The 72089-nt window shown below is 38.3% G+C and overlaps 1 protein-coding gene across 5 annotated transcripts; it reads right to left on the bottom strand.

Moving 5' to 3' along the window:
• Nucleotides 1-41441: 41441 nt before the first annotated feature.
• Nucleotides 41442-57273, bottom strand: LOC120515900 (iroquois-class homeodomain protein irx-4-like). 5 transcript variants are annotated; one of them, XM_039737264.1, is made up of 7 exons: nucleotides 57127-57273; nucleotides 55192-55327; nucleotides 49797-49953; nucleotides 48939-49190; nucleotides 48084-48190; nucleotides 46019-46335; nucleotides 41442-42684 (listed from the first exon to the last, which is right to left on the bottom strand). In XM_039737264.1, the coding sequence occupies exons 3-7, from the start codon at nucleotides 49839-49841 to the stop codon at nucleotides 41972-41974; spliced, it is 1434 nt and encodes a 477-aa protein (XP_039593198.1). In that variant the 5' UTR covers nucleotides 49842-49953; nucleotides 55192-55327; nucleotides 57127-57273; the 3' UTR covers nucleotides 41442-41971. The 5 variants fall into 5 exon arrangements, with proteins under 5 accessions (XP_039593198.1, XP_039593196.1, XP_039593195.1 ...); XM_039737262.1 differs by lacking the exon at nucleotides 55192-55327 and having other exon boundaries at nucleotides 48939-49285; XM_039737261.1 differs by lacking the exon at nucleotides 57127-57273 and having other exon boundaries at nucleotides 48939-49285.
• Nucleotides 57274-72089: the final 14816 nt, after the last annotated feature.

Below are 72089 nucleotides of genomic sequence, written 5' to 3'. Positions count from 1 at the left end.
TTTGCCGATAAAAGCACCCCAAACCTTTCAAGTCCAATTCATGATCCGATTATATTAGAAATTCATGACTAAAAATCTGCAATAAATCAGAAAATTAGGTCAGAAATCACAATGATGATCTTCACTCCACAATTTTCAATGACATTTTGCTGGAACCATCTCCTCAACCTAAATATAAAAATCTGAAGGCGTCCCAGATAGATCATGGTGGCCCCGACAACAAGAAATATATTCAAACAACAATACATCTGTCCATTATAATAAAATAATCCTGGGACGAGACGAGACTTTTTAGCCTGAGATGAGATGTGGCTTTTTCAGAGAGCTAATTTCATATCATATTATTTCATAATAATGAGACTTTGTGCCAAGAGATTAAACCACGCCCGGGGCTGGAAAAAAAAGACAAAGAGTAGATGAGAAAGTAGAACGTCGTAAAGAAAGGAGCCTAAAGTGTGCCAAGAAAACATCCCCCACACCATTATACCACCACCACCAGCCTGCACAGTGGTAACAAGGCATGATGGATCCATGTTCTCATTCTGTTTACGCCAAATTCTGACTCTACCATTTGAATGTCTCAACAGAAATCGAGACTCATCAGACCAGGCAACATTTTTCCAGTCTTCAACTGTCCAATTTTGGTGACTCGTGCAAATTGTAGCCTCTTTTTCCTATTTGTAGTGGAGATGAGTGGTACCCGGTGGGGTCTTCTGCTGTTGTAGCCCATCCGCCTCAAGGTTGTGCGTGTTGTGGCTTCACAAATGCTTTGCTGCATACCTCGGTTGTAACGAGTGGTTATTTCAGTCAAAGTTGCTCTTCTATCAGCTTGAATCAGTCGGCCCATTCATTCTCCTCTGACCTCTAGCATCAACAAGGCATTTTCGCCCACAGGACTGCCGCATACTGGATGTATGACATTTTTGCTGGAACCATCTCCTCAACCTAAATATAAAAATCTGAGGGCGTCCCAGATAGATCATGGTGGCCCCGCCTTGTGGGGATTCCACCCACAAAAACGACAAGAAATATATTCAAACAACAATACATCTGTCCATTATAATAAAAAAATCCTAGGATGAGACGAGACGAGACTTTTTAGCCTGAGATGAGATGTGACTTTTTCAGAGAGCTAATTTCATATCATATTATTTCATAATAATGAGACTTTGTGCCAAGAGATTACACCACGCCCGGGGCTGGAAAAAAAAAAACAAAGAGTAGATGAGAAAGTAGAACGTCGTAAAGAATTCAAAAATGTTGGCGTGATACACAAGCAGAGCAAGTTAGAGATAATGAAAGTAATAAAATTCAAAAGTCTCAAAAAAATGATTGTAAAGATCACATTAGTGCAAACAAACGGAAATTATTACTCAGTGAAATAATGGAACAGCGAAAGGAGATCAAATATATTGTTCGGCTTTAAACTTTAAGTCGAAGACTTGTAGATCGTCTAATTCATCAGTTGCCATCAGGGAAAAGTAGTGTTTTTTTCCCAATGAAGACGCATATCCGCGAGAATTAAAAGATTAGCTGTTTGGTGAAACTGGAATCCACATAAGCGAGCGGCAAAGACGCAAAATGACTGGCGCATAGCGTAGGCCGAGGGGAGTTCGCGAGCAAAGCAAGCAGGGGGCAAAGCCCCTAGTCAATGATAAATAAATCTAACAAAAGAAAAGGAAATATTTAAAATGATAATTCAAAACAACAAAAATAACATTATAGAAATGGAAAATAAGCGTAAGCCAGGGAAAAGACCCATCATAACATAATATCAGCGACTTGTTTCACCTCTATTTGATCTCATTGTTTAATTTGCTGGTCTTTTTCCCTTTTCTTATTAAGTATTTAGAAAGCTGCAGTTGTGTACATTTAGATGAAATGTAGAAATATTTGTAATTTGCCATAGCTTTAATGGTCCAATTGCCTGTTGACAGTTTCCTATGAATTATTTTTTTTCTGTAGAGTTTCTTCTCTTAACTGTATCCTGAAAATGACAATTAATGAAACATAGGAGTATACAACATTAAATACTGAAAGGCTGCCACTATTTCACTGTCACACTTACTGCACATGCTCAATAGTAAATAATATTTTACATTTCCAAAACAGCTGGAAAAACAGAATACAAATAACAATTATTATTTGATTAATAAGTAGTTTTGTGAATGGGAATCACAAACATAGCGAATGGGTGAGTTTAATGACTCAGAGAGAGAGCGACAGTGTATTCTTATGTAAAGGACCAGGAGGTAAACATAAAAGCATTTTAAAAAGCAAATAAAAAGCTAGATTATATTATAAAAACATAATGTTGAGGAATGTTATGCTTCTGCTATTTAATGTGGTTGTGAGATCACATCTGGAGTGTTGTGTGCAGTTTTGGTCACCACACTACAAGAAAGACATAGCAGCACTTGAAGCTCAGCAGAGGAGAGCAACCAGGTGCATCCCAGGACTTAAGGACATGTCCGACTGTGACAGACAAAGAGAATTAAACCTGTTTAATCTCAAGCAGAGGAGACAGCGTGGGGACCTAATCCAGGTCTTCAAAATCCTCAAAGGCACCGATAAAGTAGATCCAGTAACATTCTTTCAGCGTAAAGGTGAATAACGTTCTAGAGGACGTCAGTGGTAATTAAGGGGAAGTGCATTTAGGTCTGAAGCCAGGAAGCTGTTCTTTACACAAAGGGTTGTGGGAATCTGAAATAAACCACTGACTCATAGAGTTGAAACAGAAACAGACACAGACCTTAAAGAAGTATGTGAGTAAGATACAGGGACAGTATGCTAGTCACTAAACAAGTGAGGTCGATGGACTGAATGGCTTCCTTTAGTTTGTCAAATTTCTTATACTCTTATGTAAAATCAAAATACTATCTGAGGCCAAAACCAAGAATCAAACTGAGCCAATATGAGATCAAAATCAAATCAGGGACAAGAGCAAAGATTCAAGGAAAACCAGAAAACCAGGAAATCAAAAATAAAGGTTTGAAAAGTCACAAAGAACAGGTTTGTTATCCTCAAACTTGGATGTAAAATGGCCATGGAGGTGATCTATTCATACCTCAAGAATTTATCTCTAGATGTTATGTCCCTAAAAGTCTAAACAGGACTCTTATAAATTGAGAGTGTATTTTGTATTTGATCAAAAATAACACAAAAAGACAGAAATGGCAAATCAAAGGTAACACTGTACAGTAATCCCTCGCTACTTTGCGGTTCACTTTTCGCGGATTCACGACTTTGCGGGTTTTTAAATATAGTAGTAGTATTTCCTAGTCTAAGAACAACAAAACAAGTTCGGTGACTAAGTGCGTTGTAACACGGGCTGTGATTGGTACATGGGAGGGAGACGACAAATCACAGCTTCCCGCTTTCTAATCGGGCCCGTGATTGGTACTTTGACTGATGCCTAGATCCCACAGCACCTCCCCTTGTCTCTCTGTCAGCCATTTCACTTCAAGCTTTCTCGCCGAGCGGTTTACTTTACACTGTACTGTGTGTGATTTTTTTGTCGTTTCTTTGTGTTGAACTTCAGTTCAATTTTCACCCCCTGCAATGGCTCCTAAACGTGCTCCTTCTTCCAAGGCTGGTGCTGAGCCTAAACGCCAAAGAAGAATGATGACGATCGCTGAGAAGTTGAAACTTCTGGATATGTTGAAGGAAGGGAGAACGTTTGCGGCTGTGGCTGCAGACTGGCTAAGGATCTGCAAGAGTGGTCACAGGAATGGGACGACGATATGGTTCAATCAGTCCAATTTTGCAACAAGGTCGACGATGTCATGACCGCCTACAAGCTGCTCTTCGACCGGAAAAAGAAGCAGCTGAAGCAACTGCCGATCACAATGTTTTTGCAGCCTCATTAAAAAGAGCCAGTTCCTACTACTACTACGGATGCACCTTCGGAAACCGTGGAAGAGGTGCCCCAGGAAATGGCACCACCGTTTGAAGAGACGTAAAATACAGTCATCGGCTGCGCAGTAAAAGTCATTATCACCTTCATCGTCATCATTTTTACTGCACAGCATATTCATCACCATCATCACGTCATATATAGGTACGTGTACTTCGCTATACAGTAACTGTAAACTTATCTACCGATTTCATATTGCTTAACAGTTGTCCCTGTTATTAACAGAGTAAAGGGTGGGTTGTAAACAGTACAGGGAGGGTTTAAAAACGTCCAAATACACCTTAAATTATTAAATAAATATGGCGTCCCTACTTCGTGGAAATTCAGTTATTGCGGCCGGCCTTGGAACCTATCTCCCGCGATAAACGAGGGATTACTGTAATTCAATACAAAAATTCAAGAACAGAAGCAAAACCTGAAAATCCAAACAAAGCTGTATTTACACTAGAACTCTGATAACACATACTGATCTACTGAAAGGTCAGCTGATCCAGCCTACCATATGTATTCTACAATGACATCACAGTGGCCCCGCCTCTTGGGGTTCCACTCACAAAACACAAGGAGTGAATGAATACTTATAGACCCAGTACATAAATACTAAATAATAGACCAAACCTAATAGAAATTACATAAAGACATGAAAAAATAATCATTAAAAAATAACAAAAACAACAATAAACAGAAAAATGCACATACAGTAAATCCTTGCTGTAGCACACAAAAGGGCACCAAATTACCTTCATATGACATACAGATGTACTTGCTACATTCCAATTAAATTTTAGCAAATCCCATAAAAAGAAAAAGAAGAAAAAGTTGGCTTGAGATTGAAAACCTGCAACCACAATAGGTTCCCATCATTGAATTGGAGATCAACTGATGAAGAGTATGCCATTCAGTCATGTTCATGTGAGTGTCACACAATGACATCATTTTACCCAGACATGTTCATGTCATTGCAGTCAGATGCTTCCTAATGGTTAAAACTGCTGAAATCTTTTTACAACAAGAGGAAAGGACAGACTGTCACAGCAGATTTACAAGATTATGACTGCTGCCGCATATTGTCTATGCTACTGTGAAACAAAAGGGTTCATTAATTAAAAAGTCAAATTAAGGAGGGGGAGGATAAAACCTACCTTTCCACTGGTCTATCAAGAAATAAATAAAATGAAATGTATCACACTTGTCAAAAATTGTAGGTATTCTTTATGGATCTGAGGATGCTGAATCTATACAGTATCTGGAAACAGAATTGCTCTATTACATTCAGTTTCTGAAAAACTATTAAAATAAAAAAAAACACTTTTTTTAAAAGTGATTATTAAGACTAAAAACTATATATATTACACATATATTTATCTCTATATATAAAATCTTCATTTGGATCTTGATCTTTGTTTGTCTGTGAATGAATTAGAAGAAGCACTAGATGGCAGTAGAGAGACAGCTAAAACATAGACATTGCATTAAGAATCTCCTCCAGGCTTATACTACTGAAGACTGTAGTACGCCAGTCACACCTCAAAACACAGACATTCAAACTAAACAAATTGTTGTGCTTTAAATTAACTAAAGAGATATTCATTTAGATCTTGATCTTTGTTTTTCTGCGAATTCCACGCATGCGTAGACCACCTTCCAGTTTAGTACGTTGTTGTTACTCACGGATGTCAACAATGTGCCGGAATAACGAAAGGGGTGGTGGACAGTGTTACGCTGGTTAGCTCCTGAGGCCTGGTTAGAGAATGAGATTGCCGAAGATAAAAGGTACGCGCCTACGTTACATATGAATGAAAGAAAGACAGTGGGTAAAATGAATGACAACGTAACAGCACGTTCCAGAAATTATTATTGTTACGTTGTAGCTGGCGAGTGCTGTGTGTCTCACAGTTGTACCATGCTTTGCTCACATGTCAGTGAAGTGATCCCTATTTATGCTTTAAAGAGCCTGGATACCTATGTGTCCCCCTTTTATAACCACTGCTCCGTGTATATTGCCTTACTCTTTGGATTGCCACAAAGCAACCTGCGAGATTGGAGAAAGGTTGAGAAGACATCGTGAGAGGAAACGACAGCGTCGTGAAAACGAGATGGACTGGATGGACAGAAGCAGAAATGCTCCTACACCACCACATAATTACGATTCGGACAGTGATTCTGAGTAGGCCGTTCCTATCGAATCAATATCCAAGGGTTTTCTTTTGTAATTTTGTTTCCCTTATAAAAAATCATAATGCTGTGCGACGAAGGGCCCAGTTCACGACTGGCAGCCGTGTTTAAACAGGGAACCCTTCACAGACAACTTTAACACGCGCAACATAGTTGGGCGCACATGGCTAGTTTTATATATTAGTCATATATCTTCTGATTGTGTTTCATAGTGAAATGAGCAACAGGTATCTGCTAACATAGACTCACTCCATTTTCCACTATAATGCCCCTCTATTTGACTGAAGTCCTGCTAGAACCTCACCCTTCGCTCATCTAAGACCACTCTCATGTACTCAGGGAAAAAAATCCAAAGGAGAGTGTAGGAAATGGATTTTTAAAGACACTAGCTGTGCTACCTGTCTAAGAAGGATTGAAATCTAAGTAATCAACACAGACCTCGGCATTAATATTTACAGTACACCATGCAATACGTACGTCTCTGTTTTACGTCATTTGGTAGGGAATTTGTAAAAACAGTGTTAATGTTTGTGATGTGTCATCTGTGGAAATGACAAATGCAATGCATTTTTTACTGCAAATGGTTGTAATGCACTATCTGTTGAAATGATGAGACATGGCTACCGGATGGACGCACAGACACTTGGGCTTTTATTAAGGTGGACAAGCTGTGCTGCCTGTCTAAGATGGGTTGAATCTATGTATTCACCACAGACTTCGGCATTAATGTTTGCAGTACACCATGCATTGCATACGTTGGTGTTTTATGCCATTTGGTATGGGATTCGTAAAAGTAGTGTTAATGTTTGTGATGTGTCATCTGTTGAAATAACAAATGCAGTGCATTTTATTTCAAAAATGCTTGTGATATGTCATCTTTTGGAATGATAGGGAAACAGTAACTGGATGGACACACAGACAAACACACAAACTCTTATCTTTTTATTACCCAATGTTACGTAGAAAGAGAGAAGCCTTCAACTAGTCCTTCATACTTTTCCAATTTTGAATTTCCATACTTCTGCAAAAGCCAATTAAGCAATTGTCTCTCTTCCAATAAAAAGGCATCTTTCTAACCTTCTAAACATAAATTTCTGGCTAATCTGAAGGTATAATAGAAAGAAAACAAACTTTGACTTATGTAGCAAATGCTTGATTTCAGGTTGTTTCCACCTCAATGAACCTGAACATGAAACATACTGTACTTACGCGTTAAAATAAAAACAACTTATTTTTAAAAAATCTATTTTTTTCAAAGCAGTATATTTTAATAAATCTGATATCTCATGGAACAGTTGTTGGTGGACAAATTCCCATTTCAGGAATGGATTCATTACACCTAAATCTATGAAGTATACTGATTTTTTTTGTGCAGACCAGTCTAATTTCACAACTATTAACGTCATTCTTAGAATTACAGTACGTACTGAAGCTTTGACTGTAAAATTAGCTACTGATTCAGGAGCAACAGGGAGATGTGCTGATATATAAAAAATCAAATCAATTAGTTGGTACCATTAATCAAGTAATTAAAATTCAAACCGTTGATTTGTGTCATATTTTAGCCAGGATGTGTTCTCTGACTTCTATCAATTTCCTTTTTCTGTGTCTTGTTTATTTTGAAGTATTATGTTTATGGTGATTATGTATTTTTGTTAATGTCTTGTTTATTTATTATTCACTCTCTGTGTGTAATGAGTTGTTTTCTTATGTGTCTTGTTTGTGGGTGGAACCCAAGAGGTGGGGCAATCCTGATGTCACTGTTCAAGAACCGCCCCCAGCCTTTCTAACCTGAAGCTGAGTGCAGATCCTTTAGTGTTACCTTGACATTTATTGAGGGCATAAAATTGTGATTTTCTGGTTCTTAAATATTTATGCTACTGTTCTTTGGATTCTGTATTGGGACATGATTTTCTAGTATTGCATTTTTTAGGAAACTCCTTATTGTCTTTTTGTTCTCTTTATGTTGTCTCAAAATAACTTTTTGCATTTATAAAAATAACTTTGTGCCTTTGTGCCACCAGTTCTGACAATTCTTTTCCCTAAAATAACATTTTTATACATTTTATTGATTTTTTGGGACATTAAAGGGATTCTATAGAACTTTGACAGTCATTTCAGAATTTGGGGCCTGAGTAGGCCGAAGCCTCCCTGTGCTGTTGGAAAGTCAAACTTCTTAGAGTGAGGCTTATTCTAGGCAGCCTTGGAAGGAGTGGCCTGGCTTGTGGAGCCTTTAGGAGGCCTCATACCCTTTGTGCTAATGAAGACTACTGGATTCATAACAACTGGAGTCCTTCAGGTAATCGATTAATAGAGTGTGTGACAAGTTCAGTTATAGTAGTTCTTGAGTTTAAATCTTTTATTTATTTATTATTGTTTGAAAATGATGTGATTAGATAGACAGATAGATAGAGAGAAATTTATTTGTCTCCTGGGAAAATTTGAGTTTTTACAGATGTTCTTTAAACAATATATATATATTGTCACACGTGTGTGCTTAGGTGGCAGTCAACAAGCCCTGAGGTGAGTGAAACATCACGAGATGAAGCGTTGTTTTGTGGTACTAACGCCTCTTTCTCTTTTTCATCAGACCAAAAGAAGAAAAATAATTACTTGTACTCACCGCTCCAACTTCCAGATTCACAAAATGGCTACCCAACATCACTTCCACATTTGACTCCAGATGATGACGTCACTTCCGGTCTCCCATTAATGACATAATTTCCGGTCTCCCATTGATGATGTCACTTCCGTCCATCCGTTCTGATGTCCTCTCCTGCCACATCACTTCCGTCAACCATATTTTCTATATAAACACCATGTCACTGTTTCTGTTTATCAATTGCCTTGCTTTTTGATCACCTTTTGCAAATGTTTTTGTTGCTAGTCCGCGGAACATTATATGGGGATATTCCCCAACTCTTTTTTTGTATTGTGAAAAGTCTTTATTCATGAAAAAAATTATGCAGATCCAGATCATCTGGATGACTTTGATTTATGCGGGGACGATTCCAGTTCGGTGTGAAGATGATTCTTCATGTCGTCAGTTCGCACACTTCTCGATGGTCCGGGATTTTTCGGGTGATTTCGGGTGATTTTCTATATAATAAACTTAATAAATTATAATAGGTTATAATAAGTTATAGCATAATTAGATCTGGTGTGGTCTATGGCCAGCTTGTCATCACGGCCAATACCCCCAGGCCACCAGATGGAGCTCTCCCTGCAGCATGGAGATGCCCCGGATACCAGCAGGGAATCATGGACTATGAAGTTTTCCCCTACAAACCTGTTGGATACCCCAGGGGCCAACAGAGGTCGCTGCAGGGAGGCCCAGAGAGTCATATGTGCCCTATAACCCAAAAGTGTGTCATAGGCAAAGTGACATACTTCTGAGATGAAGAAAAGGACTTTTTATCTGACCCGGAAGTGATAAGGAATCATGGACTGAAGGATTGGAAACACTTCCGGGTCTGGGACTATAAAGTGAAGTGCCTCCTGTTGGATACATTGATATATACTGGAGCGGAAGCAGAGAGCGGATCAGCGATCAGGGTGATTTTCTATGTAATAAACTTAATAAGTTATAGCATAATGAAAATTGCATAATTAGATCTGGACCACCCTATATATATATATATATATATATATATATATATATATATATATATATAATATATATATATATATAGAGAGAGAGAGAGCAATTAATCCTCTGTAATGCTGCAGAATTCAAGTTAGCCTGAGCCTCCAGACCTGTGACTATGTCTAACTTGGTCTTTGACTTTGTGCTCTAAGCAACCAGGGATGCTTCTGACTGGAGTTTTTGCTTTCGTCTCCACTGATGTCAACTAGTTATATTATAGTGATAATGCTGAAGGACATATTTTGTTAGGATCCTTTTATATTAATCTGTTTATTGTTAGATTGAATTTTAACTAATCTGTAGTTTTATGTGCAATAAGTCATTTCTAAAGTTTGTAATTTGTTTTTTTACTTGTTATAGCACTCTCAGCCTGGACTCAATGAAGAATGTTAAACAAAAATAAATTGATCTGAATTTAGCCTACAAGCTGTTAATTGATTTTAAAATGCCCTCTCCTTTGTCTTTACCTGTAAGTTTTGTGTTTTATCATTTTTTAAACTCATTCTCCTTGGACTGAGATTCTTTGTGCTTCTACAAACTGCTGAACCTGTGCACACTCTGCCGTCTGTCATTCTCTCTCATTTGAGATAACTTCTCTAAGTGTTCTGTACTTCATTAAACTGCAGTCACCATAAATTGTTGGGGGGGCTCTTCATTTCAGAGTTTACACTGAGCATCCATTACCATTATAATCCTTTTGGATATTGTCTCCTGCTACCTTTAAGTTAGGCATTTCTTAAAATCAGAGAGATATATAGATCTTTATTTGTCCCAAAGGGGAAATTTGACTTTTTAAAGACGCTCTTTAAATAAATAAACAGATAGAAAAATAAATATACATACAAACACACACACAGCAGGGGGGTATTTTTCGTACGTGGATTACTCGTTTAGCCAGATGTAATTGTTGACGATTGGCCATGATCCTGGATCTGTGGGTTTTTCAAAACTCTTGCTGGATGTGTTGTCATAGCAGCACATCCAAATCCTCAAACCTGCTCGGAGCAGGTTTGTTCTACATAAACAAGGATTAGCTCACACACTTACTGTAAATCAGTGTACGTGCGTGGAATTCATTCAGTCATAAGCAACCAATTGATATCGGTCCGCAAATTATAAGAAGAGAATTTCATATAGAGAGGGTTTTGCGCAATCGGCAAGATCCTTTATTGCTCCCGGTGGAAATTCTTTTCGAAAGATACCACTTTAGTCGAGGGAGTATATTGTACCTCAAAGATTTATTAGCACCATATATTCGAAATCAAACTAGGCGAGTCGGGCTCTCACAACCACACAGACAGTATGCATTGCTTTGAGGTTTTTTGCAAGCGACACTTTTTTATATACTGTAGGCGATGCAGAAAATCTATCTAAAAGTGCAGTTTGCCAGGCAATTCGTGAAGTCTGTTTGACTCTGAAATATTTCCTTTGGGTTTTCATAGTATTTCCTGGACACCTGCATGTGCAGAGTATATGGCGTTTCATGCCATTGCAGGTACACAGTCATAAACACGCACAGTTCCATAAAGAATCTCACGATCAGCCTAACATTCTCATTACCCAGGATTTCCAAATGTGATTGGGGCACATGGGACTGATCAGAGTGGAGTTTGATCAAACATTATTTAGAAAATGTACCTCTCCTCCTGATGAATAATCAGACACAGTGTCTTCATCAAATATTTGACCTTCGTCAATATCTCGTTGGTCAGACACAAGTTCTAGGAATATGACATTCCCTACAACTGACCCAACAAAAAAAATGCACTCAGAAACAGGACGATGGGCATTTTGCTGGAGAGCCAAGTCTTCTGCAGGGGTTAGGTCTGGACCGCGTGGATCTCCACCTGTTTTTTTGCTTGTCTGCTTTCTTATTAGCTTTAAAATTAATGTTTTTTTATATTATATATGATTCTTTATGTCAGCAATTCTTTAAATAGTTATATACCAATATTTACCAGTTTGAAGTATATTCTTGTACTTCACTTTAACCTGTTCCTATGTTCTCCTTGTGCTCACGTTTGATCTGGAATTATGACATATTAAATAATAATTAATCTGACACATTGGAAATGAAACGCCGCATTCAATAAGTACAATGCACACTACTTAGCATTTAATTTATCGGCCACTTTTTGCCAGCCGTCTTTTCTGGTTTGGGCAGCTGTTGCAGTATTACCCCTTGTGCATATTAAATCTTGAAATTCTTCATATCCTCCGAATAAAAGGTCCTGCTTCGCTTGTGTGGGAAAAAAAATGCGCCCGTTCTTTCGTCATTTTGTTACAGCCTATCAAAGACCTGCTGATCACGTTTTCTAGACTCAATCAGCGCGGGCACGCGAATTCATCTTGGATGATTAGATCCAGCTAAACTAATCTACTACACGGCTGCGTTTGAAAACCCGACTTATCCTGGATGAGCTTCACCGGCATTAACTCATCCAAGATGAGGCATCTGATCTCGGATGATTTAAGCGACGTACGAAAAATACACCCCCAGAATGACTTAAAACTAAAACAATTAAAGAGAAAGAAAGCTTCTGACTCGGCAGTCCCAGTCCTTGTGAGGCACTATACAGGTGTATTGAGATAAAAAAGCCCCCGTCTCGTTTCTTGACACACTTCTACTGAATAATTTGTGTGTCAGACAGAGGATTGCAGTGTTGTTCATAATGCCCTCAATTTTGCCTTCATTTTCTTCTTTGCTAAAACCTCCAGGGGGTCCAGAGTAGGCCTAAGTACCATACCTGAGCCTGCCCATTTAATTATCTTGTAGATTCGGTGGGCCTCTATTGATTTTAACTAAAAAATTGAGTACTTGATAAGATAAAGCACACCATAACTAAGTAAAAGTGGAACTATAAAATGCTTTAATTTATTGTAATACATCCTTACTTTTTTGCTGCACATTTGTGTTTTTCTTTTTAAACAACAGAAATCTTAGTTGTTACCACCTGGCAGGGCGTATGATTTTACATTAGAACTGTAGTGTTGTATTCCTTTACTTGTGGAAAGATGGTAGACTTGAGCTACGTTCCCACTGCTACATTTCTTTTTTTAATGGTGCTTTTTAAATGAAAACTATCTCCGTCCACACTAGCGTTTTAACATCATTTACGAAATGGACTTTATTTCCATACTAAACTGACCAATTCTGTCCAATATGGACAGACATATATTAAGGAATTACCTGCTTTTTCAGTCAGAATGACACCAAACCACAAAGAAGACTCCTTTTAACCACAGTTTTCCAAAAATGCTTTTAAAAATAGTCACAATTTGAAATGTATCTACAAGTGTGTTTGGATACCTCTTTTATTCAAAACAACTTGCAGATCCCATGTACGTGGCACATCTATTTTCATATCCAGACGTTGCTGCTAAGGTGGGTTATGTCACTTGCTCAGGGTCACATCCTCGGTCAGTTCTGCAGGCTGAGCTGACACACTTGCGACTCACAGTTCAATATCTTTAGTGCCCAGGTCACAGTGCCTGCTAAGATATGCACCAAGTGTCCACTTAATTAGGGTCACCTGCCTATGACCTTGCCTGAAAAACCATTGACAGTGTGTTGGTGTGCGTGTGTATCATTCATGTTTGCAACTCAACAGAGAACTAGGAAGACGAAAGATCAAAATGACTTGGGACATGTCATAGTTGTGGATACGAGACGCATTGGTGTGACAGTTCCGCTGGGGTTTTCAGAAATGATAGTGTCATGAGTGTTTCAAGAAAAGACAGCACATGGTTAATATGTTAACTTATTTATTTGGTGTTGACAGATAAAATACATAAAGAGGCATTTTTATAAGCGCATACACTGCATTCAAGAAGATTTCAGACCCCTTCACTTTCTGCATACTTCATTGTGTTGCATATTTAATTTAAAATGGCTAAAGCTGCTGTCTTTTTCCCACTCAATAACCCATAATGACAAATTGAAAACATGTTTGCAGAAAGGTTTGCAAATTTATAAAATACCCGCGCTTCGCAGCGGAGAAGTAGTGTGTTAAAGAAGTTATGAAAAAGAAAAGGACACATTTCAGAAATAACGTAACATGATTGTCAATGTAATTGTCGCAGGCTTATTTTAGTATTGAGAGTGAATTTGATGTTTGTAAAGAGTTTAATTTATGATTGTAAATGTTGTGTATAAGAAATGCACATTTTTAGGATGTAAGGATCTCTTTGTAAAACGACGTTTGCAGTTCTGCCCTCGGGCTGTAAAATGACCAAGCTGTCTGCTGAGCTTAGTCTTGAGCATGCAATGTACAGCTGGCCATGTGAGAAGCCATCTTGTGTCAAGTCAATGCCAACCTTTTTTAGAGTCTGGCTCTGTGCCTTATTTATTTTCATAGCGAAGCAGACCGTTACTGGAAATTGGAGGCGTTTGAATTGGAATCAGTATGGGTGAGGGTTAGAGGTAGCCTGAAAGAAGAATGAGCAGTCCTTCCACCCTTGAAGTGGTGGAGTAAAGAAGAAGGGAGCAGTGAGCACGACGAGCAGCTGAGGAAAATAAGGAAGCGAGTGAGGAGGCACATGAGCGCGGGATGTCGTTAATGTATATAGGCAGGGAGCCAACCACGTGGTAGGTGCGCAGACAGCAGCCATGAGGAAAAAGGAAGGTGGACCGGGGGCAGCCCTTGTGCGTCTCTGCCATGAAATAAATCGTCTGTTAATGGAAATAAGGAAAGAAACCACCAAAAGGAGAGGTCAGTTTCGAGTTTTGAAAGTACCTTACTGCATAATGGTGAGAACCGCCAAAAAGAAGACGTTATTTTCCAAAGTTCGTTATGAAATTAAACATACTTAACGTTTGTAAGTACAGTGTAAAGGATGAGCATGGGAAATTTGGGCTTCCTACGTATATTGGGAGTCGCAGAAATAGTGAGGACGGGTTTCCCCTATCTATATATACAGTTTAGGGGGTACACCTGTTTCCCCCCTTTGGGTGTTGCAATAGGACATGAAACATACCTAACTTTTCTAAGTACACTGCAAGGAATGAGCATGCGAAATTTCAGCTTCCCACCTATATGGAAAGTGGGAGAATTAGTGCTGAGTCAGTGAGGGCTTTGCCTTTTTGTATGTATAGATTCAAAACTGAAATCTCCCATTCATATGAGTGTTCAGATCTTTTGCTGTGGCATTCCAAGTCGTGCTCAGGTGCATCCTGTTTGCTTTAATTCTCCTGGAGATGTTTCTAGAATTTGATTGGATTCCACCTCTTTCACTTTAAATTGAATGGACATTATGTAGAAAGGCCCACTAGTACCTGTGTAAAGCAGGTCCCACAATTCAAAGCATATTTCAGGACAAAAACCAAGCCATGAAGATGAAGTAGCTCTCTGTAGACCTCTGCGATCAAATTGTGATGAAGCGTAAAACCAGTTCTAAAGCTTTGAGTGTTTCTAGTAGCACAGTGGCCGCACTACTAGGATTCTTCCTAGAGTTGTCCATCCTGCCAGACTGATAAATGGGGCAAGAAGGGCCTTGGTCATGGAGGTGACCAAGAACCCAAGGATTACTCTAACAAAGCTTTGTAAGGCCTCTATTTATATGAGTGAATCTGCTGTAAGGACATCGATCTCAATTGTATTCCATCAATCAGGCATTTTATGTTAGGGTGGCTAGACGGAAGCCACTGTTGAGTACAAGGCATGTAACGGCCAGCCTGGACTCTGAGAGCATCAGCAAAAAGATTCTCATATCTCATTAGGCAAAAATTGCATTCTTTGGACAGAACTCCAAGGACTATGTCTAGCGGACACTAGGAACTGCTCATCATCTGCCTACATCCCCTGTGGTGGCAGCAGCATCATGCTTTGGAAATGCTTCTCATCAGCAGGGCAGGGAGATTTGCCATAATTGAGGAAAAATGCAGCTAAATACAGAGAGGTCCTTGAAGAAAACCTGCATCAGACTGCACACAACCTCAGACTGGGATGATGGTTCAGTTTAAGATCAACAATTTGGAAGCATGGAGGTGTTTAGGAGAGATGGCAGTGGAGTTTTTAACCAGATTGTTTAATGGAATCTTGGAAAGTGAGAGGATGCCTGAGGAGTGAAGAAGAAGTGTACTGGTGCCGATATTTAAGAATAAGAGGGATGTGGAGAACTGTAGTAACTACAGGGGGATAAAATTGATGAGCCACATCATGGAGTTATGGGAAAGAGTAGTGGAAGCTCGGTTAAGAAGTGAAGTGATGATTAGTGAGCAGCAGTATGGTTTCATGCCAAGAAAGAACACTACAGATGTGATATTTGCTCTGAGGGTGTTGATGGAGAAGTATAGAGAAGGCCAGAAGGAGTTGCATTGTGTCTTTGCGGACCTGGAGAAAGCATATGACAGGGTGCCTCGAGAGGAGCTGTGGTATTGTATGAGGAGGTTGGGAGTGGCAGAGAAGTACGTAAGAGTTGTACAGGATATGTACGAGAGAAGTGTGACTGTCTGCGGTAGGAGTGACGGATGCATTCAAGGTGGAGGTGGGATTACATCAGGGATCGGCTCCGAGCCCTTTCTTATTTGCAATGGTGATGGACAGGTTGACAGATGTTTGCTGATGACATTGTGATCTGTAGTGATAATAGGGAGCAGGTTGAGGAGACCCTGGAGAGGTGGAGATATGCTCTAGAGAGGAGAGGAATGAACGTCAGTAGGAACAAGACAGAATACATGTGTGTGAATGAGAGGGAGGTCAGTGGAATAGTGAGGATGCAAGGAGTAGAGTTGGTGAAGGTGGATGAGTTTAAATACTTGGGATCAACAGTACAGAGTAATGGGGATTGTGGAAGAGAGGAGAAGAAGAGTGCAGGCAGAGTGGAGTGGGTGGAGAAGAGTGCCAGGAGTGATTTGTGACAGACGGATATCAGCAAGAGTGAAAGGGAAGGTCTACAGGAAGGTGATGAGACCAGCTATGTTATATGGGTTGGAGATGATGGCACTGATCAAAAAGCAGGAGACAGAGCTGGAGGTGGCAGAGTTAAAGATGTTAAGATTTGTACAGGGTGTGATGAGAATGGATAGGATTAGGAATGAGGACATTAGAGAGTCAGCTCAAGTTGGACGGTTGGGAGACAAAGTCAGAGAGGCAAGATTGCATTGGTTTGGACATGTGCAGAGGAGAGATGCTGAGTATATTGGGAGAAGGATGCTAAGGATAGAGCTGCCAGGCTAGAGAAAAAGAGGAAGGCCTAAGAGAAGGTTTATATATGGTGTGAGAGAGGACATGCAGGTGATGGGTTTAATAGAACAAGATGCAGAGGACAGAAAGATATGGAAGAAGATGATCCGATGTGGCGACCCCTAACGGGAGCAGCCGAAAGAAGAAGAAGAATGACCTGATGAACACAGGCAATGCTCGAGTGACTTCTGGACAAGTCCTCGAGGGTCATAGACATTTGACATAGGTCAAAGCCCAGACTTAAACCCCATAGAACATGTATGGAGAGACCTGTAAATATCAGTTTACAGATGCTTCCTAATCCAATCTAGTCAGGAAGAAATGGAGAAAAATCCCAAATCCAGGTGTGCAAATTGTGTAGAGACTTAAATAAAAAGAATCAAAGCTGTAATTGCTGACAAGGAGGCTTCTACAAAGTACTGAAATAAGGATCTGAATATTTAAATGAATGAAAGATTTCAGTTTTTGATTACATTACACAACCTTTCTGAAAACCTTTCAGTTTGTCATAATGGGTAATTGAGTGTAGATTGATGGGCAAAAATGGGAAATTTAATCATTTAAAATGAAATCTACAACACAATAAAATGTGCAGAAAGTGAAGGGGTCTGAATATTTTCTTAATCCATTGTATAACAATTAAGAACTATTACTGTATAATTAAGAATTTTCTTCCAAATTAAGTATTTCTCCAAGAAGACTAATCTCAATCAGAAGGCCGAGACGGTTACCTCTCACATCTGCTTAATGAGGTTGGTGTTACTTAGTTTTTCTTCACAGTCAGCAAGTAAGAGAAATGTCATGTCCCTGTAACAGGAACTGTAACTGGAAATTCTATAATATTTTTATGGTTTTAAAAAATTTTTCCTTAAAGCCTCGTTGGAAATATACACATAAAATCTAACACAATCCTTGTCTTGTGCATTGGTTTACTGACACTGCACTCAGGTTTCCCAGCCAATGTTTTTATTCTGGCTAGTTTATTTACAGCATTTAATGCCACATTTTCTCATTAAATATTTACTATTTTCTATCAGCGGGTGGTCAGATTCACTTTCAGATAGTTATATTTGCTGGTTTTTGTGTTAATTCTTTTGTGAGGTGTTAGTTTTATTTCTGAAAGGTTTTAAGCAGCCCCCACTTTTACACAAAATTCACAACTTGAAAACCAGCTTCAATTATCTGTTCAGAATTTGAAAATTTTAGATAGTTGATGCGATCTAACTATTAAATACTAGCTATGTTACCTGTAATAAATGTAAAAGTATTTGATTTTTCGTATCTCTTGCTTTACATGTACCCTCAACGTTTGTCGTACGCCTTTCTTCGGTATCCTTTTGTGTCTCAGCCCATCTTGGCCAGCTCTTCTTCTCTCAGTCGTGTTCCCAGACTCTGTCGTTTTGAGGCGCATTGCTCGTGTCCTGTCTTGTTTTTGACTACCACCCATGGCAGATGTGCCAATATTACTTGGTGTGAAAACGTCATTCATATTCTTGGTAATACTTCCATGTTTGAAGGCAACTGTCAACGTTTTTCCTAAGCCTTTCCTCACTTTCTTCATGTGTGTGTCGACCTCTCTTGCCTGGTGCCTACCGTCTTAATCACATTTGACTGAGCAACCACAGCACAACAGAGCAATCAGACAAAAGACAAAATAACCAGTTAGATTGCTCAGAGACACCACACACACACACACACACATAGATATTAGCGTTTTATTACATACAGTAGTAGAAAGATTTTTCAACATTGAATACCATAGATGGTAAACACTGTTTGATTTCTATTTTCCTTGCCTCTTTGTTTTGTACAACCCCAAATCAGAAAAAGTTGGGACAGTGTGGAAAATGTGAATAAAAAAAGAAAAAAGCAAGTTATAAATTCTCCTCAAATTTTATTTCATTGCAGACAGTATGAACACAAAATAATTCATGGGTTTTTTTTGTCAACATCATTTGATTTGTAAATAAATATTCATTCTTGCCATTCAGGCTTGCAACACATTTCCAAAAAAGTTGGGACAGTACAGCATTTACCACTTTGTACAGTTCCCCTATCTTTTAACAACACTTAAAAGACGTTTAGGCATTGAAGAAATCAAGTGACTAAGTGTTGCAGGTGTTAGTTTGTCCCATTCTTCCTGCAAACAACGTTTTAGGTGTGCAACAGTACGGGGTCTTCGTTGACGCATTTTTCGTTTCAAAATGCGCCAAACATTCTCTATAGGAGACAAATCAGGGCTGCAGGAAGGCCAGTCAAGCATCCGCACCCTCTTCTTACGCAGCCATGCCTTTGTTATGCGCGCAGTGTGTGGTTTGGCATTGTCTTGCTGAAATAAGCATGGGCATCCCAGGGAAAGACGTCGTCTTGAAGGCAGCATTTGTTCCTCCAAAACTGAGATATACTTCTCAGCATTGATGGTGCCATCGCAGAAGTGCAAGTTACCTTTGCCGAAGGCACTGACACAACCCCATACCATGACAGACCCTGGCTTTTGGACTTGTATCTGGTAACAGTCTGGATGGTCCTTTTCCTCTTTGGTCCGCAGCACACGGCGTCCATTTCTTCCAAAAAAGATGTGAAAAACCGATTCGTCTGACCACAATACACGTTTCCACTGCACAATGGACCATCCCAGATGCCTCCGAGCCCAGAGAAGTCGACGGCGCTTCTGGACACTATTTATGTAGGGCTTCCTTTTGGCACAGTACAGTTTTAGCTGGCATTTCCTAATGTAACTACATACTGTAGTGCTTGAGAGTGACTTCCTGAAGTAGTCCTGAGCCCACGCAGTTATATCATTTATTGATGAATGACGGTTTTTAATGTAGTGCCGTCTGAGGGCTCGGAGATCACGGCCATTCAGTTTAGGCTTGCGTCCTTGGCCTTTGCGCATGGTAATTTCTCCAGATTCCCTAATTCTTTTCACTATGTTATGCACTGTAGAGGGAGAATTGCCCAAATCTCTTCCTATCTGTCTTTGAGAGACGTTTTTCTTCATCATTTCAAAGATTTTTGCCCACACTTGATGTCAAACTGGCGATCCTCTGCCCATCTTTGCTCCTAAAGGAGTAGGCCTTTCCTCGATGCTGCTTTTGTACCGAATCATGATTGCAATCGCCTGTTAGCATCACCAGTTTCAAATCACGTCATTATTTAGTTATTATACCTCATTACTACCCCTGAATTAACCCCATCCCAACTTTTTTGGGAATGTGTTGCAAGCCTGAATGGCAAGAATGGATGTTTATTTACAAATCAAATGATGTTGACCAAAAAAAACATGAATTATCTTGTGTTCATACTGTCTGCAATGAAATAAAAGTTAAGGGAAATTTGTAAATTACTGCTTTATTTTTTTATTCACATTTTCCACACTGTCCCAACTTTTTCTGATTTGAGGTTGTATTTATAAACAACTTAACAGCTATGGAACACCTGCTATTTAGGTTTATTTTATTCCATCATGTTTGAGTAAAACTATTGAAATCTTACAAAATTAGGAAATAGAGGCCTTCTGAAATTTATAATGAGAAGTATAAAGTTAATGCTATAATTACATGAGTAATGCTTGAATGCATACATTTTTACTTAAGCACTTGTGCTAAATGCCTAAGTATTCGTCCTTTAAACCTTGATCAAAATATCCAAAATAAGGAGGATACATAAACCCTTGTTCATATTTGTTGAAATTCACTACACACTGGAGAAATTCCTAAACACTGGAAAATAACAAATATTATCCTGTTATACTGTATATAAAAGGTGATCAGACAAATCCAGGTAACCATAGTTCGCAAGCTTAACATGTATCATGGGCAAATTAGGGGATGGAATATTTAAAGAGAAGACCTATATACAATATATATGACTTATATATAGTCATGCATCCATGTCCAAATATCTACTGATAGGCTCAAACAAAGTATGTGATCACCAGCTGGGGTGAGAGGGGACAATGGCACTAAAATTCTCTTCCGCTTCTCTCTCTGCAGCACCAAGAAACCACCCTGTGAGGGCACTGAGCACCACCCTTTCCAGTCTGTGTAATATAAGAAGCCTAGCTGACCCAAAGAAGGAATCATTTGCAGGCTGAGCAGATTGCCAGATGGAGCTCCATTGACTGACCCTGAATTCTATGGAAGATTTAACTTTGGTGCTTATTTTGCCCAAGTGGGCTGTTTATTGAACCCAAAAGATGTATTTTTTGTTTGGACTCACCTTATTAAATTTTTTTTAATGACCCGTCATTTCTGCACCTGGCCACAATATCTATATATGTTACACATGTGCAAATTGGAGACAACTTCAGTGCTTATTATCTTTCACTCCAAGTCAAGGATTGGCACCGTCTCCTAATGCCTCTTGTTTCTCTTCAACCTCAGATCCTTTTCATGAAGAACTGTGACATCACTTCTGGTTTTGCATCCCTCAACCCCCCACCCACTTCCTTCAGGGTTGAATTAAATAGGACATCATCACTAGCAGCTCAGTGTCTAAAAAGGCCTTGTATGAAGAAGACGATATATTGCAGCATTAGCTGTTATTCTTGTCTTTGTGACTTTTTTTTGTCTATATTTTTTCCAGCAATGTGGGTGACCCTCTGACACACGTGTGACATGATTTACAGTATATAAATATAAATAAATACAAATAAATTGTGTCACACATGTGCAACATAGGGTAACCCTCCGAGTTCCTCCCAGGTATGTAGATCCACCACAGGCCGAGATGGGGTGCTGCTGTTATGTTGTCATCTTTTTCCCCCATAGCACCAAGAAACCGCCCAGTGAGGGCAACTGGCCCTGCCCCTGGGCCATAAAAGCTCCACCACCCGGAAAGAGGCGTCTCTTCAAGATGGACCTCCACTACTACCTAATAGAACTACATTGCCCAGATCCCAAGCAGGCAACAACAACAACAATATTTATTTATATAGCACATTTTCATACAAAAAAATGTAGCTCAAAGTGCTTTACATAATGAAGAATAGAAAAATAGAAGACACAGTAAGAAAATAAAATAAGTCAAGATTAATTAACATAAGAGTAAGGTCCAATGGCCAGGGGGGACAGAAAAAAACAAAAAAAAAACTCCAGACGGCCGGAGAAAAAAAAAAATCTGCAGGGATTCCAGGCCATGAGACCGCCCAGTCCCCTCTGGGCAATCTACCTAGCATAAATGAAACAGTCCCCTTTGGATTTATGGTTTTCACTGAAGGGTTTGATGATGATGATGATGATGATCACGTGGACTTCTGGCTTTTAGTCCATCAATGCTGGGGCATCATGGTGCTTTGAGTAGGTTGGTGGTGGCGCAGGCCGCCACTACAGAGAAACCGGAAAAAGAAACAGAAGAGAGAGTAGGGGTCAGTACGGACAATCTTTTGTTATAGTTTTGACGCCATTGTGCGCTTGTTTATTTTTTCTCATTATTTGGAAATAAATGAAGATGGTCAGATTGGCACAACAACCTTTCTCTTTCTCATGACCTGTCATTCTCGTTGAAAACCTCAATATATACAGTATATTGCAGACACTCTTAATGAACATGATTGAATTTTTTAAAACTATGTAGGGAATTAGTTAATTATAATCAGACTGTGATTTCTTCATCAAGAACATGGGGACACAGTTATGGATAAATTTCACACCAACATTAGGAAGTTTTTCTTCACACAGAGGGCCATAGACACATTGAATAATTGACCAACAAGTGTGGAAGAGAGTAGAACTCTCTTAAGTGGATAGGACTGGTGAGATTTGTTGGTCTGAATGGTGCATTCTCATCTAGTCTGTGCTAACGTCGTAGTGTTATGTGTCCTCATTGCCCAGCTCATCCTTGTACATGACTATTGATGACTCTTGGTTTGAGTGGGACATGGCAGTTGCAGCTAATGTGTAGATAGATAGATAGATAGATAGATAGATAGATAGATAGATAGATAGATAGATAGATAGATAGATAAGACTTTATTGTCTGTGCCCCAAAAGGGTCAGGAAAGAGGCATTCAATAAAGGTTTGCACAGTAATGGTTATTTCTGGCTTGATTTTTCGCGTCACTAAAGACCCAAGGTATGTAATAGTGTTTCCTGAAAGTCCCATGTACATAAGTGTTAATATGAGTAGTGACATCCTTTACATTTTCTACAACTCCATGATGGCCACTGTTATTTTATACACTATGGTGTGCTGGCCCAGTAACATCACTTTAAGAAAGGCCCAACGAATCAACAAGCTGTTTATGAAGGTAGGCTTGGTTATGGGACTAACAACCTCTAGAGGTAGTAGAGATGAAGAGAATGAAGACAAAGCTGAGTGCCATTATGGTCAATGCTGCTCATCCTCTCTCTGACACACCAACAATAAAGACTTTCAATCAATGAATCATTCAGCAGAAGTGTGTCAGGAAACATGGCAGGGGCTCCTTTATAACAAGATCAATATGTTTGTATAGTGCCTCACTGTGACTGGAACTACTCTGCTATTGTTAGTCAAGTCCGACATTTTCTTTCTTTTTAGCAATTCTTGTTTGTTCTAATATTTACAGTATATACAGTATATACGTTTTTTCTAATTATGCAGATCCAATTCGTCTGGATGACTTTGATTTATGCGGGGACGATTCCAGTTCAGCGCGAAGATGATTCTTCATGTCGTCAGTTCGCACACTTCTCGATGGTCCGGGATTTTTCGGGTGATTTCGGGTGATTTTCTATGTAATAAACTTAATAAATTATAATAAGTTATAATAAGTTATAGCATAATTAGATCTGGTGTGGTCTATGGCCAGCTTGTCATCACGGCCAATACCCCCAGGCCACCAGATGGAGCTCTCCCTGCAGCATGGAGATGCCCTGGATACCAGCAGGGAATCATGGACTATGGAGTTTTCCCCTACAAACCTGTTGGATACCCCAGGGGCCAACAGAGGTCGCTGCATGGAGGCCCAGAGAGTCATATGTGCCCTATATCCCGGAAGTGCGTCATAGACAAAGTGACATACTTCTGGGATGAAGAAAAGGACTTTTTATCTGACCCGGAAGTGATAAGGAATCATGGACTGAAGGATTGGAAACACTTCCGAGTCAGGGACTATAAAGGACTATGGGAAATCCCCAGACGTTGAGCTGAGCTGGGTGGAAGGGTGGAAACGCATCTGGGAGTGGTGGAGTGATTATTATTGTGTATTTGTGTGAATTTAATGAGTATTGTGGAGAGGAGGGTGCTTATGCACTGTATTTGTCCAAATAAAGAAGATTATTGGACGTTTACCTGGTGTCTGATGTCTTCGACAAGGGTTCAAGGGAGTGATAGTGCCCCCTATCTGTCACACTGGACCACCCTATGTATATATTTATATTTAAGCTTCTCTAAAAAATCCAAATTTCCTCCTCGAAACAAATAAAGTTCTATCGAATATAATATAATATAATATAATATAATATAATATAATATAATATAATATAATATAATATAATATATCCATCCATTCATCCATTATCCAACCCGCTATATATCCTAACTACAGGGTCACGGGGGTCTGCTTGAGCCAATCCCAGCCACCACAGGGTGCAAGGCAGGAAACAAACCGTGGGCATGGTGCCAGCCTCCCACAGGATAATATAATATAATATAATATAATATAATATAATATAATATAATATAATATAATATAATATAATATGTAGATTTATCTAAACTTAATTATACCAGTAGTGATCAAGGCTGCCTATGTATGACAGTATTAATGATAATCAGCATGACTGATGGAAAACCTAAAAGGTCATTTAAAATATGTCAAACCACTTCAACATCTTTTCTTTAAAGGTGCACATCATCAGGAGACAGAGTTTCCTTACAGATAATATGTAATAAATTGTAATAATTCTGTTCAGTCATCCCTGTAGTAAAACACAAAGCCGTCGAGCTCCACAACAAAACACATAGTTGCACACAACTTGGCGTTCCTAAGTAACAAAGCAATCAAACAATGAAATCTGACACGCTGACCCTGCAATCCCAGAGTCTTGAATGCTTCCCGCCCTTGTGGGTTACCACAGTTGTGCATTGTCTCATCAGACGTTGCTATTTATTTCCATTTTATATATGTGAACTGCAGAAATCTTCTGCTAATGCAGTGCCTGGGATTATCTGAAGAACACTTTGATTTCCATTCACCTTTGTGAGCTACCGTAGGTGAACAGTTACAGCTAATTAAAGCCCCTTTGTGCTGGATGAGCACCAACATTTATAACAAGTGACATGGAAGTCTGGAGATGGCAGCAAATGAAGAGAAGCACAGAGGACCTGACAGGAGTGCTACTCTGACTACAGGCTGGCAGCTGGTGACTAACCAACAGCTCTTATAGCGGCCCCGCGAAGTTGTCGATGACAGAACTCCAGTGAAATTGGTGTATAAATACTTTTCAAAGGAGTGTGTTGTGTGGCTTTTGCTTTTTGCCGTATACAACAAGCTGGCGTATATCGCTGGGCATCTCAGGATGCTGAAGTAGACATGTACCGAGTTAGGTGTAATTCTGCTAGATACAATCTAGACCGACTGACAAAGAAAGCTGACATACAGGTCTGTTGTGTGTTCTCAACATCTCCTGGAGGATGATGTGTCTGTTTATAAGACACAAAGGCAAGGAAAACAGAAGGAAGGAAGGAATATGGACTGTAAAGGTGGTATAATAACATGGTTTGATGTATTTCTTATTTGTCGATATCTGCTTATTGTTCTTGGCTGCTTACTTCATTTTCTTCTCGCTTTATTTCAGTTGCTCACACATGTAATTATTCTATTTTTAATTATGTACTCTTTTTTTTTCTTTATGTAATAAAATCTTTTTGTATACCTTGTCACTCGCATGAACATAGAGAGCAGCTTATGAACTCTGGTAATTGTAATTCTCCGCCGGTCCAGGGGTTGTTGCTGTGTTCTAATGCCTATTCTCGATGGTTGACAGCTCTAACACCTCTGACGTCACTTTCAATGTCCATCCACCTGGACCCGCCTCTTCCTGCTAGAAGGAATTAAAAAACCTGGAAAATCTTGAAACAATTCACTTTGGAACTCGTGTCTGAAAAGTCGTTTTTGAAATTATTGTTTATTTTTGTTTGCATTGCTGCATTCCAATTATATGGGGACATCAGGGTGCTGCCCCAACTCTTTATCGTGGTCTGTCTATTCTCTTACAACTTGCACTTAAATGGTAGCAGGTGTAATAAATGTTACATTAACATTGCATTTTTATCAAGAATTGTGACATCCTTTTGGCTGGAACAATACATTATGTGATTGAGGAAACAAGGACCTCCTCAGACAGCATTACAAAATATTCATTACGAGATTTGGGGAACATCAATGAGGTGCTGAGAAAGAATTATGAAATCTGAAAACTAAATTATAGTAAGAATGTGGTGCTTCTCGGAATTTGCAGGACTTGAAAAAAGACAAGAGTGATATTAATACCTTATAATATTTACAAGTTAAAGTAATACTCATCTGAAAAAAGAAACATGAGTTGAGCAGTAAGGTGCAAACAAGAAAAATGTGATATCAAAAATAATGTATTTGTCTATTTATTCTGAAGGATCTGAGAAAGCTGAATAGACAATCTTGACATATACTGTTAGATCTGTAGCCAAATTAAAAAAGAAGAAAAAAACAAAAAAACAAAAAGGTCAGTCAGTCCGAAATCTGCAATCATTATTTTCTACCATACAGTTGTATCCCCCCTGTAAATCCTAACTACCACGTATTGCTTACCAGATCAATAAATAATTGTAATGCAGCCCACCTACATTTCCACTGTCCGTCTTATACAGAAAAAAGTAAGAATGTCCATATTGTGTGGCGTGAAATACCTCAGCATACCCTCCTTGACACACAATGTGAGTAAAATGCTGGACTGCTTCTAGTGTGTATATATATATAAATATATATATATATATATATATAGATAGAGAGAGAGAGAGAGAGATAGTATAGTATAGATAGATTGGTGTATATGTTACCGGCAATGTATGAAAAGCCAGCATTGTATAGAATGCCTAGGCAATATACAGCTTGCCAAAAATTGGCTGTCAAACTATGAAATGATTAATATTTCACACATTTCCTAGGCATTCTATGCAATGCCAAAAGACAACCCGGCAAAGTATAAAATACTCTCACTAATGACGTTTCTCAATAAGAAAGTCCTATACTTTATTTTGTATCTCCTTCTTTTTCATATACGTCTTTTCAATAAAAGCCTTTTCATGACTCTCTTTTAATACTTTGCCTAAATAGCATTTGTCATTCTCAGTGCAGGATTTATGTATAAGCTACACAAGCTTAGGGCCCCTGCCTTCTTGGGGGCCCCCAAAACAAATCATATTTGGCACTTACATAGAATAGACTTATAAAGGGCCCCATGTATCAAATAGCTTAGGGCCTTATCAAGTCTAAATCCGGCCCTGGTCATTCTATATAATGCTTAGGTATTACATACAATGCCTAGGAAAATAATTCGGATATTTCATACTTTGCCCAAAAATGCCAGGAATTCTATATATTGCCTAGGCATTCTAATACAATGCCTGTTGTTCATACATTGCCAGTAACATATATACTCATTATCTTAATCACAAATTAAATGTTTCATACCCATGAAGACAAGTCTCACACTGGTTTGAGGGAACAGATAAAAATACGAGCTGTTCAGGATTCACAGACAGTGAGAAGATGATACTTACACTGTGACTTTATGTTCTAAAAAGGTTTACGCAGTTGTCTACCTTCTGCAAACTTTTACAGTAACACAATATATAGTAAATATTGTTATGCTAATGTCTGTAAAAATTGTCAGCAAATTTTGTGTGAAGTGTGAAGGGATACTAATATGATAAAAATAACTTTTTCAGCAGACACTTCACTCCAGTCCTAATCATTCCATCGAAAAGCAAAAACACTTCAGCACTCCTCTTGTCACCCTGCACATGTAAAATAAAGCACACTTTGTTCTGTAAAATATTTCTGTAGGAGTATTTCAAGCAAATAATTTTGTGGTTTACCTAAAATATGTCTGCAAATAATGTAGCTACTAAAGTTTGGAATTCACTGTAACTTAAGACTTAATATGTTTAAGAGTTTATTGTGATGCCCATGCATGTAGTGGTTGCCGGGACAGACCACAGCTGCCCACCATGGATGAGCAGGAAGAAAAGAACAAATGGATGGATTAACACAATAAATTTTACTTAGAAGAGGTCATCAAAAGAGACAGATTTGTATTCAAGTTCAAAGAATTAAATACTGTATCTGTATGGTTTACAGTGTCGATTTCTCCTCTGCTGTCTGTATCACGTTAGTCAGATACTACAACTTGAAATATTTCCAAAGAATGTCTGCTGTAAACAATCTGAAGAAGACAAACACAAATGCATTGTTTTCAAAACACTTATAATATGGTTCAGCGTGTTTTATTTGGCTAATTTACCCACAGATAGTATTTTTGTATCTAAAGTTAATGTATAAGTAAAAATAATTATCATTTTTTTTATGTCCTGTGAAATATCAGAGCAGGGAATCTAAACTTGTTTTTCTTTTTTCATAGCCTTGTTTATGGAAAATGGAAGCATAACATAAATGACATATGTCTGTCTGTCTGTCTGGTATGTTTTATGGAAGCATAACATAAATGGATAAAAAAAAAAAACCAAAAACATGGGCCAGTATTTGTGGAATGAAATTATCTGCTGAGGTGCCTTCAATTACTTATTTCAACTACACTTAATTACATACCAACACTGTTCAAACAGTAATACTGTGGTTATCTATCTATCTATCTATCTATCTATCTATCTATCTATCTATCTATCTATCTATCTATCTATCTATCTATCTATCTATCTATCTATCTATCTATCTATTATATAGTGCCCTTCACATCTATCTATCTATCTATCTATCTATAATATAGTGTCTTTCATATCTATCTATCTATCTATCTATCTATCATATAGTGCATTTCACATCTATCTATCTATCTATCTATCTATCATATAGTGCCTTTCACATCTATCTATCTATCTATCTATCTATCTATCTATAATATAGTGTCTTTCATATCTATCTATCTATCTATCTGCCTGTCTGGTATGTTTTAAAGACAATGGATATGCTTTTTAACTTCTCTTATACTTTTTCATGTAAGTATTAAAGCAGGCCAATCCTTGAAAGTCTCATAATATACTCTATGTATGTTAAATAATGAAGCTAGAGCCCAAAACACATTTCCTAAGTTAAGCAAAATGGGACAAAACATAAACACAATAGTTATTGCAAAATATTTCATTTTTGTAATTTGATTGATTGTAGAAAGACACTGAAACTATTTTATTTTATTTTATTTTCTGTGATCCCACAATTATAATTTGAATCAATGGGTCACGTGTGAGATTGGCTCTGAAACCTATTTAAATTGGTGACTTTTATAAATGTCAAATCAGGGTATATGTATGCAGTTCTATCACAAATCCATATTCTGACATAAAAGTAGAGGATATGTAATGATAGTTTGATGTTGTGCTGCTGAATTTAGTGTTTTTAATGGTATGAGTAAATCATATCAATTTAATGAACTGATGGACCCGGTCAATCAATAAAAGTAAGCAGTAAAGGTTAAAGAATCTCCAGGGCAAGGGGCATAATAAGTTTACACAATCTAAGAAACAGAGGTTTTAAACTGTATCATCCAGTATGATGGGAATGAATTAAACATATGAAATAGACAGACATAGCAATGGCACAATTTGTCAGATATTTAAAATGTATTATTAATATGTAAAATACAATATAATGGTTATAAAACCTGATGTACATTTTTTCTTCAAATTTTCAGCTACATTTCTAAATAACGGCAAATACTCTTCAATTTTGATAAATTGTAACTGATAAAATCGGCAAACCTTATACATAAAATTATTATATGAATAAATAATTTTGCAGTTGTTAAATTTATTATAACTTTAGCAAACCATCTGTTAAATATGTATAGATATATGGATATATAGATATAGATATATACTATATGCTGGTTATATAGTGTATTCTATATTTTTAAACAAGCTTACAGTATACTGTATACTCACACATACACACACACACACACACACACACACATATATATATACTGCAAATAACACAGAACTCTAAAACTTGTTTAATCTAAATTGACTCTAAACATGCCAGTTCTGTAATAGCACTTGTGTGGTTCTTCGTAGAACCATTGATGAACAAAGAACCGTTTCATTTCATGAAGGGCTCTACATATATGAAGCTGGTTCTTTGGGTTTTGAAAAGATTCCTAATATTTAAACAAAACAGAAATCTTTAATGTATAGCAGGCTGCCTAGCAGGATACAAATAGAGCAAGAAAAACTCAGTTTGATTTGTGGGATTGTATACTGTTGAGACTCTTTTAAAAATCAAAAGCTACTGTTATTACAGTGTGTGTTTATGGGATCTAGCCAGACCAAAGGTTCATAAGGAGCCAAAAATGGTTTCCCTGTGGCACTGATCAGAAAAACCACTGTGGCACCTTTATTTGTAAGAGTGGTAACACTCGATTCCTCTGTAGGAGGTTCCACAAATTGCTGGAAAGATGTCTAGCTGTATATACGTGTGCTTCACATACTGTGTGAGTAGCAATGACTTTTAAAACTGCCTAATATATATATATATATATATATATATATATATAAAATGTGCAGTATATACAACAGTATAGCAGTATAGAGAAGCATAACATAAAGAGATGAATAGATAGATATACCCAATATATGTACATATATATTTATGGAAGCGAAAGTCTGTGATCAAATTTGCATATTTGTAGCTACAGATATATATATATATATATATATATATATATATATATATATATATATATATATATATATATATATATATATATATATATATATATATATATATATATCGCCAATATTATAGCTGCATACAGAAGTAGAGACACAGAGAGAGAATATATTTTAAAACGTGTTCAATATATGAATGTGCAGTATGCTATGCAGTATACTGTATATAAGTATATATCTATTAAAGTAGATATTTTAATACTTTAGCAGCATACAGAAGAACAGACACAGAGAGAGCCTGACATCATAAAACTATATGTATAATGCATATTAAACTACTAAACTAACCACATATATATATATATATATGTTTAAATATATATTTGTATGTATGTACGGTATGTATATACAGTACATATATATGTATGTATGTATGTGATGGGCAGTTTAATATACATTAATTTTAATTTTAATCCCAAAATAATTACAATTTGCACTTGTACAAGAGTTTGTTAATGCCGTCTCTTGTCTCTATCATTGTACATAAACGAGGCTATTAATAAATGGAGCTTGATTTACATTGTGCATGTACAGGATAAAAGTAATTATTCATTTCCCCGTTGTACAGTAATAGAACTGTAACATCTCCATTTTAAGATTTTTGTTTTCCGACCTGAAGATGATGGTGTTTTAACTGACGTATTAATAAATATTTTGGGATTCTGACCTGCTACTTTTTAATTCACAAGTAGGTGAAAAGGATTTCATTGCATTATTTATTTAGGAGAGTTTTCTCTCTCTCTCTCTTTATTGCCCACTGACAATAGACACGAGTAGTCACTTTCCGTTTGTCGTTATGACCCGCTAACGGAGGTTAATCCAGTCCTCAGTATTGTATTTTATGGTGTAAAATATTAATGACCCATTTAACGATCTTAATATGTAAGTACGATAAGATGGTAGGGTAACTAATAATACTTAAGAGCGCATAAGTATTTTTCAAAAACCTCTTATTGTAATTAATAGAAAGACAGTAATGTAAATGATAAAATTTTGAAGAGTATCATTTGAAATCTTAATTGGCCGCCTTTAACTTCAGTTTCTTCCTGTCCCTCTGCCTCTGCCTGTCGGTCCCCCTCGCTCGCTGCCCCTCATACTCGAACGTTAAGAAGGTGTTGTGTCAAAGTCTATTACCTCTGCTGGACGTATCTTTCCCTTAAGTTAAAAAAATAGAACCATCAGCAGAGGTTTGCCAGGTCGATAAAGCTTTTAGATTTGGAGATGTTTTCAGGGAGCCCATTTCCTGCGGCTAAGAGTTGTTAATGGAGCTTAAGGAATTATCTTATGACTCTCGGTTTGAGAGCAGTTTATTTCCCCGGTCCTGTTCCCTTGTCGAGACTGAATATGCTGCTGTCAAACTCGCTTAATGAAAAGTAACGCGTCGCTGATTACAGTTTTATTTGGGCCCTATGTAAAAAGCGCTGTTAATTTAGCATCCCCTCCTCTGTGTGTTTGAATTTGCCATGGCTGAATGATTTAGACTCTTCCAGCTTGAAGCCGATCTCTCACTCTATCTCTTTCTGTCTTTGCTCCATCCTCCCACCCTCTGTTTTTGCTTTCTTTCTAATTTCTCCATTGAACCACTTTACATTTTCCACTTTTTGTTTGTGTCCCTAACGCCCTGTTCGCCTCCATTCAAATTTCTCTCTGTTCTTGTAACAGCTTCTAACTTACTTAATTCGTTGGTGTGCTCTTCGATGACTCTGATGAGGAACACTTATAATATTTAAATGTTCCATCAGATCACAGAGTAGCTTCGATACGCCAAGTAGCCTTTCGGGATGTGACCGCAAGAATTTCACCAACCATTTATGGGACGATTTGAGTTTGAGACTTGGCACCTTTCACACAAAATAACGGAATAAAACATTCTTAATTTAATTACTATAATAAACAATTTCAACCTTTAATTCATTTAATTCTATCGAACTAAAAATAAAGATGAAACACAGCAAACGTACTTCTGTCACTTCCCTTATTTATTAAAAAAGATTATGTGAAATGAAAGATGCCACGCCATTATTTTCTCTTTCACTGTGCAAATAATTACAAATAAAAGAGTATTGTGTGTCAAGATAAGGGATCCCAGTTTGCAGAGTTGTCTTATTTAACGAGGTGCCGTTTTGCCAAAGGGCTTGATTGTTCCGCAAGGGTTCAAATTAAGCCTTCGCATGCACTGAGTGGAATTCTCTGACACTTAAATAATGTATCACTTTTGTTTTTGGTCCAGTTAGTAGTTTATGACTCGATACTTAAAAAAATAATAATTAATATGGTTGCTTACTTTAATGGGATCAGAAAAAAAAAACGGCAATGCCAGCATGTTAACGTTGCCGGTGTTCTTCTCATTGTTCCGAAATAATTTGCTTTGTCTAAGAGGTTTCACTTAAAAGATCTCTATTGCCTGGCGTCTGCATTAAAATTCATCATTGCCCAGCCTGGAGCTGTAACACCTCTCCCAGGGGAATAGACTTTTCGCTATTGCTGTCAAGTACCCTTGACTCCTTATTTTTGCCCTTTTTATCTATTACAACTAATTCGAGTTCCTTTGCCCTTTTCAGTTTAAGACATGGCTCCCTGTAAAGCCTTTCCCTGACGTGGATATCACATGGTGCAGAGCCTTTGGAAATTGAGGGGTTAGTGTCAGAATGAAAATTTCACTTCAAATTATCTTGGCTGTTGCACATTTTAGCGACCGGGGCTCTCGTCTTAGCCTTTTGACAGCTGGATCACTACAGAGGTTCAGAGATTTCGATAATATCATCTTGAAGAGAGAAAGTCAATACAATGACAAGACTTATAACTGTATACATCCCAATTACAGCTGATTGCAGATAGAGTTTTTTTTTTTTTTGTCTGTTTGTTTTTAAATTTTAATAATGAACATTTTTTTCTTCGCCGGTTAATGCTCATTGTACCGTCTGCTGCCTACGCTTCTTTAAACGCGCGTACATTATTGCTCACATTGTTTAGCAAATTAATGAGGAATACATTCATGAAAAACTTGAGATATATATATATATATTTTATCAATATATATATATATATATATATATATATATATATATATATATATATATATATATATATATATATATATATATATAAATCACTACATGTCTTGCCTTTATTATTTCTGAGTCTGTGTGCTGCCCTTAATTATTAACGCCGACTTCACCAAAATCACACACGTATAACGGATCCGATGACTACAATGCACAAAGAACTTGTCACTTTCCCTGTTTGTGTTTTTATGTATGTGTGTAATTTCGGATAACTTTTTTTTCCGATTATCGTTGTGTATAACGCTTATTAATAAATTTGCCCAATCAGATCTTCAGAGCAATTCAAAGGGGGACCGTTTTTGGTTCCCAAAAGACCCATCCAGATGAAGGTTCCAAAGAACCATTTATTTATTTAGAGTTATTTATTTCGATCTGTAAAAGTGTAGTAAATAGCAATGAATAGATAGTAACGGATCTGTGAAATACCGATGGATCTTGATTTTAAAAGGATTCTTGCTGCATACAGGGCAGGTTTTCTTAATCTGTTAGGGTCCTGCTAGGTAGCCTATCATACATTAAAGATTTCATTTTTTTCTACATAATAGAACGTTTATCAAAGCAACTCTATTTACACTCCTAGAAATGCTGGTTCTTTAATAGCATTTTATCGTTCATTACCTGGTTGTGTGGTTCCATGCAGAATTATTGCTGGACCAAGCACCATTTCATTTTGGTAAGAGTTCTTTCCATATGAAGTCTGTTCTTTGGGGTTTGAAAAAACTTCCTAATATACAGAAAGAAACTGAAATCTTTTATGTTTTATAAAGACACTAACAGATTAAGAAAACCTGAACTTAGCCCGTAAGAATTAAAATCAGGAGGCACTGGTATTTCGCAAGTTTGTTACCATCTATTCATAGTTATGAGATCTATGGAGCTTGTTTTGGATCTAAATCAATAAAATGTTCGTTCATGGAATCTTCAAGTGCATGGATGGGTCTTTTATGGAACCTAAAATGGTTCCCCTGTGGCATCACTCTAAAGAACCACACTAAGAGTGTGCAAAGAGCCCACCTCACAAAGAAATGGCACCATATATCGTTCCTAATTATGCTGTATGATTCCTTATAGCTCCATTGCTTGACCGATCACCATTTCATTCTGGAACGGGGTCTTTGCATATGAAGTTGGTTCATTGTGCTTTGAAAAACTCTCTAAACTGGAGAATAAAAAGAGAGAAATCTTTAATGGGCTGCAGGACCCTAAACCTGGACTTATCCTGTGTTACTGGACGTATATACCAAGAGTCCTTCTATAATCTTTACCCATTAGTATTTCACAAATCTCTTACCATCTACTCGTGTACTGTATGGACCCTGTTACAGATATAAATTAATAAAAGTCCTTTCCATAACCTTCATGTGAATGCGTCTTTTGTTGAACCAAACAAGGTTTCCCTGATAGCATCGCTCTGAAGAACCACTTTGGCACCTTTACTTTTAGGAGTGGGTGCTTTCTCAAGCAATAATTCTATAAGGAGCCACACAACCGAGTAGGGAACCATCGAGTGCTATTAATGAACCCCTATTTTGAAGAGTGTAACAGACTTGTGGAATACCAATAAGTTGTGGTTTTGAAAGGACTCTCGTAATATACAAGAGCACAAGTAGTCCAAGTCCTAGTTTTTCTTAGTTTGTTGTTGTCCAGGTAGCTTGCCCATACATTAAGGATGTCAATTTTTTTTCTGCATATTTGGAAGTTTTTCTAACCACAAAGAGCCAGCTTCACATCCAAAGAACCCTCCTCACTACGAAATGGTGCATTGTCAAACATCAGTTCAATGAAGAATCAGAAATTAAAGTCCTTTATCTGCAAAACAATGCATGACAACATCATCATCACGGACAATAAAATATTCTTATTTTGTTTATACTCACAAGAAACTATGCAGATTAATAAAAAAAAGTGTTAGTTACTCTTGTTGAACAATGTGGAACAAACTCAGAGAAACAATAAAGCAACTCCTAGTGTGACGATTATTTAGAAACTAGCCATCACCTGCGGCTCCACCCGTGCAGTAGTGAAACAGGAGAAACTTTAAAAACCAATGAATAAAAAAGTATCGCTAGCTAAGCGGAGAGCAAGGTACACTCCAAAACGCAGAGGTAGACCGACTCCCCACTACCAACGTCACGCTTCCCCCTCCCCTTGGCCCACAGCCTCTTTCTCGGATTAGCGAGAATATATCGATTCTTCAAGTGAACTATGATACTTAGCGCGATGAGAGAGGTCGCAAAATCAAATGGAATGTTCAAGCAAATTCTAGAAAAAAACACAATCTAAATCCGTTACGTAGCTCTCTCGTTCGCTAGCTAAGCAGATGTAAGGTTACACCCTGAGGCTGGCACGTGAGTGAGGAGGCCCCGCCCCCTCCCCCAGCCCACTGCATCTTCCTTGGATTTGCATAAATAAATTAGTACAGCAAGTGAAGTATGATACTTAGCACGATGAGAGAGGTCACAAAATCAAACGGACTGTTCAAGCATATTCTAGAAAAAAACACAATCTAAATCCGTTATGTAGCTCTCTCGTTCGCTAGCTAAGCAGATGTAAGGTTACGCCCTGAGGCTGGCGCATGAGTGAGGAGGCCCTGCCCCCCTCAGCCCGCTGCATCTCCATTGGATTCGCGTAAATAAATTAGTACAGCAAGTGAAGTATGATACTTAGCGCGATGAGAGAGGTCACAAAATCAAACGGAATGTTCAAGCAAATTCTAGAAAAAAACACAATCTAAATCCGTTACGTAGCTCTCTCGTTCGCTAGCTAAGCAGATGTAAGGTTACGCCCTGAAGCTGGCGCGTGAGTGAGGAAGGCCGCGTCCCCTCCCCTGAGCCCGCTGCGTCTTTCTCGGATTTGTTCAAATAAATCAGTACCGCTAGTGAACTATGATACTTAGCACAATAAGAGAAGTTGCAAAATCAACCAGAATGATCAAGCAAATTCTAGAAAAAAACACAATCTAAATTCGTTACGTAGCTCTCTCGTTCGCTAGCTAAGCAGATGTAAGGTTACGCCCTGAGGCTGGCGCATGAGTGAGGAGGCCCCGCCCCCCTCAGCCCGCTGCATCTCCATTGGATCCGCGTAAATAAATTAGTACCGCAAGTGAAGTATGATACTTAGCGTGATAAGAGGGGTCGCAAAATCAACCGGAATGTTCAAGCAAATTCTAGAAAAAAACCCAAGCTAATTCTGTTAAGTAGTTCTCAGACAGACATTGGATGTTATATATATAGGGATGTGTACAGCGTATGAAGAACATCCTCAAATATATAACATTAAAAATCAACAAACTTTTTTTATATACAATGTCCTAGATGTACCTTTTTCAACACTCTCCCTCTCCAATAGATTGAAATTTGTAGAACCTCCTGCCAATGACATTAGTCTTACACTCGTAACAGTGAAGGTGGTAAAAGCACCACCATCTTAAAGTGTTCTTCAAGAAAGAACCTTTATTAAGACCTGTGACAGGTTCCGTAAATAACCGATCTGTGAAATATCGGTACGTTCCTAATTATAAAAGGACTCTTGACGTTACAAGTAAGGCTTCTTTCCAATATTTTGTAAAACCTCCTGCAGAGGAAGTTAGCCTTACACTCTCCAAAATAAATGCTGCTAAAGTGGCTCTTCAGAGCAAGGCCACAGAGGAACCATTTTTGTTTCACAAAATGGCCATCCATATGAAGGTTCCGGAAAGAACATTCAAGATAGATAACAACGTTCCATGTAATAGGAAGGATTCGTGAAATACCAGTGGGTTCATAATTTTTAAAGGACTCTTGATGTTGCAAGCTATAATTTTTCCAACACCATGTAGAACCTCCTGCAATGGAAGATGGTCTTATACCACTCGTAAAAAATAAAGGTGCCAAAGAGGTTCTGTGTAACAATGTCATAAGGGAACCATTTTTGTTTCACAAAACAACAATCCACATGAAGGTTCCAGAGAGAACCTTAAAGATCTGTAATAGGTTCCATATAATGGGATGATGACAGAGTTATGAAATACCAATGGGTTCACGTTTACCAAAAGAACTCAATGTTGCAAGCCTGGATCCTTTCCGAAAATTTGTAAAAGGTTCTACAAAGGAAGTTAGTCTTATACTTTTAATAACAAATGTGCTGAAGTGTTTCTTCGCAGCAATGCCATAGAGAGACTATTTTTGTTTTCCATAACCTTCCATATGATGGTTCCACTCAGAACCTTTATTCAGATCCATAACTGTTTCTATAAACAGATAACAGATTTGTGAAGTAACAGTCGGTTCGTAATTATAAAAGGACAATTTGGAAAAACCCCTACGCTCTTAAAAATTAAAAGAAGCCAAAGAGGTTTCTGCGGAGCAATGTCACAGGTGAACCACTTTTGGATGACAAACAAAGAAATTCACATGAAGATTCCAGAAAGAATCTTTAAGATATACAGAACAGGTTCTAGAAATAGATAACATCTTGTGAAATACCAGTGGGTTTAGGATGATAAAATAACTCTTGATAGTGCAAGCTAGGCATCTTTCCAACAACCTTTTTTATATAAAAATCACAGACATAGAGCGGCACGCTGGCGCAGTGGGTAGTGCTGCTGCCTCATAGTTAGGAGACCCGGGTTCACTTCATGCGTCCTCCCCGCGTGGAGTTTGCATGTTCTCCCCGTGTCTGTGTGGGTTTCCTCCCACAGTCCAAAGACATGCAGGTTAGGTGCATTGGCGATCCTAAATTAGCCCTGGTGTTTGTGCCCTGCGGTGGGCTGGCACCCTGCCTGGGGTTTGTTTCCTTCCTTGTGCCCTGTTTTGGCTGGGATTGGCTGCAGCAGACCCCCGTGACCCTGTAGTTAGGATATAGCAGGTTGGATAATGGATGGATCACAGACATAACTTTTTAAACACTCTCCCTCTCTCTAATAGAAGCGAATCTGCAGAACATCCTGCAAAGTTAGTCTTTCGCTCTGAAAAATAAATGGCCAATGTGGATTTTCTGAAAAATGCCATAGGGGAACCATTTTTGGATCTCTAAAGAAGCATCCGCATGAAGGTCCCTTGAAGAACCTAAATTGAAATCCATAATAAGGTTCCATAACTGGCATTGAATGGAAGATAACAGATGGGTTTGTGATTAGAAAACGGCTTTTTCTGCCTACAGTAACACAGGTGGAGATGAAGGCTTTCTTGTTAGCAGCTCCAGCTCCAGACTAAAACGGTAAGAGGGGCCTCTTAAATACGAGGGGCATGGTATGATAACATCCTAAAAATCCAACAAGTAACAGTATACTCAACAGCATGGTGGGGGGCAGCTTGACATGATATTTGGTGGGAGTGGGTCTTAGCCTGGCTAATTGACCCCTGGAACTGGGCCTGTCTGTTAGTATCCTGCTAGTTACAATTTTAAAAACATGGATGGTTCTTTAATACTATTTCTCAAGGCTGTGTGGTTGCTCCTACAACCCTTGCTTGACAAAAAAAATTTCATACTGGGAAAGGTTCTTTGCTTTTGAGATTAGTTCTTTGGACTTTGAAAGGGTCCCTAATATGCTGACAAAATGTAAACCATTAATGTGTCACAGGCAGGGATACTAACAGATTAAGGAAACCTGACCTTAGATGATAATAAAGATCGGGAGCCCATTGGTATTTCCAAAATTTGCCATCATCTAATCACGTTTCTTTATGGAACCTGTTAGCGATCTAAATACGTAGGTGATCGTTTTGAAACCTTCATGTGGATGGTTCTTTTAGGAACCAAAGATGGATCCCCTAGGGCATCACTCAGAAGAACCAAATTGGCACCTTTAGGTTTTAAGAGTGTAGGCCACTATACATTAAAGACCGTCTGTTTTTTCCACATATTAGGAATCTTTTCAAAGCCTCCCCAAAAAACAATTTTGCATTCAAGAACCCTTTCCAGAAGGAAATGGCTCTTTGTCAAGCAAGGTATGACTCGACCCAGTAAAGTGCTACAAATGAACCAGTACTCGTAAAAATAAAGGTGCCAAAGTGGTCCTGTGGGGCAGCCCCATAGGGGAACCGTTTTTGGTAAGAACTATCAATATGAACATTCCAGGAAGAACCATTATTTAGATCTGTAACAGGCTTCATTGATAGCATGAATAGGTAACAACGGACTTAAGAAATCCCAATTGGTTGATGATTTTTTAAAGGACTTTTGTTGCATACAATAACACAGATCTTGATCTGTTATTATCCTGCTAGTACCCATTAAGGATTTTCATTTTGCCCACATGTTAGGAACCTTTTCAAAGCCACGAAAAAACAATTTCACATTGAAGAACCCTTTCCAGAATGAAACAGTTCTTTGTCAAGCAAGGTTACTACTCAACCCAGTAAAGTGCCATTAATAATTCATTATTATTTTTTAAGAGTGGCACCTTAATAATGAAGGTGCCAAAGTGGTTCTGTGGAACAATGCCAGGGGGCCCTCTTCAATGGCGCTATATGGCTCTTTACTGGGTTGTGTGGTTCCTCATAGAGCCATTGCATGACAAAGAACCATTTCACTCTGAGGAAGGGTTCTCGGTCTAAGAAGTTGATTCTTTGTGCTTTGAAAAACTTCCTAATATGTAGAAAATTAAAAAAAAAATCTTTAATGTATGGTAGGCTTCAGGACACTAACTGATTAAGAAAGCCTGCGTCATTGCATGCAGCATGTAAAATTGTGACTCATTAGTATTTCACAAATCTCATCATCTATTCACGGTTATTTATTGTGTGGACCCTGTTATGGAACTAAATGAATAAAAAGGTTCTTTCTGGACCCTTCATGTGGATGGGCCTTTTGGGAACCAAATAAGCTTCCCTTTGTGGCATTGCTCTGAAGAACCACTCTGGCACGCATATTTTTATGAGTGAGGAATGATTTTTACTTCCCATAAAGAACCATTCACATCACGGATCCAGAAAGAACCTTTAATTTCTTTAGATCCATAAGCGGCTCACATGAATGTTCTCAAAGGAACCTTTATTTATTTAGTTCTGTATCTGATATCCATGAATAGGTAAGAACAGACTTGTGAAATCCCAATAGGCTTCCGATTTTGAAAGCACTTTTGTTCCATACAGTAACACACAGCCACATTTTAGGTTTTCTTGATGTGTTATTATCTTGCTGGTATCCTGCTATACAGTAATTGGTTTCCATTTTGACTACATATTAGGAACCTTTACAAAGCACCAAAAATCCAACTTCAAATGCAAAAGAATCCCTCCCAGAATGTAATGAATCTTTATCAAGCAATGACTCTTTAACAAGGAACGGCACAATGGCTCTGTAAACAGCCATTACAGAACCGTTATTTTTAAGAGTATACTTGGCAATACGTTTTAATTCACTCTTCGAATTTAAAGTTTACCATATAAATTAATAAATGAGTGAGAGCGAGTAGTCCAAAAAAAAAAATCAAGTCATAGCTAACGGGTATAAAAGTCCTGTTGCAGTCTATAGAAAAAAAAACCAATCAAGTCAGTCGCATTAAAGAAAAACAATAATAATGTAAGCAGACAACACCCGATGCGTACATCCGAAACAGATCATTTATTAAAGTGAACATACGTTTAACAAATCCTCCCGATCGTAAGGAAAAAGTGTGCAGTTATGTGAAATGTTAAGCAGTGATGTTCGTGACTCTGGCTGACAATTGCGATTATTAAAATAGGAAAATCAGAAGTCTTTTTTTCTTTTTTTAATTTTCTGCATGCCTTTAAAGGAAACAAAGTTCACTAATACGGTGTTTTTCGTCTCTTTTTTTTTTTTGTAAACGTTTTCAAATGTAAACTTTCATGTATACCTCTACATTTTAACGTGCTTCCTTTAAAATGAAACATAGTTGGTAAAACACCAACTATAGTGAACTGCTGTCAATACAACCCATTGAAGAGAGAGAAAAAAAAAAAAACAAAAACAAAAGTCCCTTGGCTGATCAAATATAAATGCGATTCCAGCATTCACGAAGCACAAGTATCAGGCTGTAATCGAGCGTTTCCACGTTTCTCAAGAGTACATCCCAGAGTAGCGTTTTGCTGCTGCCAACCAAGTTTTATGTTCGTTAGGAGCAAAACATTTTGCTGCTCGTTTTAGGGAAAAGCAGGGTGTCTTTACTGGCCTCTTGATGTTGCAAGCTAGGCACGTGTCCTTTAATGACATTTGTCGTATTGGCAAGGGACCGTCCCAGGACCCCCGCCTCCAGCGCCGCGCCTTTGGTTGTGGCCCACGAAACTGTGGTATTGGTCAATGCTTGGTTCAAAGTGCTGTGCCTAAACAAGGGGTCGTGGAAAACGCCGTCCACCCAGTTTCTCAGAGTGGTGACCGGTGAATCCTGCTGTCTGTCCATTACGCTGACGGGAGATGACACGGTGGGCGTGGTCGGGATCACCTGTTGGCATTTCAACATGCATGACGGGTATTCTGTTTGGTTCAAAGAAGTGGCGGTCTGCGCCAAAGACCAGATCCTCGGTTTGCTCTCCAGCATTTGCTGGCTCTGTTCGAAGCACATTTTTGTCTGCCTGGCAGATATTAGATCGTGCTCGCAATCACCAGACGCCGATTTAAGACAGTTTTTGCCGATGTCCTCGTCCCCTTCTAAGGAGGCTGTGATGGGCATCTTCAAGGCAGCGTCTTTGCAGCGGTCACTTGTCCGCAAGTGACTGCTGTCCATGTGAAACTGGCGCTTGAGGTCACATTCGGGACTCTCAGACTCGATGGCTTCAAACTCATCCAGGTCGCTTAGCTGTAGCTCTTTTTCTTCCCTGCTTCTGATATCTGGATAACAAAAAGGCGATAAAAAAGTTAAGCGATTTATTCCAGGGAAACTACTCACTAATAGAACAGAATATTAAAACTAAATGAATATGAGGTTCTTATTATCTAGCTATGCATCCATTTTTCTAAACCTGCTTTATAATGAGAAGGGTTTCGCGGAAGATGGAGCCTCTGCCATGCAACAAGAGTAGAGCGCAAGACTGGAATGGCTCATGGACAGGGCGCCAGTCCATGCCTGCGTGAACACACTCTGTCTCTTTTACACACACACACACACACACACACACACACACACACACACACACACACAGGGGACAATTAAGCTCAATCCACCTCTAAATAATATTCCCTTTTTATACATTTTATTGCGTTCCAATATGGAACCTAGTGGCCACTTTCGGCAATAACAGCTCAATAAATATGAAAATAAGTGATGATTTCTTGACATCCTCCAAAATTATTAAACATAAAAAAGAAAACATTTTTTTAAACATAAATGTATGTATATGGCAGTTTTAAAAGTCATGCTTTCTCCAGAATAACACCAGTCTATTGTAAAGATAGCACGCACAAACACACACGCGCGCGGGTCAATGTAGCATCGCCGACCCACCTAACCTCCATGTCTTTTTTGAAGGAAACCTGAGCACGCGAGGTAAACATACAAACTCCGCGCAGGGATAACCCGGGGTCTCTTAACTATGAGGCAGCAGCGTTAACACTGCGCCACCGTGTTCTTATTACATTGTCTTGAAGTAATGATGTGTTATTGAAAAGAAGAAGAGGAGAGGCTGTATTATTGTTTACAGGAAAAGGTATATAGCGCCTTTAACAGAGAATAGCATCTCAATAAGAAGATAAAATGCTTCGTTATCATTTGAAGAAAAGCGTTTTGCTTTATAGCGCCTTGTTACAGACAACAGCAGCCCCAATGAGTTTTACGAGTACAAGCAGCTGAATGTCAAGCAGTTTAAATGACTCACTAAGGCAGAGGCTGAAGGAACAACACGTTGGAATAAAGCTTCAGGCCACATGGCACAGTGTACACTGATCAGATACCAACGATCAAATCATCATCATCGTAAATATAGAAATAAAAAATGAAAATAAAGATCGAGATCACCTGGATTCGGGGCACCAACATTAGAGTTGTCCCTGTGGTTGTCGGGCCTCTAAGTACTAACAAAATAGGAGCTGCCAGGACACTATAACAGCCCAAGAAGCACAGAAGGTTACGCTGATGAGAACGGCTGAAATGTTTTCTAAAGTGCTGGGTTAAACCTTCGGGCCTTGGTCATGACACGGACACCGCGACAGTCGTCAGAAATTGCCGAGATAACAAATTATTATTATTATTATTATTATTATTATTATTATTATTATTATTATCATACCCATCCATTTTCCTAATCAGCTTATTCACACTCTTAAAAATAAAAGGGTCAAAGTAGGTCCTCTGAGCGATGCCATGGGGGAGCCCAAAAGAACTATCTATAAGTTGCAGAAAGAACCGTTATATAAATCTATGTCAGATTTCATAAATAATCGTGAACAGATGATACCAGATCTATGAAACACCAGTGGCGTCATAATTTTAAAGGGTTCTCCCCTGCTTACAATAGCACAGTCACGGCTCAGGTTATGGTATCCTGCAAAGTACCCTAAAGGTTCCTGTTTTGTCCGCATATTAGGAACCTTTTCAAAGCCCAAGAAATCAACTTCATATAGCATGGAGCCCTTCCAAAAATGACATGGTTCTTTATCAAGCAATGGGTCCACAAATTGCCACCCAATCTAGTAAAGAGCCATTACAGAACATTTATTTTTAGAGTGCAGGGCAGAGTCGCGGGGAGTGGGAGCCTCTCCCAGCAGTCACCAGGTGCAAAGCGTCACTATGTTAATAAAATCCTAAACATACTGTATGAAGGGCAGGGTAAACACCTGGATAAGGACTCCAGCCCATCGAATTATTATTATTATTAATAATAATAATAATAATAATGATAATAGATAGATAGATAGATAGATAGATAGATAGATAGATAGATAGATAGATAGATAGATCTGTTGAGATCTAGATTTCCTAGTACACCCGTCAATTGCAGACGAGAGGAAGCAAATTAAAATAACAATAACAAATAATAATAATAATAATAATAATAATAATAATAATAATAATAATAATAATAATAATAATCTGCCTGGAGACACTGCGCAGGACAAAGTGATGAATTGATGGATAGATAATAATATTAATAATTAAATAACTCACCGAAGTTATACAAAACAAGCCAAGCTTGTTGGAAACGTATTGGATTTTGGCATCAGCAATTTATTTCACTGCATAGTGCACTGTTATATGTATCATTTGTATGTGACAAATAAAAGTTGATTTGATTTGCTCTCAGGATTGCATTCCATTCCCCATTATCATTCAAATGCTCTCTTAGGTTTTATGTCTGTTATGCACTAAATATAAACTTTAGGAGATGATTTTTATAGCTCTACGCACTAATGAAGATGTATGCCACCATTTGCTGAACCCTCCTTCCTTGTGGATTCACAAGGATGCCGGGGTCTATAACAGCAACTACTAGCCTATACATGACGTAAAGTAAATAACGAGCCATATTAACGCACACATCCACAATATGCTAATTAACAGTAACCATTTTATCTAATCGTGGGTCTCTGGACTGTGGGAGGGACCCTAAACGAAACGGGGAGAACATGCGAACACCACAAAGAAAATATCCTGGCTCAAGAACGGACGTCGATTCCGAGCGCTGTGCGGTACCAGTGCGGCCCCATCGCTTCCTCCTAAAGAGTATGAACATAAGGGATTATTAATCTTTATAAATTCTACACGGTTATTTAAGCAATTCACTATAGGCAGGCGGTGTTGCATCGTGGTTAAAAGTTGTGACTTCGAACACTGATGTTGTGGGTTCAAATTCCGCCAGTGTCACTGTATGACCCTGAGCAAATTACTTCACCTGCCTCTACTTCAAATAGAAAAAAACAATTGCACCTCAAATGTTATTAAAATGCCCAGTGTTCGTTATATTCCATCATCACCAAAACTTCCGCGTAAAGTCAGAATATAAAAAGTTGCGACAACGGTTAAAATGCGGTAGTTTCATATTATTGCAATGCTTTTGGGACCCTTGGGCACTAAGTGTTAAATTTCGTATACTTCTATTAGGGTAATAAAAGGACAATCATTATTAGTTACAGTAAGACTACCTAATGAAAACTGACGTCAGTGATTTGGGTTGTGTGTGACATTCCTAAAACGTGTGCAAAAAGTATAAGAGCCAAGGTTAATTCTAACCGTCATCCTCCTTCTCATTCTTTATGTGGCCTTCTTGCGACTCGTCCTCTTCTTCTGCATCATCGTACTTCTTTCCCTCGGAGCATTTGTTTCGTGGTGGCCAAGTCATCTTGTTTTCTTTTTTTAGTCTCCGCCTTGCATTGGCAAACCAGGTAGATACTTGGGTGAGGGTCATCTTAGTAATGATGGCGAGCATGATTTTCTCTCCTTTAGTGGGGTACGGATTCTTCCTGTGTTCCTGGAGCCAGGCTTTGAGAGTGCTCGTTGTTTCTCGAGTGGCATTTTTCCTCCTTGTCCCACCATCCATGGTTCCATACCTGACAAAAACAGAACCACACATTAACTACGGGGTCGTAAAAATAGAAACGAAATGTTTAGCAAACGTTTATACATTTTTGAAGCCGCTAGATCTAATTCAGTGCCTCGGTCAATTTGAGGAAGAGGGTGGAGCGACGGGTGCTTGCAGCCAATGCCGGCAGCATCGAACGCAAGGCAGGAACCCACCCCAGGAACGTCAATAAAAATGAAAGCACAGCGATATAAAGTGTAAAAATGATAAACATGGAGTAATTGTAATGTACAGTTTACACCATACAGAACAAACGTCAAGCAGTGACACCATATCCTATCTTCAAGTTTGCGATCCCCGAGGATAAAATAACCCGCGCTACAAATGCTTGATTGTGCTAAAAAGGACCCTCTGGTTAAATTGTATCATAAAGAAATATTAGTGTAGCTATGTTCGCTCTAAAGTCATAATTACAACTTCGCCTAGCTTAAGGCTCACACTGCTTTCGTTATGGTCATTCTTTTTTATTATTTAAATGTTTACAGAGAGTATTAAAGCGAAAGTGTGCTTATTAATAATTAATACAACCCTGAAAGCGTGCTGTGCGTCGTACTGAGTCTGATCTTAGGGAGAAAATGTCCAGGATCTGTGAGTAAATTCATAAACGCATCTGCGTTAATGTACTCGTTTGTATTTACCTCAGGAGCTACTTTCATATATTATCTATATATTAATTTAAAACACGCAGATGAATTTTGCCTCGTTGTTTATTTAATATTCCCCATTACTTCCAATCAGATGCAAATATGGCTTAGCTGTTAATGCTTTTCACCTCAAGACATATTGCTGCGGGTTCAAATCCCGTCACTGGTATTGTACGACCATGAGCAAGTCACTTCACCTACTCGTGCACTATATATATATATATCCGTGACCCTGTATTCGGATTCAGCGGGTTAGAAAATGGATGGATATATATATATATATATATATATATATATATATATATATATATATATATATATATATATATATATATATATATATATAACCAAATGTTTCAAGTCGTCTTTGATAATATAATAATAAAGTTAACTGATGAGTTGTCAGAGGCAGTGGATTCTGTGGTTCCTGACCTTTGGTTGATAAAGCAACATTTAATTCCAGGAAGGGTCCTTTGCATTAGAAGTTGGTAGGCTTTGAAAAGGTTCCGAATATGTAGAAAAAATAAGAAGATATCTTAATGTGGAGTACCTAGCAGGATACTATCAGAGCATGAAACGCTGAACGCAACCTGTGTTATTGTATGCCTCTCATTGATCTAAATAAATGCGGGTTCTTTCTGGAACCTTCATGTGGATGGTTCTATAAAGAGTGTATAATGTCTTCTAAAGACCTACATTTCCACGTTGGGACAAATAAACTATCTATCTATCTATCATATAGTGCCTTTCACATATCTAGCTATCAGCCTTAGTTCATTATACAATTAGTAACAGCATTGGCAACCAAACTTATGAAAAAATCAGTTAACAAAACTTAAATATAAAAATTTTAGGCTGTATTATTAGCAAAACACACACACATATATATATATATATATATATATATATATATATATATATATATATATATATATATATATATATATATACATACATACATAAAAGCAATACATATTACATTATCAAAGCACGCCGTAATGTTTGTGCACTTATATCCTGTAACCGTGGAAAACGTGGATTAGCTTTAATTTAATTTATTGATCGATTTTACCTGTCATACTGATACTGTCCCAAAGTAGCATCATAAGGATAGTAGGCAGCTGCTTGGGTGATCCCCGCATGCGCAGATCCTGTCCCATCTTTCGTGTCAAATGCCCCCTAAATCAGAAACAGGTGATGATACCTTGTTAGCCGTTACTCTCAACCGATGACCTTTAGCGGCATTCAAGTAAAAATATGCAGTCAATAGATCATACCTACCAAAAAAAAAAAAATTATAATTCTTGTTTGCAATCGGACAGGCAGCTTTTAAACCTGCTGCATGGTTCTGATACGCATCATCTGCATGAATAATTCAATGGCATATGCCGCTTCCGATGGGTAGTTTATCAAAGAAATATCAGAAAAAGTGCAGAAAAAATACCACAGTAAGTTGCACCAGAAGCACAGTCCGTGAGCCTGGTATTTAAAAAAGCGATCAAAGTAATCTACAAGCTGTGCTTTATTCTGGGATAGGAGTAACATAACAATAAATGAGTGTTTTCGTGATGTTTTCACGATCTTATAGTACGATAAAAAAAAAAATTAAAAAATCAAAGAGCAGACGACACGTGCAATCGAACATTTCGCAATATAAATCGAGTTTGATCGCGTGTCACCTGCAATCCAAGCCATAATTAATAGGTCGACTTGCCCGTACAATGCAGAGGTACATTTGCCAATTAGTTCAAAATGAAAAGCCGCTGTTCTGCTTGAAAAGATAAATCACAACCATCAAACTGCAGTGTATTTGATTGAAACAAGCACTTTGTGAGGGACAAAGAGGTGCAATTATGTAAGCCTTAATTGGTTCTGATATAATAATCAATGGCGAGGAAAAAAAAAAAAAGATGAGAGAATCGCTTACCAAGGAGTAGAAAGCCGAGGCGTCAGCGCCATAAGCCACATAGTTCCCGTAGCCTTGGCTGCTGGTGTAAGGGCTTCCATAGACACCAAGAGCCGCCGCCGAGTTGAGCTCGTGTCTGGCCGTGGCCAGCAGCCTGCTCTCGTAAACGGGGCAGTACACCGGCGTCTGAGCACTGGCTGCGGAGCCGGACTCGGACAGGCTTCGGCCACTGGATTCGCAGCAGGTTGTCAAGGAGTTGGTGGTCATCAGGAACTGGAGGGGACAGCGACAGCATGCAGGGATAAGAGACCGGGATAAGGCGACTGTGTTCTCTTGTCTGCAGTCTTTCTGAATTACGTGCTGCATCACTCCAGAGTGAACATGTGCATAAGACATTGTACATTTCTTAAAAGCTTTACAAGTTGGACTGTACTGACAGATATAATACTCATGAAAATATTTACACACAAACAAGCATATTGTTTACCTATATATATATATATATATATATATATATATATATATATATATATATATATATATATATACACACACATACATACACACACGTAAAATTTTTACTCTATACAGTTTTTAATGCGGTGAGCATAACTTACACCAGAAATTAGAATTATCCATAAATAGTTAACTCGTCATCTTTTTTCAATACCCACCAGCACCGTCTTTATCTACCAGATCTAACAAAGTGCATTCCTTTCATATGCAGAGAACGTCCCTTCGTTATCTTTATCTGAAGTACTTTTAAAGCCGAGCGTTAGTAAATATGTAGCTGTAGGCGCTTTCCTAAACTTTTGTAATCAATAACCTAATACATTCAGTCTAGTTTCCCCTTTCGATAATCAATAAATAAACCCTTACCTGGGGTGCGGATGAGTACGGATATCCGAATTGTGGGTATGACATGGTAGAGAGGTCCCAGTAGTCAGAAATAAAGAGAGACGCCTGGTCTCAACGCTATTGCAGTCTTGCTGTGTTTCACTGTACCAATTGATTGGTAAGCACAGGCTCCTAGATGCTTATAGGACGAAGCAGAATACCATATTTAATTTGTTAAAATGCTTCTCCAAAGGGTTTTCTGGAATACATCAGGTAGCTTTGATGCATCTCAAATTCTTTTTGCAAGAGATGAGCTCACTAACGTGCAAGAAAACATACGACCATCCAGAAAAAAATCACTTTGGTGATGGAAATACATATTTTGCTTTTTAAAAAGTAGTATAAAACACGTCAGCTCAGATGCACGTTGTTTTAAACACCAGTGACTCTGACGTCAGATGAATCCCCCTCAAAATGACCAGACTGTAACTTTAATATGCATTTCTTGGGATCATAGCCTACCAATTTACTAGAATTGTGGCTTTTCAAATATTCTGCAATATATTAACATTTGCACAAAAGCAAACTTTCAAAAAAAAAAAGAAAAAAGATATTATTTGGAAAAAAAACTGTAAAGTAAATGTACCTGGCATAATTAAACTAATCAATGCTCCTCTCCAAGTCACTGAGGGATGGAGAGAACTTTTAATTAGAAATTAATTAATGAGCTCCTGCCTCACTCCACCCTTTTCGAAATAATTAGTTTCAAGTACAAATGAGGCAAACCAAGTAAAACATACACTCCAGTACATCTTCTGTCAGGTTCTGACAAAGCATTTGTCACATCAGAAAAAATGTTTTAAAAAAAATGAAATTAAAATAAAAATTAAAAATAAGATAAAAAATACAGGAGCACATCTTTTTAACGATATTCCATTCTCTACTTGACTGTTTCACTATATGTGCTCTTTAAAATGTTGGGAAACACTAAAATGAATAGATTCAACGCTATCTATGCTTTTCTATCTATCTATCTATCTATCTATCTATCTATCTATCTATCTATCTATCTATCTATCTATCTATCTAATATAATGGCTTTCATATCTATCTATCTATCTATCTATCTATCTATCTATCTATCTATCTATCTATCCAGACATTAATTTTTACCTGTCTGTACCATGCTAATATTACATTTAGGAGAGAAATGATTTCTGAATATTTTTCTTTGCGCATTCAATGGATGTCTTTTCATTCTACATTAAGTCACAGTTTTAAATTGCAGAAAACCTAAAATACAAAATATATTAATTTCATTTAATTAATACCTTACTCCCCCCCATCTTTTCCTGTATAATGAACACAATCAATTAAAATAATAAATACTTAAACAATGTATTAACAAACAACCCAGCTCATCTCGCCTGATGACAACCGGCTGACGGTTAGACCCGAATGTCTGCCACGCCTATTAGATGAAAACGAGTCTCTTTATGATTGAAACAGTAAGTTAAACATTCCTGTTCATCAATGATGGTGTGCATGCCTTGTTGTAGTGATATATTCTCGCCTTTTCATAAACACTTTTGTTTGCTTTGATAGTTTAAAATTGCGTAGATTATAAGGCTTATTTTTTTTAATGACTCTAGTTCCTGGAAGTAAGATATTGATAGCTTGAAGTGAATATCGAATATTGCTGCTTTCTGACAGCTTTTCTTTTCCGCTTCAGCAGCCCTGCCGGGTAATGAAGTGCCTTTTTTTTTTTTTTTGTATTACACATTTGAAGCGCGCCTTTGAAGCGTTAAAGCAACTTTAATTCAGGAGCTAAATGTTATGTTTTGTACATAGGTGGTAGTGCAGGCTGGATGTGCGGTGCTGGTGTGCAGACTTGCTCAGCGATCCCCGGGTTCAGACATGTGAATAGCCCCAGGGTCACACTCAAATTAATGATGATGTTCTCCTCTTCTCCCCAGCTGGAAGACTGCCTGCAACAAACGAATCTGCCCACAATGACAGCTCGATTGAGGGTGATTGATGACTATCTGGAGACCACAGCCAACATAATATAATATGTGCTGCATAATTGCTTTCATTTACAGATGAAAGTACTTGTACCCAAATTAAGTTAGGCTACATAAAACAAGTTGCTGGCATTTAGGGGCAGCTTTCAAAATAATGAATTCTTCGTAAATTTAAATTATCAAGACGGTTCCTCTCTTTCTCCTCAGCTTGAAGTAATAACCTATATGAATCATGAAGTCAACATATTTTAGGAAGTGCATCGTTTATTTTCTGTTATTGATTTCTTTATTTTTAAAAAGGGCGTAACCTTTACGGTTTATGTGTAAACCTCATCATTCTGCATGCACCTTTCATAGATGATTTCTGCTAATTGGCCGACTTGCATATTCACATATTGACGAGATCCCTTTTTGTCATTCTTGAATGTACAAAAAAAATTGAAACATTTAAAATTATTCCTTTATTTATTATTTGATACAGACGACTTTTAAAATCACGGTGCTAAAAGAAATTAATAGATGCTAATATAGAGACTTAAAACATCACTTTAACTAAACAGTTCGGGCAAACAACTGATCCCTTCTAACCAAAGACCATTTTCAGGCCCATAGATGTTCAGCCTAGCAATTTGCCGCAGAAGATGTCTCTTGTGTTTTCTGATGTAACAGTAGATAAGTGCCAGAGAGTGACACACAGAACACTTGAGAATACTCTTCTTGTTAAGACCACTGCACTTTAATAGGCTATAGCATGAATACAGTATTTATAAACCCTTTTAGAAGGCCTTAAATATCCTTTTATATCAATTATGGACACTAGTGTTACTGCCTTCAATTTATCTCGAGAATAAAATCATCCTTTTAATAGTTTTTCCGCTCCATGCCTAACTGCATACAATATAATACACGATAGTTCACCATAATTAATTTGACATTTTACGCATTCTAATAATCTTGTTTGTACACAAATTCAATAAAAGCATGGTGGACCTTTAGTATACGAAAACTGCCATAAATAGGATCTCCTCGTGTCACCTCGGATAATAACAACCAGGCAATCAGAGAGCTGCTCTGCTCACAGGACTTTCGCTTACTTCCATCTAGTAATGTGCATTTCTTTCAGCATTTTTATTACCTGTCCTCTCTATTGCAGACACAGCCAGATCGACACAGACCGACGAGAGAAATCGAAAGGCTTAGAAGCGCAATAGACGCAGAAAAAACATACAGTAAAAGGAGCGATCGCAAAGCTGCACCTTTTACATATTCTAACGCGAGTGCATGCAAGTCAAGGGGCAGCGTCATTAAACTGAAATGCCTATTCAGTTATCTTTTTTGAACACGACAACAAAGGATTATTTTGTACTTTTACATGCATGCCATTAATTGTGTCGCTTGTGTAAGAATAAAAGAAAGCAGTTAATTTGTATAGCGCTATTGATATTCAACTTGTACTTACTCCCAGCAAAAGCACATGTAACATGAAATTATATCTACATAATGCTTGAGTGTGTGTGTGTGAGAGAGTGTGTGCGTGTCTCACAGACAAACACACACGCATATATGCTTTGAAAATTTTGGCAGACAAGCTTAATAACTTATCATGTCCAGTCTCCCATTCATGGCATATTTGAGCAAATACGGATTTACAACAAATGATGGACATTTCTAGTGCTCCTAAACGAGTTATTTTTATTTTTATTTTATTTAATATGTTCAAAGAGAGTACATACAGTGATTAATTTTGTCAAGGTATTATAAAAACCCTTAGACGCATTTCCTACTGGATTAACTTTAACCATTAAAATAAAGGGAAACAAAGCTGTGTTTAAAAAAAAACACCGAAGAGTTCCGTAATTAAACAAAGATAGGTGTTATTCGTTTCTATCTATCTATCTATCTATCTATCTATCTATCTATCTATCTATCTATCTATCTATCTATCTATCTATCTATCGTGTCTTTCACATCTATCTGTGTTTCTATATGTTATATAGTGCCTTTCACCTATCTATCTATTATGTAGTGTCTTTCAGATCTATCTATCTGTGTATCTATATGTTATATAGTGCCTTTCACCTATCTATCTATTATGTAGTGTCTTTCAGATCTATCTATCTGTTAGATAGATAGATAGATAGATAGTTCCTTTCATATCTATCTATCTATCTATCTATCTATCTATCTATCTATCTATCTATCTATCTATCTATCTATCGTGTCTTTCACATCTATCTGTGTTTCTATATGTTATATAGTGCCTTTCACCTATCTATCTATTATGTAGTGTCTTTCAGATCTATCTATCTGTGTATCTATATGTTATATAGTGCCTTTCACCTATCTATCTATCTATCTATCTGTCTGGTATACTTCATACTTCAGATCAGTCTGTAAAAGTCATGTAATATACTTATACTTTACACTAACGAAGCTGGAGCCATAAGCTCATCTATCTATAAATACCTGCCAAATATTTAATACATATTTTAAATGTGCATATTCATTGCTTCCCAGTAAACGATCATCAGTATCCAACGTATATTTTAAGAACAATCTATCTATTATATAGTGCTTTTCTATCTATCTATCTATCTATCTATCTATCTATCTATCTATCTATCTATCTATCTATCTATCTATCTATCTATCTATCTATCTATCTATCTATCTGTTATATAGTGCCTTTCCTATCTATCTATCATAATGTACCTGCTAAACATTTTTTTACATATTAATCGTGCAGATTCATTGCGTCATAGCAAACGATCATCGGTATCCTGAAGCCAGGCTGCATCTTTAAACAGCAAGTGCCTGAGAATATTTGTTGGCTTTGAGGCCAAAAACAATCACCATTCAAGGTCCCAATTTTACTTGTATTTTCCTCACTTTGCCTGCTCAAAATGCCGCTTACCGCTGTATACTGCATGTACTCCCAACTTTTGGGTGTTAATTCCTAAGCCATTGAGATATACAGTACAGACAGGTTTAGTGTATGCTAATGTCAGGATTCTCCTACTCCTGACCTTTCACAAATGCACTACTTAAACTCAGATTTTTGTTTTAAACATACAAAACAAACAAATAAACAAAATCCTTATTTATTGAGCTCCTTGGAAACGTGCAAATTATTTAATGGTATGGCTAATGTTAACAGTTTGCTTGTGACAAAAAAAAAAAACGAGAAAAAAGCAATTAGGTAAGAGAAGAGTTCTCCTTTTGCTGACCTTTCACGAATTAACCAGGTACACAGTTTATTTATTTTAAACATACAAACGAAAAATGAAACCCTCCTTCATTGAGCTCCATAGAAGCGTGCAAATTATTTGATGGTCTGACAAACGGTATGCTTGTGACAATAAAAGAGAGAGAAAGAGAAAAAGAAAGAAAGAAACTATAATAAAACAATCTACCTTATTCTTTCTCCAGCTTAATTCCTTGAAGAACAGTCTTTTCGTGACTGGGGGGATCCACCTTCATTTCTTGACTAGATACGTTCATTTTAGAGTGAGCTTCAGAAAATTAATGCAAGCGTTTCACTCTACCTGACTCTCTTGAAAAAAAAAAGTAAGTCCCTGGGCTCCACACTCACTTCACTAACCTCCCATAAAACTGTGACGTTAAGCATATAGTTATTGCGATCCTTCATCTTCCTACTACTGTACAGTATATATTTCTATATTTGTATATCTATAGAGAAATATCATACTGCATGTTTTGCAATGCTTAAACGGTTAAAAAAAAAGCCCTTCCTTATGTGTCGGCACGAAATAAGGAGCAGCCTTAGCTGGGTATTGATTATACGATACACGTTGTCCTCTGTTTAACCTAATGATTTTTTAAAGATCAGTCACACTAAAAAAGACGAGTTGATTAAGGATAAATAACTGCCTTCCACGCGGAAGTGTCTTCCCTTTAAAGGCGTTTAATATAAAATGAACACCGTCATTTTTTGACACATGGGTTACAGCTTTGAACTTCAAGCCTTGAGGCTGTGGGTTCCAATCCAGATTCTGACGCTTTGTGACCGGGAGTAAGTCACTTCACTTGCCGGTACGTTCCGATCGGACAGTTCAAAAAGAAATGCAACCACTTGTATCCCAAATGATGGAAGTCGCCTTGGATAAAGGAGTCTGCCAAGTGACCGATAATGATTTGTAGTTTGCAGTTCCACTGCTCATATATATATATATAGTGTCCTTCTTAATACACCGGTGATGCGTGAACTCCAGCAACAAATAGGGCATGGATTTATTTTGTTGATTTGAACTTTCTGCCACACATCTGAGTGATTACAATGATAAGTTTTTTTTTATATATAATTTCCTCAGTTGAGGTATCACTCCAAACCTGTAATTAGCTTGTTAAAACACGAAGCCAATTAATGACATTATGTAATTGCTGAGGAATTACGCTAAGGCATTTTGGTTATCTGATAACTTTTAAACGGGTTGATCATGACACCGTCATATTGTACATTTAAACACTCAGACATACACCCACTCGTTTAATGCTTCTCAACCCAATCCGAATGAATATCAGTTTCGCAATGTCGGAAATAAACTTAATAGAATAAAAAAAATTAATTCAGGAACAACATAATTGAATCTCATAGGCCAAATCAGTCGAGTAAATATTTGGGGATGTATTTCCTTTAACAAAATGTCTCCAGGAGCATTTAAAGGGGTTGCTTTAAGATATTATTCAGGTATTTCTTTATTGCAATATTGTTTTGATGAATTGGTTAATATTTTATGCAATCCACTAAAAAAACTTAGAACCTTGAATATGACAAGTAAAAAATTAAGTGATCGTTAAAAAGATTCCAAATATCTATAAGACTGCTCATGCATGTGAAAGAATCATACAATATTCAGGCAGGTAGAATTTTATTTGTATTTTATTATTCCGGTTCTCATGCTGTGTTGTTTTACTTCAAACTTTCTCCTTTTTTTTTTAAGATTTTTGTTTCTCTGAATGCAGTCTGCATCCTAATCATGTTGCTTTTCTTTTTCCTGTCAGTCACCTGTCAACTTCATAAGTCTATTTTCATTGACGTCGAAATTTGTACGTGTTCATCACATAATTCCATGAGAGGAGCGCCGAATGACTTTAGGGATTAAAGGAAAACAAATGGAAAACAAGACTTCGCGGTCTTCACAAGCAGTCAGAAACATCTAAAGCTCTATTCTGGACACACACTTTGGTTTTCATAATTGTGGGAAATTCTTTATTAGGCCTAAAAAAATTGAATTAGTGTATTTCAAATCATTTCAGGTAGAAACCGCACTCCGTGCCGTTAGTGAAAATGAAAGCGACAATTCCTTGTTTACTCTAATTATACTTACCAAAAGCATTGCAGCTCCGATTATTTTCAATGTTTCATCTGAAAACCTGTTGGGATGCTTTCCAAGTCTTAATTATTCCTCACATAGGTTGAGAACCCCACAGACTTTGACAGACTTGGTTGAAATGTCGTGTCAGGTGCTGGCGTACATGCAACAGACAGCACGAGTTGCTGTAATTCTTTGCTAATGTTAAGCTATTTAAAACCATGTCAATGAGTGCTGAATGACAGCCGCACTGATTTATTGAGTCTTCCCAGTGGTATTCAACACTTGTGAACTCAGACTTGTTTGTCCTCAGTTAACTCGTGCGGAGCCGCAGTTTAACCTTCTCTTGTGTTGAATAAAGATTGCAACAAAAACACCCAGTCAAAAACGTAACCTTTGACAAATGGGCTCTTAGTTAGCCAACGGAGATCTCAACGACTATGAGAGAAGGAAGTGTGGAGCAAAGAATTCCTTCATTAATGACAGTGAAACAGAACATTAGACATACGGTATACATAATTTAATATCCCCTTTAACGGTTAGCAAATAAACTAAACACGCATTCAGGACACAAGTAACTGTTTCTGTTTTCATCGATTATGTGCCATTCTTATAAAATAGTAAACACAGAAAAAAAAGCATGTTTTGCACATCTTAAATATTAAGTGAAGGCTAAGTTAAGCAGTTTCTTCAAATCAATTTAAATGTGAACCATTACACTCTCAGGTTGGAGTGCTGACAGTTCTCCGATAGTGCTCTGATTTGAAAAGTTCTGTGCCGCGGTTAAATAACTTAACGAAGCCAGTTAACCCCGGATTTGATAAGACAGATAAAGGCAAAAGAAAGAGGCTTGGAAAAGGAAATCTAAACTTTTTATGGCAACAGACTTTAATAGCACACAGCTTCCATCAATTTTTTATTAACCCGTTTATGCAGTTCAGTATCGTAGGGAGTCCATTCCTGTCCGGCAGTAACGGGATTGGTATGTCTTTTAATTATGATGTTCACACATGACAACTGAATCAGTTCTTCATTTAATATTGGGCCTGCTTTGACAACATTATTATTATTATTATTATTATTATTATTATTATTATTAATAATAATAATAATAATATTTATTTATTTATTTATTTTTTAATGAGCGAACACATAAATGTTCACTACCTCGTGAGTTTGGCAAAATCACTGAAATGTTCTGGAACCTCGCAAAATACACTGAAGACAATACAAGAAGGAATTTTTATTATAATCACTGTTTTGAGTTGAATTTAATGTTTTTGTAAGTGTCACAGAAGGCTAGGGAAGTGTGTTTCAGCTATGCTGGACAGCCAAAATGTGATCTGAGCTCTGATGCTAAATAGCAAAAAATGCAGAAGGAACCATAACTAAACAGAACATAACAAATGGTTGCAAAATAGCAATAAGTACAGTAAATACTGTATGGTAAAACAGTAAGGTCCCTTGGAGTAATCTGATTGGTCAATCTGGCTTTGGTGAGATTGGTTAGTCTGGCTTTGGTTACACAACAAAAGAGGAAGTGCGAGTGTGAGACGCACAAGGAAGAGTAAAGTCGTATGCTGAGAGAGTCGCCTTCAAAGATGGAAAGCATAAACCAGACAGGAGGCATGAAAGAAATAAATAAATAATGACAGGATCTGAGAGCAGGCTTTATGAGAACATGCTCGAGAAAGGGAGCACCAGTGACAAGAGGTTCAGACACACGATAGAGTAAAGGCGCTGAAAATACACACAAGGCAAGAGACAGTAAATATTGTTAAATGATTCTATTACCTGTTTTTGACAGGCACCTTTGCAAGTGTATATATATATATATATATATATATATATATATATATATTCCAGGGACCTCTGGAAATGCACTAATTCGCAGGGTTTAGCTTACAGAAAGCTGAGTGCAGGAGTCACGGTCAGATGACTGGAGATATGAGACTGTTAAATTCCAGTATTTAATATTTGTTTAACGTGAAAAAAAAACCAAATGAAACAATAAGCAAACAAACATGCTGTAGATAAACCAATATGGTGGAAAGAAAAGTCTGTCGTGAACAGGCAACCACTTCCGGTTGAGGGTGTGACTTCATTAAACTTTCTTACACACACACACACACACACACACACACACACACACACACACATATATATATATATATATATATATAGTGGCAGACGACTGGGGACCTTGCCCCACCAGGACGCCTGGATCAGGGAAGGACCAGGAAAGGGGCAATATCTTCCCTGGGCTCATCCCCCCTGAATTCCACCAAGGACCAAGGATACAGAGCTGGGTAGCTGAACCCTGTGGGGGTCTGTGGCCAAACCCAGGGGTGCCTGATTGGTTCTTGATCCCTGGAGGACAGCACTTCCGCCACACCAGGAAGTGCTGCCGGAAGACCATCACCGAGCACCTGGAGCACATCCGGGACATGATAAAAGAGGCCACCTCACTCCCTTTGAGGAGCTGGAGTCGGGAGGAGAAAGACGGAGCTTGCAAGAGAGGAGTGGAGGCGGCAGTAGAGAGACAAAGGACTGAAGAGTCGTGCATGAGTCGCTGGAACCACTGTTGTAGAGAGTGTAAAATAAACCATGTGTCGTGGATATTGGTGTCGAGTCTGTCTGTGGCCGGGCTATCTGTTACAATATATATAATAATATTATATATAATATAACTCTATATCCTTATATACAGTGGTGTGAAAAACTATTTGCCCCCTTCCTGATTTCTTATTCTTTTGCATGTTTGTCACACAAAATGTTTCTGATCATCAAACACATTTAACCATTAGTCAAATATAACACAAGTAAACACAAAATGCAGTTTTAAATGATGGTTTTATTATTTAGGAGAAAAAATCCAAACCTACATGGCCCTGTGTGAAAAAGTAATTGCCATCCTGAAACTAATAACTGGTTGGGCCACCCTTAGCAGCAATAACTGCAATCAAGCGTTTGCGATAACTTGCAATGAGTCTTTTACAGCTCTGGAGGAATTTTGGCCCACTCATCTTTGCAGAATTGTTGTAATTCAGCTTTATTTGAGGGTTTTCTAGCATGAACCGCCTTTTTAAGGTCATGCCATAGCATCTCAATTGGATTCAGGTCAGGACTTTGACTAGGCCACTCCAAAGTCTTTATTTTGTTTTTCTTCAGCCATTCAGAGGTGGATTTGCTGGTGTGTTTTGCGTCATTGTCCTGTTGCAGCACAAGATAGCTTCAGCTTGAGTTGACGAACAGATGGCCGGACATTCTCCTTCAGGATTTTTTGGTAGACAGTAGAATTCATGGTTCCATCTATCACAGCAAGCCTTCCAGGTCCTGAAGCAGCAAAACAACCCCAGACCATCACACTACCACCACCATATTTTACTGTTGGTATGATGTTCTTTTTCTGAAATGCTGTGTTCCTTTTACGCCAGATGTAACGGGACATTTGCCTTCCAAAAGTTCAACTTTTGTCTCATCAGTCCACAAGGTATTTTCCCAAAAGTCTTGGCAATCATTGAGATGTTTCTTAGCAAAATTGAGACGAGCCCTAATGTTCTTTTGCTTAACAGTGGTTTGCGTCTTGGAAATCTGCCATGCAGGCCTTTTTTGCCCAGTCTCTTTCTTATGGTGGAGTCGTGAACACTGACCTTAATTGAGGTAAGTGAGGCATGCAGTTCTTTAGACGTTGTCCTGGGGTCTTTGTGACCTCTCGGATGAGTCGCCTCTGCGCTCTTGGGGTAATTTTGGTCGGCCGGCCACTCCTGGGAAGGTTCACCACTGTTCCATGTTTTTGCCATTTGTGGATAATGGCTCTCACTGTGGTTCGCTGGAGTCCCAAAGCTTTAGAAATGGCTTTATAACCTTTACCAGACTGATAGATCTCAATTGCTTCTGTTCTCATTTGTTCCTGAATTTCTTTGGATCTTGGCATGATGTCTAGCTTTTGAGGTGCTTTTGGTCTACTTCTCTGTGTCAGGCAGCTCCTATTTAAGTGATTTCTTGATTGAAACAGGTGTGGCAGTAATCAGGCCTGGGGGTGGCTACGGAAATTGAACTCAGGTGTGATACACCACAGTTAGGTTATTTTTAACAAGGGGCAATTACTTTTCACACAGGGCCATGTAGGTTTGGATTTTTTCTCCCTAAATAATAAAACCATCATTTAAAAACTGCATTTTGTGTTTACTTGTGTTATATTTGACTAATATTTAAATGTGTTTGATGATCAGAAACATTTTGTGTGACAAACATGCAAAAGAATAACAAATCAGGAAGGGGGCAAATAGTTTTTCACACCACTGTATAATTTGATACTATCTGTATGTGTGGTGTTCGCATCAATACCTCGTATGTATAGTGTTCGCGTCAATACCTCGACTCAATACAAGTTAGAACCATGCAATGGGACTCTGCCTCTGTAGTTAGAACATAATGTGGCAAACATGGACACAGTATTGCATGATTGGCTAACAATGTTCGAATGCTTCAGTGACGCAGGCGAATACAGTAAGTTGGTGTTGGTTCGAGCAGATAACAGTAAGTTCGATTGGTTTTTGGAACGTTGGTTCAGTGGGGCGTACTTTCCAGGACTAACATCGTCAACTGACTTAAACCCTTCAACAGCTCCGGAACCGTAAGTAATTTAGAACGTATCGCCATTTGCTTGGTAATTCGAAATCTATCTTTGGACAGTTCGGTTTTGGCATCCGTCCTTCTGACATCTATTGACAAACTGAGTAATGACAGCTGGGTATTAACAACGTTCATTGTTTAAATTTTAGCCGATCTCAGATCTAAAATGACCACGCCAACATAATTATTACTCCGACTCTGATTAGAGTCATAAAATACGGTTTGTTTTGAAAATTTGTTTGCTGGAAATAATCAAATGAGGTGCGCTGAAGAGCTGAGTTCAGCCCTGTTTAAACAGGAAGCTCTTCATTACATTGGCCGAAAAGGTCTATTTTAAGCACAAATCAGTGCGATGATAACAAAATCATTTCAAAGACTTAAAAAAACAAAGAATTCTTTGCAGAGAAAGTATGGATTTCACAAACGTAGAATTTGTATCTCGATTCGATTGGCTCCCAGTCACTAGTATATTATAAAATCCTAAGCCTGAAAGTGCAACGATTTTGTGGAACAATTTTATGTGACGTTTTTATGTCATGTTTTTTGTCACACTTTAAATTGAGCTTATTTTAACACCTATATATATATGTTTGGTATCATTCTTTTCAGAATTTATCAAACTTTAATGTGATGCTGTTAGGTTTTCAGATTCTTATTCCATTTTTAAATTATAAACTAAAAAAATATCAAGAACTCACATCCCGCGAGAAAAGACTTTGTGCAAAGAGATTTAACTATGCCCGGGGCTGGAAATAAAAGACAAAGAGTAGGACAGCTGCTGTACACGCTTTTAAATGTTCAAAGCGCTGCACGAGATGAAGATCATGCGACACGTCAGCAGCAACAAGCCAACAGCTGATGGAGCAAAGAGGAGGTAAAAAAAAAAACTATTTGATTTCCATTGTATCACCGTGTAAGAGGGGTTTAAGAGGAGCAACTGCATCTCCTTGGGTTGTGTTCAGCCCCCCTCTTCACAACGCGAGTGGCAGAGACACGAAGTGGCTGGTGCATAGCGTAGGCTGGGGGTGTTGGCGAGTGAAGCAAGCAGGGGTGAACCCCCTAGTTATATTATATAATAATATATTGTAATATATATTAATAACCTTATTAATCCCTGGTGGAAATTTAGATAGCAGCATAAATGCAAAAAACAAAGTTACAGACACACAGAACAACAAATACAATAAATCAATTAATCTAATCTATTATATAAAAAAAAAATTTGGGTTGAGACGCGATCATCTCGGAGACACTTTAACGTCCCATGACACAAGAAAGTGAGACAAAAAGTACAGCTGCTGTACAGGCTTTTAAATGATCATTGCGCAGCGCGACATAAAGATCATGCAGCTCGGTAGCAGCTAGCAGTATAGAAGGAAAATTTTTTTGTTAGCATAAGGGAATAGCAAATTAACATATAGAGCCATAAAAAGTAATTAAAAGCTTCTAAAACATTAGATTAAGCATAAATTAGAATGATTAAGTAAATACGATAGGTCTAGCAAATAGTTAACTAAAAAATCAGTTATATTGCATTATTTTTTAGGCTTACATTAAAATTTCCAAAGTAAGAAAAGAACAGCTAATTGATACACCGAGACCAGTTTTGGACAGGATAAGAGTTTGAGAACACCTGTGATTCAAGGCTAGGAAGCGATAACATAGAGAAGAGGCCTCTGAAACCAGCTGGGTTGCTGAATCAGCAGAAAGGCGTTTGCTATAAGCAGGGTCACGCTGACGTAATGCATGAAGAGAAAATCTTAGTAAATGCAGGCATTAGCAAAAATATTATAAGAATATATTAGCAATTAACTTTAGTGTAGAAATTAAGACAAATCAAGCATGTCAAGCAATGATCAAATGAAAGCACATACTATACTTCTTTTTAATTAAAGCTTAAGCTTCAGGTCACTATTGTAAAAAGTTTGGAAGGCTTAAGAGAGGAAACGATGAGAGGAAACCCATATATGGAATTGGAGCCTTGGCCAGTTAGAGAAAATGGGAACAGCATAGAAAAATAACACATTCCATAAGGGGGCCAGTGATAGGAAAAGTAAGGAGATAATAAGGGTTCCCATGGAAACTCAAGGCCCGGCCAGACAGGAGTAAAAGGGAGTCAGAGGAGGTGGGCAAACAAGCTCATTATAGCGAGGTCAGAAAAGATAGGAAATTACATAGAAGAGTCCAAAATTGGTGAAGAGGAAGTCATCCACCCAGTCTTAGACCAATCAAATAAGCCGAACAGACACCAAGAGGAACAATGGACAGTAAAACCAGGTGCAGAATGAGCTAATTGAATGAGCCAAAATGATAAGAAATTGTTATAAAAACTTCAATTGCTGTAATGATCGGGGCTCAATCTCATTCGACCGAATTGGGTTAAGTCCGTGTGGTTGATTTATTGCAATAAAGCCTTAAAACTCTGTCTGTCTATCTCGTGTCCTAATAGCCTTTATTTTTAGGTAAAAAGCCTTCTGATGATGAATTTTTCGCCACGACAGCAGCAAGCCAGCAGCTGATCTGACTTTAGCGCGTGTTCAGCCCCTCACCCCTCACAACAAGAGCGACAGAGACACAAAGTGGCTAGCTTGAAGTGCACCCCTGGGGTTGGGGGTTGTGGGGTGGATGAGCGAAACAAGTAGTGGGCACAGCCCCCTAGTACATATATATATATATATATATATATATATATATATATATATATATATATATATATATATATATATATATATATATATATTGCATTCACATTGCACCACCAAGCACTAGTTTGGGACCTCCAGCACCTTTTAAATAGTAATAATTTTTTTGTTATAACAATAATAATAATAATAATCATTTCATAGGATCTTATTCTAATTATAGGATGGGGAAAGGAGGGCACCTTTAAGGGTTATTTTGACTGGTAAGAGCTGCACATGTCTAATTATGCACATAAATTAGAAAAAGGTTGAGCTGGCACAGGGATTAGTGATATACATCACATGTCAGTACTCATAATATTTTCATTATTCTCAGATACTGTACCCCTCAAATCGAGTCAAGACATCAAGCATGTGTGAAGCAGATTGGGCAGCAGCATTATAGTGAGCATGCATGGAAGCCCCGCGCCTGGCTGTCACAGCTCTATGATGTCGCTCTGGCCTTGCAAAGCATCATTGGGTGCTTGGAAAACATGTTCATCTAAGTCAAAATTCCAGGAAAGTATTTATTAAACACAGTCACCTGCGAACACAGCATAATTTGCTGCGAAAAATGCTTTGGCCAATTTCACTGATCAACAGTAATTATTATAATTAATAATAATAGCAATAATAATAATTATAATAATAATAATAATTGCTGTTATTGTAATTATCAGTAATAATAGTAATAACATAATTTCTATGGTGTCACAATAACTTGGTACAATATATCCGCTGGACCCTAGTCAAGAACAACAATTTCCAAGTGCCAAGGCAATGATGGAGATGGAGCTAGGAGGACCATAAACCTCTGTAAAAGACTTCATCCAGGATACCATGGGAGCTCCCTGTGCAAACTGATGTCGCAATTAATCCCAACCAACCAAACATCACCTATATGAACTAATACAATTTATCTAAAAGAGTGCTATGACATAAGTCCAGAACAAGTGCATAAATTAGAGGACTACTAAAAGACTCTGGGAAAACAGACGCTGAAGTAATTCCTGTCATCTAAGGTGCTACAAGGATTACCGCTAAATCCATCAAGTGAAATGCTGAAAGGTTCTATTCCAAAATCATCATTTCTATTCTTCTAAAACAAGTGCCATGGATGAATAGGTTTAATGTTCTTAATAGACTGACTAGCATGGACTTATAATAATATAGAATTTCCAGGAGGATATCAGACTTTGTCTGTGTGACCCATTTAACTGACAGTAGATGCCCAGAGGCTTATTTTTTTGATTTGAGTTTTTGTTTTCCTCTGCTCCAATGTCTGGTAGCCATATCTCAATTATGAGTTAATGGACTTAGAGACATGCATTCACACTAGGCCCGTTTGTTCTGTACCTTGCCCAGACGCGATTGTCCCCCCTCCATACTCCTCCGCTGACCTGCACTCATATTGTGTTTTAACGTTCTGGGCCCGGGCACACTTTCATTATGACCATGTGACTTTGTGTAAAGCCAAAACAAGATCTGAACATGGGGTGACAGCATGTATGTCAAAATGATTTGACTTTTTTTGTGGTTGTTTTGGAGTTGTGTAAGGCATGATAGCTCTTTACGCTCTTATAGAATTATTGAGTGTGCAGCGCAGCATTTTGCTGTTAACCGTGCTGCATATACGAAAAGATTTTTATGGGGACATATGATGTTAAGGGAGGAATTTGCAGCTTTTCTTGCCAACTACAAGTCACGTTCATGTGTAAGGTGAGAATAAAAACCTGTTTTTAACTCAAATGGTATTGAATGAAATGAGAATTGCTTGTCACATCATTGACGTCATGTCTGTTTTCCATGCTCGGGCATGTTTGGCGATCACTGTGTTCCTGAATGCTACTGAACCTGCTCGGGCCCACCTCTTTCAAGTGTGCCAGGGCACAGTATGGTTGCCCCGGCACAAAGCGATCACACTAGTCAAATGAACTAGACTTTGCGGGGTTACATGCGGACAAACGTGTTCAGGCACAGAACGAATTGCCATTGTGAGTACACCCTTTTATTATCATGATTTAGCTATGTTAATAAAATCTAATTTGTTCTCTTTCACTGTGTATTTAACCTAATTTGTGTGTTCATGTATGGAAATGAATTGTGGTTTGAATGATTTCTGTCATTGCATTGTATCTGTAAGCTTGTGCAAGCATCATCTATACTCTGTGAATAGTGTGGTGCAGACTTTTTTTCTGAAATATCAGTAAGTTCTCCTTCCCTGATTATGAAACCCATCTTCTTTCGGCTGCTCCCATTTGGGGTTGCCACAGCAGATCATCATTTTCCATATCTTCCCATCCTTTACATCTTGCTTGGTTACACCCATCACCTGCATGTCCTCTCTCACGAAATCCATAAATCTCATCTTAGGCCTTCCTCTTGTCCTCTTGCCTGGCAGCTCTATCCTTATCATCCTTCTCCCAATATACTCAACATCTCTCCTCTGCACATGTCCAAACCAACACAATCTCGCCTCTCTGACTTTGTCTCCAAATCATCCAACCTGAGCTGACTTTCTAATGTCTTAATTTCTAATCCTGTTCATCCTTGTCACACCCAATGCAAATCTGATCATCTTTGACCCTGCCACCTCCAGCTCTGTCTGCTGCTTTTTGGACCATATAGCATACATTTTCTTTTGTCTTGTAAATTTTGGCTTCCCACATCATGGCTCATCTGTAACCCCTACTTATACATTATCAAAAACATTGCTTTATGTATATTCAGTAGATTCAGAAAGCATTCAAGACTTGTTTACTTCTTATGTTGCAACATTACACTAAAACCATTTACATTCATTTTGTCCCTCATCAACAACACCAAGTACCCCAGAATGACAAAGAAAAAGCAGAATTTTAGAATTTTTTGTATATTTATTAAAATATATATAAAAAAACTGAAATATTACATTGACACAAGTATTCCGACTCTTTCGTCAGTGCTTAGTTGAAGCCCCTTTTATAAAAGATTACAGCCAAGAGTCTTCATGGGTTGGCAACAACAAACTTCACACACCTGGATTTTGGGATTTTCTGCCATTATTTTCAGCAGATCCTCTCAGGCTCTTCCAGGTTGGATGGAGATCATCACTCCACAGCTATTTTCGGGTCTTTCTAGAGAGGTTCAACTGCATTCAAGTTCAAGTCTGGGCTCTGGCTGGTACACTCAAGAACACTCCTAAAGTTGTCACTGAGCCACTCTTGTACTGTTTTTGCTTTGTGCTTAGAGTCACTCTCCTGTTGGAAGGTGAACCTTTGGTCAAGTATGAGGTCCAGAGTTCTGTTCACTGTCGGAATGGTATTGTACACATGACGAGTGGGGCCTGAGGCAAAGCAGTTCAATCTTGATCTTATCCGACCAGCCAATCTTGTTTCTCACAGTCTGAAAGTCCCTTATATGTCTTTTTGCTAAATCCAAAAAGGCTTTTATGTGTTGCCTAGTCACTCTGCCATAAAGCCCTGATTAATGGAGTGCTTGTTGAAGAGGTGGGTTGTCCATCTGGACATTTCTCCAGTTTCTACACAGGTTCTCCTCTTTGGGTTCCTGGTCAGCTCTCTCACAAAGATTCTCTTGTTCAATTTGTCTGGGCAGTCAGGTCTAGGAGGAGTTGTGGTTTTTCCAAAGTTCTTCCATTTAAGAATTACAGTGGCCAATGTGCCCTTGGGAACTATCCTGATCTGTGTCTTAACTCAATCCTGTCTCTAAGCTCTGCAGGCAATTCTTCCAATCTTGTGGCTTGGTTTTTCCTCAACTGTGGGACATTCTATAGACCAGGGCTGCCCAATGCGTCGATCGCAATCGACCGGTAGACCGGAAAGGTAGTGCAGGTAGATCGCGTTGCATTCAAAAAAAATTTTTTTAAACGTTAGTCTATCTCTACGTTGCAAATGGGCAAACATCCGACACGGTCTCCTCTTCATTTGTGAGATCAGCCACAAGCATTACCTGGTAGGTAACCACCCATACAATCAGATTGTGATTCAGACTATGAATGCCATGAATGTAATTACCCCAATCTACATGCTGTCAAATAAATGAACCACAAGCCATGGCGCAACATAAAGAGGCTTTGCCTCTGATGCTGATGTCCAAGTTTCGATCTCCGAGAGAGGGTGCAGTGAGTGTGTACGCCTGAAGAGCCTATAAGTAGGGCGAAACACGTGTCGCATACTCTTTGCATTATCTGACAGTAAACTATGCAACATTCTATAATCTGCTTCTCGCAACTGAAGAGAGCATCGTGGCGGATGTTTGCCGACTTGCAGACCAACCACAAGTGTTACCTGGTAGGTAACCACCCATACAATCAGATAGTGATTTAGACTATGAATACCATGAATATATATAAATATATATTGTCAGGGATGCCAGGGGCCATGACCCGGCCAGGACGCCAGGAGGGACTGGAAGAGGGTCAGAGCCCTGCCTGGATCACGTGGGGTTTGCCTTCCGGGTTGCTTTGGGGGCCACGGGTCAAGGGCATGGAAGCCCTTCCCTGTAGGGGCCCGTGGTCACCGCCAGGAGGTGCCCCGATGTCTTGGAGACTTGTTGCCCCAGCACTTCCGCCACACCAGGAAGTGCTGGGGGGAAGACGTTTGGTGTTACCCGGAGGGCTGTCAGGAGGACAGCCGGCACTTCCGCCACACTGGGGCGTGGCCAACGGAGGAATGCCGGGAACACCTGCTGCTCATCCGGGCACTCTATAAAAGGGGCCATCCTTCATACATTCGAGGCTGGAGTCGGGTGGAAGTAGGACAAGGCAGAAGGAGAGGATGAAGGCGGCACGAAGAAAGGCATCGTGATGCCAGGACTTTGGGATAGGGGTTTGTGCACTTGTGTGGGTCTGTGTGACCAAAGGACTGGGGTCTTTGTGACCAGAACAATTGTATATATTGTAAATAAACGTGTGGTGGTTGTGCAAAACAAGATGTCTGCCTGTCTGTGCCCGTTGACAATATATATATATATATATATATATATATATATATATATATATATATACAGTGGTGTGAAAAACTATTTGCCCCTTCTTGATTTCTTATTCTTTTGCATGTTTGTCACACAAAATGTTTCTGATCATCAAACACATTTAACCATTAGTCAAATATAACACAAGTAAACACAAAATGCAGTTTTTAAATGTTGTTTTTTATTATTTAGGGAGAAAAAAAAATCCAAACCTACATGGCCCTGTGTGAAAAAGTAATTGCCCCCTTGTTTAAAAATAACCTAACTGTGGTGTATCACACCCGAGTTCAATTTCCGTAGCCACCCCCAGGCCTGATTACTGCCACACCTGTTTCAATCAAGAAATCACTTAAATAGGAGCTGCCTGACACAGAGAAGTAGACCAAAAGCACCTCAAAAGCTAGACATCATGCCAAGATCCAAAGAAATTCAGGAACAAATGAGAACAGAAGTAATTGAGATCTATCAGTCTGGTAAAGGTTATAAAGCCATTTCTAAAGCTTTGGGACTCCAGCGAACCACAGTGAGAGCCATTATCCACAAATGGCAAAAACATGGAACAGTGGTGAACCTTCCCAGGAGTGGCCGGCCGACCAAAATTACCCCAAGAGCGCAGAGACGACTCATCCGAGAGGTCACAAAGACCCCAGGACAACGTCTAAAGAACTGCAGGCCTCACTTGCCTCAATTAAGGTCAGTGTTCACGACTCCACCATAAGAAAGAGACTGGGCAAAACGGCCTGCATGGCAGATTTCCAAGACGCAAACCACTGTTAAGCAAAAAGAACATTAGGGCTCGTCTCAATTTTGCTAAGAAACATCTCAATGATTGCCAAGACTTTTGGGAAAATACCTTGTGGACTGATGAGACAAAAGTTGAACTTTTGGAAGGCAAATGTCCCGTTACATCTGGCGTAAAAGGAACACAGCATTTCAGAAAAAGAACATCATACCAACAGTAAAATATGGTGGTGGTAGTGTGTTGGTCTGGGGTTGTTTTGCTGCTTCAGGACCTGGAAGGCTTGCTGTGATAGATGGAACCATGAATTCTACTGTCTACCAAAAAATCCTGAAGGAGAATGTCCGGCCATCTGTTCGTCAGCTCAAGCTGAAGCGATCTTGGGTGCTGCAACAGGACAATGACCCAAAACACACCAGCAAATCCACCTCTGAATGACTGAAGAAAACAAAATGAAGACTTTGGAGTGGCCTAGTCAAAGTCCTGACCTGAATCCAATTGAGATGCTATGGCATGACCTTAAAAAGGTGGTTCATGCTAGAAAACCCTCAAATAAAGCTGAATTACAACAATTCTGCAAAGATGAGTGGGCCAAAATTCCTCCAGAGCGCTGTAAAAAACTCATTGCAAGTTATCGCAAGCGCTTGATTGCAGTTATTGCTGCTAAGGGTGGCCCAACCAGTTATTAGGTTCAGGGGGCAATTACCTTTTCACACAGCGCCATGTAGGTTTGGATTTTTTCTCCCTAAATAATAAAACCATCATTTAAAAACAGCATTTTGTGTTTACTTGTGTTATATTTGACTAATGGTTAAATGTGTTTGATGATCAGAAACATTTTGTGTGACAAACATGCAAAAGAATAAGAAATCAGGAAGGGGGCAAATAGTTTTTCACACCACTGTATATATATAGATAGATAGATAGATAGATAGACAGATAGCATTTTTGATGTAGGTAGATCATTTCGACCTGGTCATTTTAAAAGTAGCTCGCAAGCCGAAAAACTGTGCGCACCCCTTCTATAGACAGATGTGTGCCATTCTAAACAATTGAATTGACACATGTGGTCTCCAAAAAAGATGTAAAAACGTCTTAATGATGATGAATAGAACGGGATACTCCTGAGCGAAATTCCAAGTGTCATAGCATACAAGGTCTGATTACTTGTGTAAATGGGATGTTTCATTATTAGATTTTTAATACATTTGAAAAAAAAATCCTAAAACCCTGTTTTAAACTAAAAGCAAACTTTATCATGCTGAGGTATTGAGTGTTGCTTGATGAGGTAAACGATGAATGTAATGATTTCAGCATAGAGCCTACAAGATAAAAAATGTGCAAAAAGTAAATGAATCTGAATACTTTCTTGAAGGTAGAACCTCTGGTGTCACTCCCATGAATAGGAGCTGCAGTGGGGCAATAAACACTGGTGCCAAGTACCACAGTGGGTCACTGAGAAGTGACATAGAACAGAGACGAGTCAGTAACAGTTCAGAAAGATTGACACCCTTTGATTTTTTTGTGCAAAGGACTAATAAACAGATGCTGCAAAATGAAAAGACAAAGGGCACCAATAATCAATTAATGCCACAGTAGAGTAAAAGCTGCAATTTAGATTTAAATGGAAGGGAAGTTAAGGAAGGAACATCTTGTATACAAGCAGGTACATCATATCACAACTTGGGGGCCCTGTAACTAAAAAGTCCTCTTCCCTTTGTTTTTTCATTAATACTTGGAATCTTCAGCAGACCAGAATCTTGAGATTTTAATGTAAAGTATGTTCTGCCATGTACGTATTGATTAATTCAGATAAGTAAGCACAACCTAACATTTTTATATCTTTATATATAACAAAAAAATCATCTCATAATTTAACCGGAAGCCAGTGTAAAGACTTAAAGAATCTCAGCTAGTAGTGTACATAGTGTTGTCCATTAACAAGTGGA

This window comes from Polypterus senegalus, chromosome 15 (genome assembly GCF_016835505.1).
Source record: "Polypterus senegalus isolate Bchr_013 chromosome 15, ASM1683550v1, whole genome shotgun sequence".
NCBI classification, from domain to species: Eukaryota; Metazoa; Chordata; class Cladistia; order Polypteriformes; family Polypteridae; genus Polypterus; species Polypterus senegalus.
The sequence above is the reverse complement of the archived record's forward strand: the minus strand, read 5'-3'. Positions and strand labels throughout refer to the sequence as shown.

What these genes read in the sequence shown, in the direction of transcription:
- LOC120515900 (XM_039737259.1), bottom strand. Translation starts at nt 49,313, where the DNA reads ATGTCTTATGCACATGTTCACTCTGGAGTGATGCAGCACGTAATTCAG. An exon ending in CCTCGGCTTTCTACTCCTTG is followed by an intron (nt 48,191 to 48,938) that starts GTAAGCGATTCT and finishes TTTCTGATTTAG; the next exon opens with GGGGCATTTGACACGAAAGA. An exon ending in GGACAGTATCAGTATGACAG is followed by an intron (nt 46,336 to 48,083) that starts GTAAAATCGATC and finishes TGTTTTTGTCAG; the next exon opens with GTATGGAACCATGGATGGTG.